The sequence below is a fragment of the Tachyglossus aculeatus genome, chromosome Y4 (genome assembly GCF_015852505.1).
Source record: "Tachyglossus aculeatus isolate mTacAcu1 chromosome Y4, mTacAcu1.pri, whole genome shotgun sequence".
Taxonomy (NCBI): domain Eukaryota; kingdom Metazoa; phylum Chordata; class Mammalia; order Monotremata; family Tachyglossidae; genus Tachyglossus; species Tachyglossus aculeatus.
The window spans coordinates 11,045,345-11,113,159 of NC_052096.1; the positions used below are offsets into that span (position 1 = coordinate 11,045,345).

General features: G+C 52.9%; 7 protein-coding genes across 10 annotated transcripts in view; 3 read left to right on the forward strand and 4 right to left on the reverse strand.

Annotated features, from left to right (window-relative positions):
- Positions 1–1,582: 1,582 nt before the first annotated feature.
- On the reverse strand, positions 1,583–6,922 carry S100A16 (S100 calcium binding protein A16). Its single transcript, XM_038768821.1, has 3 exons — positions 6,836–6,922; positions 4,613–4,783; positions 1,583–2,372 (listed from the first exon to the last, which is right to left on the reverse strand). The coding sequence occupies exons 2-3, from the start codon at positions 4,763–4,765 to the stop codon at positions 2,214–2,216; spliced, it is 312 nt and encodes a 103-aa protein (XP_038624749.1). The 5' UTR covers positions 4,766–4,783; positions 6,836–6,922; the 3' UTR covers positions 1,583–2,213.
- Positions 6,923–12,203: 5,281 nt separating this feature from the next.
- S100A14 (S100 calcium binding protein A14) lies at positions 12,204–13,600 on the reverse strand. The gene is made up of 4 exons (XM_038769073.1): positions 13,570–13,600; positions 13,169–13,314; positions 12,775–12,921; positions 12,204–12,359 (listed from the first exon to the last, which is right to left on the reverse strand). Exons 2-4 carry the CDS (start codon positions 13,196–13,198, stop codon positions 12,204–12,206), a joined length of 333 nt encoding a protein of 110 aa, XP_038625001.1. The 5' UTR covers positions 13,199–13,314; positions 13,570–13,600.
- A 4,442-nt stretch (positions 13,601–18,042) lies between these two features.
- Positions 18,043–22,723, reverse strand: S100A13 (S100 calcium binding protein A13). Its single transcript, XM_038768903.1, has 3 exons — positions 22,628–22,723; positions 21,340–21,549; positions 18,043–18,275 (listed from the first exon to the last, which is right to left on the reverse strand). Exons 2-3 carry the CDS (start codon positions 21,490–21,492, stop codon positions 18,141–18,143), a joined length of 288 nt encoding a protein of 95 aa, XP_038624831.1. The 5' UTR covers positions 21,493–21,549; positions 22,628–22,723; the 3' UTR covers positions 18,043–18,140.
- Positions 22,724–26,502: 3,779 nt separating this feature from the next.
- On the forward strand, positions 26,503–28,556 carry S100A1 (S100 calcium binding protein A1). 2 transcript variants are annotated; one of them, XM_038768848.1, is made up of 3 exons: positions 26,503–26,610; positions 27,837–28,014; positions 28,243–28,556. In XM_038768848.1, the coding sequence occupies exons 2-3, from the start codon at positions 27,874–27,876 to the stop codon at positions 28,384–28,386; spliced, it is 285 nt and encodes a 94-aa protein (XP_038624776.1). In that variant the 5' UTR covers positions 26,503–26,610; positions 27,837–27,873; the 3' UTR covers positions 28,387–28,556. The 2 variants fall into 2 exon arrangements, with proteins under 2 accessions (XP_038624776.1, XP_038624777.1); XM_038768849.1 differs by having other exon boundaries at positions 26,519–26,610; positions 27,820–28,014.
- An 8,739-nt stretch (positions 28,557–37,295) lies between these two features.
- On the forward strand, positions 37,296–45,801 carry LOC119947371 (chromatin target of PRMT1). Of its 2 annotated transcripts, none has more exons than XM_038769037.1 (6): positions 37,296–37,332; positions 39,646–39,727; positions 41,826–41,997; positions 42,094–42,286; positions 43,691–43,828; positions 45,131–45,801. In XM_038769037.1, exons 2-6 carry the CDS (start codon positions 39,663–39,665, stop codon positions 45,331–45,333), a joined length of 771 nt encoding a protein of 256 aa, XP_038624965.1. In that variant the 5' UTR covers positions 37,296–37,332; positions 39,646–39,662; the 3' UTR covers positions 45,334–45,801. The 2 variants fall into 2 exon arrangements, with proteins under 2 accessions (XP_038624965.1, XP_038624966.1); XM_038769038.1 differs by having other exon boundaries at positions 42,097–42,286.
- Positions 45,802–50,026: 4,225 nt separating this feature from the next.
- On the forward strand, positions 50,027–59,988 carry SNAPIN (SNAP associated protein). Its single transcript, XM_038769052.1, has 4 exons — positions 50,027–50,158; positions 50,330–50,376; positions 59,647–59,765; positions 59,842–59,988. Exons 1-4 carry the CDS (start codon positions 50,055–50,057, stop codon positions 59,941–59,943), a joined length of 372 nt encoding a protein of 123 aa, XP_038624980.1. The 5' UTR covers positions 50,027–50,054; the 3' UTR covers positions 59,944–59,988.
- A 176-nt stretch (positions 59,989–60,164) lies between these two features.
- Positions 60,165–67,815, reverse strand: part of ILF2 (interleukin enhancer binding factor 2) — a 10,559-nt gene continuing 2,908 nt past the window's right edge. The window contains exons 2-14 of one of the 2 annotated variants that reach the window (XM_038769022.1): positions 63,191–63,250; positions 62,771–62,813; positions 62,466–62,570; positions 62,292–62,369; positions 62,084–62,186; positions 61,743–61,808; positions 61,484–61,600; positions 61,298–61,376; positions 61,118–61,205; positions 60,958–61,019; positions 60,744–60,858; positions 60,575–60,665; positions 60,165–60,479 (exon numbers count right to left, since the gene is read on the reverse strand). In XM_038769022.1, coding sequence (XP_038624950.1) covers positions 60,319–60,479; positions 60,575–60,665; positions 60,744–60,858; positions 60,958–61,019; positions 61,118–61,205; positions 61,298–61,376; positions 61,484–61,600; positions 61,743–61,808; positions 62,084–62,186; positions 62,292–62,369; positions 62,466–62,570; positions 62,771–62,813; positions 63,191–63,250 — 1,168 coding nt within the window. In that variant the 3' untranslated portion in view covers positions 60,165–60,318. Of the gene's footprint in view, positions 60,480–60,574; positions 60,666–60,743; positions 60,859–60,957; positions 61,020–61,117; positions 61,206–61,297; positions 61,377–61,483; positions 61,601–61,742; positions 61,809–62,083; positions 62,187–62,291; positions 62,370–62,465; positions 62,571–62,770; positions 62,820–63,190; positions 63,251–67,815 lie in introns of those variants that run through there. The other variant, XM_038769021.1, reaches the window with a different exon arrangement.

Consider the following 67,815-nt stretch of genomic DNA (forward strand, 5'->3'; position numbering starts at 1 on the left):
GTATTTATTGAGAGCTTACTGCGTGCAGAGCACTGTACAAAGCCCTTCGGAAGTACAAGTTGGCAACAGATAGAGACGGTCCCTACCCAACAGTGGGCTCACAGTCTAGAAGGGGGAGACAGAGAACAAAACAAAACATATTAACAAAATAAAATAAATAGAATAAATATGTACAAATAAAATAGAGTAATAAATACATACAAACATACATACATATATACAGGTGCTGTGGGGAGGGGAAGGAGGTAAGGCGGGGGGATGGAGAGGGGGAGGAGGGGGAGAGGAAGGAGGGGGCTCAGTCTGGGAAGGCCTCCTGGAGGAGGTGAGCTCTCAGTAGGGCCTTGAAGGGAGGAAGAGAGCTAGCTTGGCGGATGTTGGGAGGGAGGGCATTCCAGGCCAGGGGGAGGACATGGGCCGGGGGTCGACGGTGGGACGGGTGAGAACGAGGCCCAGTGAGGAGGTAAGCGGCCAAGGAGCAGAGGGTGCGGGCTGGGCTGGAGAAGGAGAGAAGGGAGGTGAGGTAGGAGGGGGCGAGATGATGGACAGCCTTGAAGCAGAGGGTGAGGGGTTTCTGCCTGATTCGTAGGTTGAATGGTAGCCACTAGAGATTTTTTTGTGTGCAGAGGCTGGGGGACGGACGAACTGACCCCCAAGGTCCCCCCTTCTCCCCCCCTCCCAATTCCCAAACCCCACGGTGATCTCTCTTGGTGACCCCAAATATCTCTCCCTCACCTTTCTAGAACCGCCCCCCCTCCCCCCACTGCAATTTGGGGTGGGTCTTTGACCAGAATGGAGAAGGGGGCATCTGCGTGGATGGAGGGAAGTAGGGAAGCAGCATGGCCTAGTGGTTAAAGCACGGGTCTGGGAATCAAAAGGACCGGGGTTCTAATTCCGGCTCCGCCATGCGTTTGCTGTGTGACCTTGAGCGAGTCACTTCACTTCTCTGGCCCTCAGTTCCCTCATCTGTAAAATGGGGATTAAGAGTGTGAGTCCCATGTGGGACAACCTGATGACCTTGTATCTACCCCAGTGCTTAGAACAGTGCTTAACAAATACCACAGTTATTATGGAGATGCCTTAATCCTCCCCACCTTACCTCCTTCCCCTCCCCTTAGCACCTGTATATGTGTATATGTTTGTAAATATTTATTACTCTATTTATTTATTTATTTTATTGTACATATTTATTCTATTTATTTTGTTAATATGTTTTGTTTTGTTGTCTGTCTCCCCCTTCTAAACTACGAGCCTGCTGTTGGGTAGGGACCGTCTCTATATGTTGCCAACTTGTACTTCCCAAGCGCTTAGTACAGTGCTCTGCACACAGTAAGTGCTCAATAAATACGATTGAATGAATGAATGAATGAATGAATGAATGAATGAATGAATGAATGAATATGGAGGGATGGAGGGATTGGGGATAGACATTGGGGAACTAGGGAGACCAGAGGATGGTGAACCTGGATGACTGGGAAAGGTGGGGAAACCCAGAGCAGGCTCTGGGGTGCAGTTGGAGTGGGAGGCCCCCACTCCTCTCCCCTCCACTCCCTCCTGGGTTCAGCAAACCACACAGAAGCAGATATTGAGGAGGCCATGACATCAGCCCAGATGGGGTTTTTTTTATTGAAACTGGCTCCCAAACCAGGAGAAGGACATAGCCTGATGAGTGTGGGTACAGGGGCATGGACGGAAAGACCTCAGGAGCGCATCCCCACGCCCTTCACCCAGCACCTCCCCTGACCTGAATCTCCCTGTTTCCTCCCCCGGCCAACCATCAGCCTTAAACTGAGCAATTCCACTCAGTATTCATCCGCTTAAACTCAGAGCTGGGGGTCCAAAGCCTTAGGACTTGGGGATGGTTTCCTCAGACCCTGGGGGCAGTGAAAGTAAAGGAGAACTATAAAGTCAGCGGGATGTGGGTAAACTGAGAGCCCTTTGAGCTGGGAACTCCCAACATACTGACAACTGCTCAAACTCTCCAAGGACAAGTCAAGGGTTGAGAATCACAAAAAGGCCAGTGACTGTAACGTTAAAGTCACTTGAAAGTCTTCATGAAGGCCAGTTACTTAACCCAGAGGACGCAGGGAGTTTAAACTCCCAGCCTGAATTTAAGCAAATAAGTAAATGGATTAAGGATGGAATTTGGGCTAAGGAAAGGGAGGTGGGTGGGCTGGAGGTAGGGGAGGTCGGGGGTGGTGAGGGGAGGGGTCAATTTAGCTGCTGCTCTGTTGTTCCTGTTGGCGGATGAGGTTGGCGATGGGGCTGGAGATGCCCCCGATTAAGGTCCAGTACTCGTCGAAGCTGATCCGTCCATCGTGATTGGCGTCCAGGTTCCGGATGAGCTTGTCCGCAGCTTTTCGGTTGCCTGTGTCCTGGTGGGAGGGAGGGGATCACTCAGTCCCCTCTCCCCCTCCTACCTCACCTCGCTGCTCTCCTTCTCAACCCAGCCCGCATACTTCGCTCCTCTAATGCCAATCTTCTCATTGTCCCTCAGCCTCTTCGACCTCACCGGCGACCCCTCACCCCCCTTCCTGCCTCTGGCCTGGAATGCCTTCCCTCCTCAGATCCAACACCCAATTACTCTCCCTCGCTTCAAAGTCTTATTGAAGGCCCACCTCCCCAAGAGGCCTTCCCTGACTAAAACCCGCTTTCCTCTTCTCCCACTCCCTCCTGCGTCACCCTGACTTGCTCCCTTTATTCACCCCTGCCTCGCAGCCCCAAAGCACTTATGTCTATATCTGTAATTTGTTTATTTCTATTAATGTCTGTCTCCCCTTCTAGACTCTAAGCTCATAATGGGCAGGGAATCTGTTTTCTGTTGTACTGTGCTCCTCCAAGTGCTTAGTACAGTACTCTGCGCACAGGAAACGATAAAAACGAATGAATTAATTCATTAATAGGTGGTCGACGGACAGGTCAGGGATACCCCCAAGAACCCTCTCATAGTCTAAGGCAAATCAGAGAGGGGGTCACTGCTGGGGCTGGGATCAGGGTCAGAGAAAGGGGAGCCTTGTGGAGGTCGGGATGGGGGGACATAGTCCCGGTAGAGGGTCTCTATGGCCTGGGCCCCTGGTGGGGAGGCATTGGGGGGAGGTCCTGGAGAAGAAGAAGGGGTTCCATCGTGGGGGATTGAAGTGCCCAGAGGGTGGAGGTGTATCCTGGGAAGCAGCATGACCTTGGGCAAGTCACTTCACTTCTCTATGCCTGTTACCTCATCTGTAAAATGGGGATTAAGACTGCGAGCTTCACATTGACCTGATTAGTTTGTATCTATTCCAATGCTTAGTGCAGTGCTTGACACATAGGATCAGAGGGGTCCCCATGTCCATATTTTTTTATTTCTATTAATGTTTGTCTCCCCCTCTAGATTGTACGCTCGTTGTGGGCAGGGAATGTGTCTGTTTATTGTTCTATTGTCCTCTCCCAAGCGCTTAGTTCTGTGCTTTGCAGACTGTAAGCCTGGAGAAGCAGCATGGTTGTAGTGGATAGAGCACACTTAAGAAATACCTTTTAAAAAAAAAAATGTGTTCGGGGGCTGCCCAGTGGGGTGGGGAGCATGTGGTTTGGGGGAATCATGTGAGGGTGAGGTTTCAAGGGGGGAGTACATGGGGGGGGGGGGAGTTGTCCCGTGAGTGTGAAGTTGGGCGGAGTACCATGGGGAGTTGGAGGCAACTGGGGAGATCCCATTTAGAGGATTGAATGGGTCCCCGTGGTAGGGGTTTGATGGGGTCAGGGGAGGGCCAATTTGGGGAGTTGGAGGGGTCCTGTCAAGGGGGTACCCTGTGGAGGTGGGGATCCGGTGGTCTGGTGGGGTGAGGGGAGTCCCCCTGGGAGGGTTGGAAAAGGTCCTAGGGTGCATGTGGTTTAGAGAAGTCTTGGGGGACTGCAGGGTTCCAAGCAAGGAGTTCCATGGATGGTTGGGACAGATTACCCCATGTGACTGTGTGGATGGAAGGAGTCCCCCAGGAAATGGGGGCCCTCTGGTGAAGGTCCCATTTAGGGGATCAGAGGGGTCCCCATGTCCATATTTCTTTATTTCTATTAATGTTTGTCTCCCCCTCTAGACTGTAAGCTCGTTGTGGGCAGGGAATATGTTTATTGTTCTATTGTCCTCTCCCAAACAGTTCTGTGCTTTGCCGACTGTAAGCCTGGAGAAGCAGCATGGTTGTAGTGGATAGAGCAAAGGCCTGGGAATAAGAAGGTCATGAGTTCTAATCCCACCTCTGCCACTTGTCTGCTGTGTGGCCTCAGGCAAGTCACTTTACTTCTCTGTGCCTCAGTTCCCTCATCTGTAAATTGGGGATGATGACTGTGAGCCCCATCTGGGACAGGGGCTCTGTCCAACTTGATTTGCTTGTATCCACCCCAGTACTTAGTACAGTTACATAGTAACTGCTTAACCAATACCACAATTATTATTATTATAGTATTAGTAAAATAGTAATAATAAATTCAGTTGAATGAATCAATGGGACTTATGGTTTGATGGGGGTCGGAAGGGGAGTCCCGGGTGGAGGATCGGAGGGGGTCCCCTGAGGTGTGGGATAAGGGATGTTTGGTTCAGCAGGGTGGGGGATGTGGAGGGTCCCATGGACAGGTGATGATTCCTCACCGTCAGCATGTGGTTCAGTTCCTTCTGCAGCATCTTGCGGAAGCTACTCTTGCTGATCTTGTTGCGGATGAGGCTGTGCTTGGACACGTACTTGTAGAAATTCCGCACCAGGACCTCGATGGCCTTCTCCAACTCCGTGTAGCCCTCCGCCATCGCCGCCGCCCTCTCTGCCTGCGGCCAGGAGGACGTGGTGGGGGTCGGCGCCGGCCCACAGGACCCCAGCCCCTCTCCCATCCCATCCCTCCCCACTCCCCAGTATCCAGCTTGGCTGGGTCAGTAATTTATTGATTTCTAGAGGTAGCATGGCGTCGTGGATAGAGCACGGGCCTGGGAATCAGAAGGTCATGGGTTCTAATTTCGGCTCTGCCACTTGTCTGGTGTGGGAACCGGGGCAAGTCACTTCACTTTTCTGGGCCTCAGTTGCTTCATCTGTAATTGGGATTAAGACTGTGAACCCCACGAGGGACGGAGACTGTGTCCAATCCGATTTTCTTGTATCCAGCCCAGCGTTTAGTACAGTGCCCAGCACATAGTAAGCACTTAACAAATACCACAATTATTATCATTGATTTCAAATAAGGACTGATTCCCTCTCTAGACTGTAAGCTCATTGTGGGCAAGGAATGCATTCATTCACTCATTCATTCAATCGTATTGAGCGCTTACTGTGTGCAGAGCACTGTACTAAGCGCTTGGGAAGTACAAGTCAGCAACATATAGAGATGGTCCCTACCCAACAACGGGCTCACAGTCTAGAAGGGGGAGACAGACAACAAAACAAAACGTGTAGACAGGTGGAATGCATCTGTTGCACTGTTCTGATGTCCTCTCCCAAGAGCTCAGTATAGCACTCTGCACACAGTAAGCACTCAGTCTGTCTCCCCCCTTCTAGACTGTGAGCCCGTTTGGTAGGGACCATCTCTATATGTTGCCGACTTGTACTTCCCAAGTGCTTAGTACAGTGCTCTGCACCCAGTAAGCGCACAATAAATACGATTGAATGAATGAATGAAATATGATTGACAGATGGGAAGACACGCCTGACAGGGTCAGGGATGAGGAGGGAAGGGCTGGTGTAGATACTCCCCAAGGCTAGTAGCTGGGGAGGGAGGGGACAGGTATAGATACTCCCTGAGATAACAGGGATGGGGCAGGTGTAGGCACACCCCAGGAGCCAGAGCTGGCTGGGCAGGGAGTAGGTGTAGATGGGATCCCCTGGGGAGAAGGGGAAAGTTTAGACATACCCCAGGATCTCCAGAGGATCAGTCTTGGGTGGGAAGGGGCTGGGTGAGACTAGCCCTGGAATCCCCACGGGGTCAGGGATGGGTGGGGAGGGGCAGGTATAGACGCACCCTGGGATCCCCAGGCAGGTCAGGGCAGGGCTCGGGCCTGGAGCCGGTCGGCTCCCACGCTCCAGGTAGCCCCACGACTGAGCGACCGGTTCCACAGGCCCGGCTCCACCCCAGCCCCAAGCGCTAGATAGAGTCTGCCAGCCAGCTGCCCCAGATCTTGGTGATGGGCGATGGTCGCCCTCGGCCCTCCTTCCCTCCCGTTGCTGTCCCTGACCCTGGGAACGCTGATGGGATTCTAGGGGGACAGGACACAGGGGATGGGGGGCAAGGCTCATCCCCTGGCCCTAAAGACCCCACCCCTAGACTCACAACCAGCCCCTTTCTCACCCCCAGCCCACAAGGACATACCCTCAACACCTTCTCATCCTCCAGCCCCACAGAGACACTCCCTAAACCCCTTCTCACCCCAATGCTACACAGACACCCCTTAGCCCTGCATAGACATATCCTTGGTCCCTTTTCACCCCCCCCCACCCCACAGAGAAACCCCCCCCCCCAGCTCCCCCAAAACACATTCCTTGCCCAGAGACCACCCCAGTCCCACAGAGATAGTCCCAGGCCCCCAGAAACTCCCCCAACCCCACACAGACTCGTCCCCAGCCCCTTCTCAAGTCCTCAGCCCCCCGACATAGCCCACAGCCCCCCAGAGCCTCCCCCAGCCCTTTTTCAAACCCACAGCCCAGCTTAAATGGAATCCCAGCCCAGCATACACCGACCCCCAGCCTCAAAGAGACCCTCCAGTCCCTCACAGATATCCCCCCCAACCTTTTTTCACACCCCCGGTCCCACACAGAAAACCTCAGCCCCCCTCACACCTCCACACCCCCTCATTCCTGACCCAGCTCTGGAGACCCCTCCCCATTACTATTACCTGCCCAGTCCAAATCCAATCTGAATCCTCCGAGTGTTCCAGCTACCGACCACCCCTACTCCAAGAAGCACCCTAGCCCTCCGGACCCCCCCTCCCCGTAACAGGATGCGGACACATCCCAACAGGATACAGATTGGATAGGAATAACAGGATACGGAAAGGTGGGGATGGGAAGGGCGGGGTCAGTTAACTCTAATACAGGATAAAACTGTACCCCAGTTTCACCCCCGCCCTGTACCCTACCACCCCTGCCACTTCAGCCTCAACCGCACCCCCAATTCCCTTCCCTGATCCTCCCCACCCACCCTCAAGACGCACCTAGGCTGAGCCGACAGGCCAGTTATTGGCCAGGACCGGGTGAGGCCGGAGGCACCGGGGTGACCCTGTGACCTCCTCCCTGGCCTCCGCTTGCACCCCAGGGGTGGCCGCACAGCCGGAGGGCTCCCAGCAACCGGGCTGGGGCTGGACCCAATAACAGAATGATGCACTTAAGTGTAGGCCTGCAGGCTGGTAGAGTGGTTGAATCTATCTGCAAGGGTGCAGAAAGGGCAAGAGAGCTCTGGGAGCAGCTGGGAGAAGCCCCCCGGGAATCAGATCTCAAGCAGGGCCTTTCCCGTGACCTGACCGCCCCCCATACACAAACACACATACATCCCCATTCTCCCACCTGACCACCCCGCAAGCCCCACAGAACGCCCAGCTCCACAGAGACCTCCCCAGCCCTGACTTGAGCCTCCATAGAATTCCAGTCTTACCCTAACCCACCTCTTCCCTTCACTTCCAACCCCACGCTTCCCTGCTCTCTCTCTCTCTCCCCCTGCCCCCCAGAGCCCACACGTTCGTATACATGTGTGATGGGGGTTGTGGGGGAGCCCAGGAGACACCCTGAACACCCTCACCCCACAAAACAGGTTATTGAGCTTAGGCCTCCACCCCCGCTGCCGTGCTGTGAGACTTTGAGTCAGCCACTCAACCTCTCTGATCCCAGATATCTCTCCTCTCTGCCCCAGGGAGATGGAGAAGGGGGCCGTGGCGAAGGTGTGTGTGTGTATGTGTGTGGAGGAGGCTGGGTCCCCAACCTCTTCCCTGACTCCCTGTGTTATTCCGTCCCTATTTTTGGGGGGTGGGGGTCCTCCCCTTCCCCTTCCTTCTCCTCCTCAGGCCCCTGTGAGTCAGAGTTGGGGGGTGGCCCACCTGGCCCAATGATGTCACTCCTTCTACCTCCCTGATTCATGTTTGAGCAACTCAGGATGGCTCCCGCCCTCCCCGCCCTCCCCCGCCCCTGGCCCCCAGCATCCGCTCCCTGCCCCCCAAATCTTGCTGACTCCTCCGAAACAGCCTTAATCGCCCCAGCCTTCCCCTCCTTCCTTCCCTCTCTCACTTGACCTCTCCACCTCCTTATTCCCTCAACCTAAATGCCCCCGCCCTCCATGCTGATCCCACACTCCGACTCCATGCCCCTCGCCCAAAATCCAGGCCTCGCTCACCCTCCCCTCCCAAGCTCCCGGTGGCCTTTTTTTTTGCCAGGGCAGGGCAAGAGACAAAAATGCTTGGCTCCCCATCTACTCCCCATCAGCGCTTAGAGCAGCGCTTTGCACACAGTAAGCGCTTAGTAAATGCCATCATTTTTATTATTATTACTTGCCACAGCAACTTCCAATTTAGTTCTCTCAGTGGCCCGGCGTGGGTTCAGTGGAAAAAGCACGGGCTTTGGAGTCAGAGGTCATGGTTTCAAAACCCGGCTCCGCCACTCGTCAGCTGTGTGACTTTGGGCAAGTCACTTCACTTCTCTGGGCCTCAGTTACCTCATCTGTAAAATGGGGATGAAGACGGTGAGCACCCCGTGGGACAACCTGATCACCTTGTAACCTCCCCAGCGCTTAGAACAGTGCTTTGCACATAGCAAGCACTTAATAAATGCCATCATTATTATAACTGAACCACCCACCGGGCCCAGCACCTGCCCTCCCGGGCCTGAAGCCTGTTCATTCCCAGCCCCAGCCCTCCCACCTCCAGAGATCCCCCACTTCACACAGGCCTGTTGTCCTGCCACGCCCGTGTCTCCCTGTTCATCTCCACCCACAGAATCTCCCTCGGAGACTCTCTCCGGCCCCATCAGCTTCCCCACAGTCATGACCCTGTTGAGGGCTCCCGATGGCCACCCACCCACCCCATCTTGGGTCCTAGGGGCTCAGGAGGAGGGAGTCCAGGCCTGCCTGCCAATCCCCCCTTCCCAGCCTGGGCCTGTCCTATGCCAACAGCCCCCACCCTGTGGCTTCCATCTCTCTGCAAAGATTCCCTCCTCTTTCCTCTCCGGCCCACCTCTGGGACCCCTCACCTCTTTCTCCACCCCTTGGCTCGGCAGAGCTGACCACCCAAGTACGGCATTCGCACGCAGACCCCCAGACCACTCTTGGTTCCCTCCAAGCCTCCCTCCACCCCAAGAGGCCCAATCCACCCGAGACCCCCACCGAACACCAGCCCCAAGCCTCCCAACCTTCCCCAGATCCATTTACCAATCCCGACACCAGTTCTCCAGATCCAACCATGCGACCCCCAGCCCCGCCAATTCTCAACCCCCTTGATCCAGCCCCCCAACCTCCAATCTGCCTGACCCAATTCTCCAGTCTTCAAGTCCTCCTCACATACACACTCCTCCAGTCCCCCTGACCCCAAACCACCCAGACCCAAGCCATGCTTCCGTCCAGCGCCCCTCACCTGGCTCCTCAGACCCCCCTAAGTGTTCTCCCAGGTGCTGGCTCTGGGCAGAGGAAGACTGGATCCAGGCCCTCCTGACTCCTCCCCAGCTTGGCTACAGGCCGGAGGGGTGTGAGGCAGGTAAAATCTCTCTCCTTACCTGAGAGGGAAGGGGAGGGCCCTTTTAAAGAGACACACACACCCAGGTACGGTACGCCTTCCTTTTTTCTTCTCTCTCCCAGTCATGGAGTAAGAAAAATCCCACCCCTGGAGGGGCAGGAGATCTGGGGGACAGAGCCACAGCCCCCCAACCTTGGGGTCCGGGGTGGTGGTTGGGGTGGGAGGATTCATATGGACACATCTAGAATCACCACCCATAAGAACCTGCTTGGAAAAACCTACCCCCACCCTGCTCAGATGGGTAAATCAAGATTCAGAGAGGTCAAGACTGCCTCAAGATCACACCATAGTAATAACAGTAATTATTAAGTGCTTACTGTGTGCAGTATTTATTTCTGTTAATGTCTGTTTCCCCCTCTAGACTGTAAGCTCACTGTGGACAGGGAATGTGTCTGTTTATTCATTCAGTCTTACATAGTGAGCATTTTCTCTTATTGTTATATAGTGCTCTCCCAATAATAATGATGGCATTTATTAAATACTATTTGCCAAGCACTGTTCTAAGTGCTGGGGGGATACAAGGTGGTCAGGTTGTCCCACAAGGGGCTCACAGTCAATCCCCATTTTACAGATGAGGTAACTGAGGCACAGAGAAGTTAAGTGACTTGCCCAAAGTCACACAGTTGACAATTGGTGGAGCCGGGATTTGAACCCATGACCACTGACTCCAAAGCCCGTGCTCTTTCCACTGAGCCACGCTGCTTCTCTATTGTTTAATACAGTGCTCTGCACACAGTAAGCACTCAAGAAATATGATTGAATGAATGAATGAATGAATGAATTGGACATAGTCCCTGCCTCTCACAATCCAAGACACAATGATAATAATAAAGAATAATAATGGTGGTATTTGTTAAGTTCTTACTATGTTCCAGCACTCTACTAAGCCCTGGGGTGGATACAAACCAATGGGGGTGGACACAGTCCTTGACCCACGAGGGGCTCACAGTCGCAATCCCCATTTTACAAATCAGGTAACTGAGGCAAAGAAGAGTAAAATGACTTGCTCGAGATCACACAGCAGACAAGTGGTGGAGCTTGGATTAGAACCCATGACCTTCTCACCCTCAGGCCTATGCAGGCCCCTTATGTCATGCTGAGATCCAGGATCAGAGCCTGGGCTTCTTGGTGGGCTAGGAGGGGGGGAAATCTCTCAGCCCTCAGCTACTTCCACATTCCCCCCACCCCACCCAGTTGGGCCTCATAGCTGGGTCTGTCTCCCCTCCTGTAGACTGTAAGCTCATTGTGGTCAGGGAACATGTCTGTTTGTTGTTGTATTGTCCTCTCCCAAAGGCTTAGTACAGTGCTCTGCACACATTAAGCACTCAATCAATATGACAGAATGATTGAATGAATTGATCATATCTGGGACATCAGGCAAGGGGTAGGGAAGTACAGCATCTCTTCCCTGGGGTCTGCCGGAAACCAGAGGGCGAAGGTCACAGTAGCTTTTCTGAATTGACCCCTTCCACTACTCCCCCCTGCTCTCCTCCCCATCCTGATTCTTCCTTTCACAGAGGGACCCGGTCTGATCCATCAATGTCCAGTGAACAGTTGTGGGGAGTGGATATTATAGTGAGTTATTCTGTGAACCCCCTTCCCTCACTACTACTACTAATAATAATGATGGTATTTGTTAAACGCTTACTATCTGCCAAGCATTGTTTTAAGCAGTGGGGTAGATACAAAGTAATCAGGTTGTCCCACATGTCCCACAGTCTTAATCCCCATTTTACAGATGAGGTCACTGAGGCACCGAAAAATTAAGTGGCTCACCCAAAATTACACAGCAGACAAGTGGCAGAGCCTGGATTAGAACCCGCATCCTCTGATTCCCCACCCCGTGCTCTTTCCACTAAACCTCACTGCTTTTCCATTTACTCTTCCCCATCTCAGACCACCAGAAAGTCTCCTTCCTCAAACTTCCAACATTTCCCACCCACCTTCCCAGGAGAGAAACAATTAGAAAGACACTTTTATTTGTTTTTTTTTTTCAGACTCTTTTAATCAGTTCATACAAAAAAAAAAGAAAATGATCCTCATTCTATCCCTGAAGCTGCCCAGTCCTGCCCTGCTTGTGTCCCCGCCCTTCCCCACCCCTCTCTTCCCTTCCCCTCCCTCTTCATCCCAGACCAGCCCTAAAGAAGAGCAAAGCTTAAGGGGATGACGGGGGAGGGTAGGGGGGTGGGCAGTGATAATGGGAAGGGGCTGCACTGGGGGGGTGGGACAGTCTGCAGCCCCCCTCACCTCTCCGCTTTAAGACCAAATAATCCCTTTCCCTCTCCCATCCTCCTCTCCACACCCTCCTCCCAGGCAATGCCAACTCCTAACCTCCTCGCCTTCACCCTAAAAGATCAAGTGGGGGTCCAGGAGGCTGGGAGGGGGCGAGGGGGCTCTATGGGGAGGGGGATGTTCCTGGCCTCTCAGCGGGCTTTACTGAAACCTCAGCGTGGGCAGTTGGACCCCAAGGGCTCTCTTCTGTCCCGTCCCCTCAATTCTGGCCGTCCCCAGTCCCCGTTCGCCCGGTGGGCTCCATCTTGACACTCCTGGCGGCTTCACCGATCAGCTCCCAGAAACTCCCAAACTCCAGCTTCGAACCATTGCAGGATCCCAGGTTGGCAATCTTCTCCTCCAGGTTACTGCTGCCCTGGTGGAGGGGTGGGGAGGGGAGAGGTGGAGGGTCAGGCTGTGGGGGGAGTGGTTCCTTCAGATCCATTCTGGTGGGAATTGCGGGTAGGAAGACCCCAGAAGATGGGCAGAGGACTTGGGAATGGCATGGTGGGAGGCTACGTCAATAGTATTCAATGAACGCTTACTGTGGGCAGGGAACTGTGCTAAACACTTACAATAGGGTTGATAGATAGGATCCCTGCCCTTCAAGGATCTTACTGTCCAGTGGACTAGAAGGAGGGAGGGGCTGAGGGTAGAATGGAAGGAGATGGGGTGGGAGGGTGCAATGGAGAATAGGGAGGTCAGATGGTGGGGGTGGGTGGGAGGGGCTGCAGGGGACACCCCCCCCAACACACACACACACACACACACACACACACACACACACGGACCGGCATGAGATGGGGCAACTGCTCGACCACCAGATCTCGGAGTTCGGCTGGAGTGAGGGTCTCGCGACCCCCCTGGGCCGAATACTGGTGAAAATTGTGGATCAGCGTCTCGATGGCTCGTTCCACATCGCTGAACTCTTGAGCGTCCTGAGGAAGATGGGGAGGGGAGATCCAGGGGGTCGGTAACCATCCCCTCCACCGCTCAAATTCATTAATTCATTCATTCAATCGTATTTACTGAGCACTTACTGTGTGCAGAGCACTGTACTAAGCGCTTGGGCAGGACAAGTTGGCAACATATAGAGACGGTCTCTACCCAACAACGGGCTCAAAGCCAGCCCCCACCTTCTGGGGTCCAGGACCACCCTGAGTCTCCCCGGGCCCAAGAAGATACCTCAGAATTGGCTGAATGGCACTGCCCCATGGTGTCCTTGTCTTTGGCGTAGGATGGTCCAATCCTTCTCAGGTGGGGCGAATGGGTGGGTGGTCTTCCTCTCTAAATCCTCTCACCGCCAAAGAGTCCCGGCTCTCATCTTCCACCTGGGAGGTGGGGGGTACGGGAGGAGGGACAAGGGGTGAGGACTCCGAGCCCCCTCCCCATTGCTTTCTTCTCCGGCAGGGTGAAGATTGGGTGGGGGTCCGCCCCCCTCCACCTAAGCCGCTGGGGTTGACACAGGTGGGCCGAAGCAAGGGTCACCATTGGGGTAGGCCCTGGGGAATGGGTGGGTCTGCCCCTCCCCCAAATTCCTGCCCATGCCATCTTCTGTGTCCCCCCAAAATTCTTCCTTCCCTTACCTGCCGGCGGCCTGGGGTGGGTAAGTCGAGGTATAGTCAGCTTCGGCTTTTGTATCTGGGGGAGGGGGGGGGAAGGGGGAGGGCGAGGGTGGGGTGGGGCCTTGCAAGTAACTCACCCTGTCCCCGCCCCACCCAACTCACGCGGGACCAGGCCAGCCCATGCATTCCCTCTGTCCCCCCTCCACCCTCCAGGACCAGGACCCAGAAATCAGGGCTGCTGGGGAGGGAGAGGTGTTGACAGGGGGATAGAGGCAGAGAAGGATCATATAACCTTTGACCTCTGGTGGCCCACCCAACTGCGGCCCTCTTTCTCCCGGACCACCTCGCCTTCCTTTCCACCGCTCCCCGGGGTGGGAGCAGGTTTCACTGGTTGGACAGGTTTGGGTGTGGGCTTTGGTTGGGGGGGGGGAATAGATGGGATGGGGAGGGGGGTCACCGGAAATGGAGTGGGGTGACGAGGGGTGGGGTTGAGGTGTAGGGAGGAAGAAACGACTGGGTTTTCAGGATGTCCACCCTCTAGCTCTTCCCCAGTGCCCTTGTTGTCCGCATACCAATCCTGGGGCCGGGCAGAGCCGAAGAGGATGGAGCGGGAGGAATTCGAGTTATTATTCCCAGTTTCCTGGCTGGGATTGAGGTACCCCTCCCCCTAGGCCTTTCTTGGGGGCATCCTCTTCCATCCGGGCTCCTCTTGGCGGAGGGGTCGCTGCAGCCTGGGTCCCTTGTGAAGCGCTTAGTACAGTGCTCTGCACACAGCAAGCGCTCAATAAATCCGATCGAATGAATGAATGGATAACTGTGACATTTGTTAAGCGCTTACTATGTGCCAGGCACCATACTAAGCGTTGGGGTGGATACAAGCCAATCGGGATGGACGCAGTCCCACGTGGGGCTCACGGTCTCTGTCCCTGTTTTGCAGAGGAGGGAACTGAGGTCCAGAGAAGTGAAGTGACTTGCCTAAGGTCACACAGCAGACAAGTGGCGGAGCGGGATTAGAACCTATGACTTTCTGGGAGTGTCTCTGACAGATAATGACCCTCCCCACCTTCAAGGCCTTAATGAAGGTACATCTCCTCTAAGAAGCCTTCCTGACTAAGCCCTCCTTTCCTCCTCTCCCAGTCTAGACCATAAGCTCGTTGTGAGCAGGGAACGACTGCTCCCCCACCCCTCCCCATCGACCCTACTTCCTCCCTCTGCTCTACCCCCTTCCCTGCCCCACAGCACTTGCGTATATTTGTACATATTTATTACTCTATTTATTTTATTAATGATGTACATATTACATCATTACAGTACATGTAGCTATAATTCTATTTATCTATTTGGATGCTATTGATGCCTGTCTACTTGTTTTGTTTTGCTGTCTGTCTCCCCCTTCTAGACTGTGAGCCTGTCGCTGGGTAGCGATTGTCTCTATCTGTTGCCGAATTGTACTTTCTAAACGCTTAGTACAGTGCACTGCACACAGTAAGCGCTCAATAAATACAATTGAATGAATGAATTAATGTTTGTTTATTGTTCTATTGTCCTCTCCTAAGCACTTAGTACAGTGTTCTACACACAGTAACCGCTCAATAATAATAATGATGATGGCATTTATTAAGTGCTTACTATGTGCAAAGCACTGTTCTAAGCGCTGGGGAGGTTACAAGATGATCAGGTTGTCACAGGGGGCCCACAGTCTTCATCCCCCTTTTACAGATGAGGTAACTGAGGCCCAGAGAAGTGAAGTGACTTGCCCAAAGTCACACAGCTGACAGGTGGCAGAGCCGGGATTTGAACCCATGACCTCTGACTCCAAAGCCCATGCCCTTTCCACTGAGCCACGCTGATTGACTGACTGATTCTTCTTCCACTCCCTTCTGCTGACCCTGATTTGCTCCCTTTATTCATTCAATCGTATTTATTGAGCGCTTACTGTGCGCAGAGCACTGTACTAAGCGCTTGGGAGAGTACAGTACAACAGTAAACTCACCCCCCACCTCAGCCCCACAGCTGAGGGATGGATCCTCTGCAAAATGGGGATTGAGACTGTGAGCCCCACGTGGGACTGCGTCCAACCCGATTGGCTTGGATCTACCCTAATACTTAGTACAGTGCCTGGCACATAGTAAGCGCTTAACAAATGCCACAGGTATTATCCATTCATTCATTCAGTCATATTTATTGAGCGCTTACTGTGTGCAGAGCACTGTACTAAGCACTTCACTGTGCTACAGGGGACCCAGGCTGCAGCAACCCCTCCACTAAGAGGAGCCCAGTTGGAAGAGGATGCCCCAAGGAAGGCCCAGGGGGAGGAGTACCTCAATCCCAGACAGGGAACTGGGAATACTCACCCAAATTCCTCCCTCCGAATTCCTTACATAGCTATCCATAATTTATTTATTTATGTTGCCGTCTGTCTCCCCCTCTAGAGTGGAAGCTCCACTGTGGGCAGGGAATGTGTCTACCAATTTTGCTCTATTGTACTCTCCCAAGGGCTTGGTACAGTGCTCTGCACACAGTAAGTACTCAATAAATACGATTGAATGAATGAATAAATACGATTGATTGATTGATTGTTCTGTGGCTTGACCACGTGGTCGAGGGGGGGAGCAGGAAGGGGCAAGGTGTGAATAATAATAATGATGGCATTTATTAAGCGCTTACTATGTGCAAAGCACTGTACTAAGCGCTGGGGAATTTACAAAGTGATCAGCTTGTCCCACGTGGGGCTCACGGTCTTAATCCCCATTTTACAGAGGAGGTAACTGAGGCACAGAAAAGTGAAGTGACTTGCCCAAGGTCACACAGGTGACAAGTGGTGGACTGTGAACCCAGTGTAGGGCAGGGACTGTGTCCAACCCAGTTACCTTGTATCTGCCCCAACGCTTAGTACAGTGTCTGGCACATAGTAAGCACTTAACAAATACCACAACTATTATTATTATTACTATATAAAAAATACCACAGTTATTACTATGAGAAACAATGTTGTCTAGTGGATAGGGCCTGGGCTTGGGACCAGTGTTCTAATCCCAATTCTGCTATGTGTCTGTTGTGGGATCTTGGGCAAGTCACTTCACTTCTCCGTGCCTCAGTTACCTCATCTGGAAAACGGGGATTAAGACAGTGAGCCCTACATGGGACAGGGACTGTGTCCAACCCAATTTGCTTGTATCCACTCCCGTGCTTAATACAGTGCCTGGCACAGAGTAAGCGCTTAACAAATACCATTATTATTATTGTTATTATTGTTATTATTATGTGGGATGTAGACTGTGTCCAATCCATTAGCTCTAATTCATTCATTCATTCAATCAATCGTATTTATTTGTGTGCAGAGCACTGTACTAGGCGCTTGGGAAGTACAAGTTGGCAACATATAGAGACGGTCCCTATCTAACAGCGGGCTCACAGTCTAAAAGGGGAAGACAGACAACAAAACAAAACATATTAACAAAATAAAATAAATAGAATAAATATGTACAAATAAAATAAATAAATAAATATAATAATAAATACATGCAAATATACATACATATATACAGGTGCTGTGGGGAGGGGAAGGAGGTGAGGCGGGGGGTTGGGGAGGGGGAGGAGGAGGAGAGGAAGGAGGGGGCTCAATTTAATCTACCACAGCGCTTATTAATAATAATAATAGCAACAATGGCATTTGTTAAGTGCTTACTCTGTTCCAGGCACTGTACTAAGCGCTGGAGTGCTCAAGACAGTGAGTGCTCCTCACCGTACCTCGTTCTCGCCTGTCCTGCCGTCGACCCCCGGCCCACGTCCTCCCCCGGGCCTGGAATGCCCTCCCTCTGCCCCTCCGCCAAGCTAGCTCTCTTCCTCCCTTCAAGGCCCTAATGAGAGCTCACCTCCTCCAGGAGGCCTTCCCAGACTGAGCCCCTTCCTTCGTCTCCCCCTCGTCCCCCTCTCCATCCCCCCATCTTACCTCCTTCCCTTCCCCACAGCACCTGTATATACGTATATATGGTTGTACAGATTTATTACTCTATTTATTTATTTATTTATTTTCCATTTATTTTGTTAGTATGTTTGGTTTTGTTCTCTGTCTCCCCCTTTTTGACTGTGAGCCCACTGTTGGGTAGGGACTGTCTCTATATGTTGCCAATTTGTACTTCCCAAGCGCTTAGTACAGTGCTCTGCACATAGTAAGCACTCAATAAATACGATTGATGATGATGATGATGGAGTGGACACAAGCAAATTGGGTTGGACACAGTCCCTCTCCCATGTGGGGCTCACAGTCTCAATCTCCATTTTACAGATGAGGGAACCGAGGCTCAGAGACGTGAAGCCTGGCTCATAGCAAGCGCTTAACAAATACCATAATAAAAAAATTGTGGGTAGGGAACGTGTCTACCAGCTCTGTTGCAGAGTACTCTCCCAAGCGCTGTGCACACAGTAAGCGCTCAATAAACCCCACTGATTGACTGAAGGGGACAGGGAGGTCTGTAAGCATCACTGAGGCACTTTGGTGAGGGGGGCTGACTTTATTTCCGTTGTTCAGCTCGACCGCTTCCCTCCCCCGCGCCCGGCTCCACCCGGCCGGCCGACCGGACCCTCGTCCGTCACTTCTTCTTGGCCATCTTGTCCTTCCTCAGCCCCTTGGCCAGCTCCCCGATCAGCCTCCAGTATTCGTGGAAGCGCAGCTCCGAATCCTGGTTCACGTCCAGGCTCCGCATCTTCTCGTCCAGGGACACGTCCTGCATGGGAGGGCAGGGAAGAGGGACCGGGGTGGGGGGGACACTGAGTCCAAGCAGTAGACTAGACCGTAAGCTTGGTATAGGAATGAGTCTTGTAATGGAGAGAACACAGGGTCATGGGTTCTAATTCTGGCTCTGCCACTTGCCTGCTGTGTGACCTTGGGCAAGTCACATAACTTCTGTGTGCCTCAATTACTTCATCTGTAAAATGGGGATTGAAACTGTGAGCCTCACGTGGGGCAGGGACTGTGTCCAACCCGATTTGCTTGGATCCACCCCAGGGCTTAGTACAGTACATAGTTAGTGCTTAATAAATACTAGGTTTATTATTATTATTATTATATTGTACTCTCCCAAGCACCTATTCATTCATTCATTCAATCGTATTTATTGAGCGCTTTCTGTGTGCAGAGCACTGTACTAAGCGCTTGGGAAGTACAAGTTGGCAACATATAGAGACGGTCCCTGCCCAACAGTGGGCTCACAGTCTAGAAGAGTAGACTGTCTTCTAGTCTAGTCCAGTGCTTTACACACAGTTAAGCGCTCAATAAATATGATTGAATGAATGAATGAATGAAAGCACACCATCATCATCAATCGTATTTATTGAGTGCTTACTGTGTGCAGAGCACTGTACTAAGCGCTTGGGAAGTACAAGTTGGCGACATATAGAGACAGTCCCTACCCAACAGTGGGCTCACACCCCACTTTTCCCAAGCCCCTCTCACACCAATGAACACACACACACACACACACACACACGCACACACACACACACACACACACACACACACCCCTCCCATGGACTCACAATACACACCTTTGCATTCTACACACCCACATACTTCCACAGACACAAACACATTCCCAGACACACAAAACACACACACACACATACTTCAACATGACACATCACCCTTAAGGGAAAAAATGTTGGCTGAGAAGCAGAAGCAGTCTCTTCCAATTCCCAAATCACAGGGGTGGAGAGGAAGGAATTTGTTTGGACCAAATGAATCAGCATGGTATTGATTAAGTGCTTACTAAGTGCCAAAGACTGTGCTAAGCTCTGGGCTAGAAGCGAGACAATGAGATTGAACCACCTCTGGCCCATAAGGGGCTCACAAGCTAAAAAGGTAGGAAGACCAGATATCTTATATTCATTTTATAGATGAGGAAATTGAGATCTAGAAAGGTTAAGTGACCTGCCCGAGGTTGCACAGAAGGATGGTGGTAGAGCTGGGATTTCTTTTTTTTTAATGGTATTTGTTAAGCACTTACTATGTACCAGGCACTGTTCTAAGCACTTGGGCAGAGACAAAGAAATCAGGTTGGGTACAGTCCATGTCCTCAACGGGGCTTCCAGCCTTAATCCCCATTTTACAGATGAGGTAACTGAGGCCCAGAGAAGTGAAGTGACTTGCCCAAGGTCTAGAGCAGGTAAGTGGCAGAGCCAGAATTAGAACCCAGGTTCTTCTGACTCCCAGGACCGGGATCTAGCCACTGAGGCACACTGGACTGGGCCCTCTGACTTCTAATCCCGTGCTCTATCCACTAGACCACGCCGTCTCTTACTAGCCCCTCTCACCATCGGCCAGAGTTATTGACCTCCAGCATCACCCAGGCACCTCCAATCGATCAACCAGTGGTATTTATTGAGTGCTGTACTAAGCTCTTAGGAGAGTACAATACAACAGAATTAGCAGACGCATTCCCTGCCCATAACAGAGAAGCAATGTGGCCTAACATATAGCACATTGGACCTGAGAGTCATAAGGACCTGGATTCTAATTCCGGCCCTGCCGCCTGTCAGCTGTGTGACTTTGGGCAAGTTGCTTCACTTCTCTGGGCCTCAGTTCCCTCATCTGGAAAATGGGGTTTAAGACTATGTGGGACAGGGACTGCGTCCAACCCGATTACCTTGTATCTCTCCCAGCGCTTAGTACAGTGCTTGGCATACGGTAAGTGCTAAGCAAATATTAATATTATGAGTTTACAGTCTAGAGGGGGAGAAAGGCATTAATACGAATAAGTAATTTATATTTTAAAATTAGGTACCTAAGTGCTTCAAGGTACCAATCTACAGAAGTCATGGTCACCCAGACTCTTTCTGAGTCCCCCAGTCCCCTCTAATCACCCCCTCCACCCCCCACCCCCCCGCTCCACACCCAATCAGCCACGATGGCGAACAGCAGTGAACAAGCCATCGTCCAGTCGGTCACCCTCGCCAACGGTCACAGCTGTCCGATTCCACCCACACCAACCCATCGCCCACTCCCAGCCGGGCAAAATCACAGCCGCGCACAACCCGTCGTCCAATCTCAGCCACGTACGCCCCATCGCCCCATCAGCCACAATCGCCCATAGTCACAACCCTCCCCAAAACAGCCACGCACAACCCATCGTCCAATCACAGCCACATACGCACCATCGCACCATCAGTCGCAATCACCAATGGCCCCCTATGCCCAATCAAAGCTACCGACAGCCAGTCGCACAACCACAGTTGTGTCCTGTCACAGTCGCACTCCAGTGGCCACAGCATTCCTAGGCGTTTTGTTACAACCCTGTCCTGAGCCATACACTCTTGTGGTCCCCTGGCCTGTACCCCTTCTTTAGTTTTTTTGGCTTTTGTAAAGTGCTTATTATGCACCAGGCGCTGTACTAAGCACTGGAGTGGATACAAGTTCATCATCATCAATCGTATTTATTGAGCGCTTACTGTGTGCAGAGCACTGTACTAAGCGCTTGGGAAGTACAAATTGGCAACATAGAGAGACAGTCCCTACCCAACAGTGGGCTCACAGTCAATCAGGTTGGACACAGCCCCTGTCCCACATGGGGCTTACACTCTTGATAACCATGTTACAGATGAGGGAATTGCAGCACAGAGAAGTGAAGTGACTTGCCCAGGGTCACACAGCAGACAAGTGGCGGAGCCGGGAGTAGGACCCAGGTCCTTCTGAGTCCCAGTCCCGTGCTGTTGCCATTAGGCCTCGCTGCTTTTCCCCGCCTAGTTCCCTGGGGTTCCCACTCTCCCAGCTCCCAATCCCCGGTGACCTGCTACCTTCAGCAGGTGCGGGAGTTGCTTGGTGGCGAGCTCCTTGAACTCGCTGGCATTGAGGCTGCCCTTGCGGCCCTCCTGCCCGGCGAAGGTGACGAAGGTGGTCACCACAGTCTCAATCGCCGCCTCCAGCTCCGTCAGGGGCTCCGTCGCCATCGTCTCCAGGGGTGGGCTGGGGTCCAGGGGCAGATCGGGAGCTTCGGCGGGTAGGTGCTAGAGAGAGAGACAGTGGGGTCTCCGGGTTTGGGTCCCTGGGCAGCGAGCGGGGTGTCCCTGAAGGCTGGGTTCCTTCATCCATTCACTCAATCATATTGATGGAGTGCTTATTGTGTGCAGAGCATTGCACTAAGCGCTTGGGAGAGGACAGTAGAACAATAAACAGACACATTTCCTGCCCATGAGGAGCTTACAGGCTAGAGGGGAGGCAGACATGAATAGAAATAAAGTGACAGATGTGGACTTAAGTGTTGTGGGGCTGGAAGGGGGGAAGAATAAAGGGAGCAGGGTGGGATGACGCAGAAGGGAGTGGGAGAAGAGGAAAGGGGGATTTAAGGATGGGTCTCTATAGCTCTTTGGGAGGTGGTGGACAAGAGCTGGGAGAGGGCGGTGGGGCACCAGGTGATGGGGGGGAGTTTCCTTTCCCCCCTCCAGCTCCCCAAGAAATCTGTGGGTGAACTCAGAGACCCTTGGGGATGGGATTCAGTCACTCAATCGTATTTATTGTGCGCTTCCTGTGCGCAGAGCACTATACTAAGCGCTTGGGAGAAGATAACGGAACAATCAACAGACACGATGCCTGCCCACGACAAGCTGACAGTCTAGAGGGGGAGGCGGACATGAATAGAAATAAATAAAAGGAGAGAGATGGACGTGAGTGCGGTGGGGCCGGAGAGGGGGGTGAATAAAGGGAGCAAGTCAGGATGACGCAGAAGGAAGTGGGAGAAAAGAGGGATTGGGGGTGAGGGGTCTCTGCAGCTCCCTGGGAGTTGGGGGATAAAGGGTGGGAGGGGGTTGTGATGGGGGGGCTTTTCCTCTCCCGGGTCCCCGAGAAATCTGTGGGTGAACTCAGAGATCTTATTACCCCTGGGGATGGAATGAGGAGTGGGGAGGAGGTGGAAGCTGTGAACTTTCACTTCTGCCCCCCCAAATAACCCACCCCTTCACCCACTGGGTGCCTCCCCCCCCACCTCGAATCCCTTTCTGTTGGGAGGAGGGATGGGGAGGGGGCCAGGACAACACACACAGAGGAGGCCTGGGGGGGGTGGGAGGGGGAGGGAGTGACCCCCCTTACCCGGACTGGTGGGCTGATGGACGGCCGGATGGGTGGACGGGCGTGGGGCGCCGCGGGCCACGGTTTTATTCCGGGCTGGAGGGCGGGGTCGGCAGGAGGAGGGCCAGGGCTGGGCGGTTCGGGGGCGTCGCCCCCAGCGTCTAGTTTCCTAGAGGACCGGGACTCCGCCCCGGATCACCCCCTGATCGCCCCCCGCACACTGGGGAGACGAGGCAGGAGACACCCCGAGGACAGAAGAACGGAATGGGGACACAGGGGAGGGACTGCAATAAGAATAATCATCATAATAATGGCATTTATTAAGCGCTTACTATGTGCAAAGCACTGTGCTAAGCGCTGGGGAGGTTACAAGGTGATCAGGTTGTCCCAAGGGGGCTCACAGTCTTCATCCCCATTTTACAGATGAGGCCCAGACCCAAGCTAGCTCTCTTCCTCCCTTCAAGGCCCTGCTGAGAGCTCACCTCCTCCAGGAGGCCTTCCCAGACTGAGCCCCTTCTTTCCTCTCCCCCTCGTCCCCCTCTCCATCCCCCCGTCTTACCTCCTTCCCTTCCCCGCAGCACCTGTATATATGTATATATGGTTGTACATATTTCTTACTCTATTTATTTATTTATTTATTTATTTTACTTGTACATTTCTATCCTACTTATTTTATTTTGTTGGTATGTTTGGTTCTGTTCTCTGTCTCCCCCTTTTAGACTGTGAGCCCACTGTTGGGTAGGGACTGTCTCTATGTGATGCCAATTTGTACTTCCCAAGCGCTTAGTACAGTGCTCTGCACATAGTAAGCGCTCAATAAATACGATTGATTGATTGATTGATTGATTAAGTGACTTGCCCAAAGTCACACAGCTGACAAGTGGTGGAGCCGGGATTTGAACCCATGACCTCTGACTCCAATGTCCGTGCTGTTTCCATTGAGCCACGCTGCTTCTCTAATGATCATAATAACTGTACCGTTTGTTAAACGCTCGTCGCCTTGGACAAGTCATTTCACTTCTCTGGGCCTCGGTGACCTCATCTGTAACATAATAATACCGATGACATTGGTTAAGCGCTTACCATGTGCCAGGCCCTGTAATAAGCGCTGGGGTGGAGACGAGCAAAATCCCCCATCATCATCATCATCATCATCAATCGTATTTATTGAGCGCTTACTGTGTGCAGAGCACTGTACTAAGCGCTTGGGAAGTACAAATTGGCAACATACAGAGACAGGCCCTACCCAACAGTGGGCTCACAGTCTAAAAGGGGGAGACAAAACCAAACATACTAACAAAATAAAATAAATAGAATAGATATGTACAAGTAAAATAAATAAATAAATAAATAGAGTAATAAATATGTACAAACATATATACATCTATACAGGTGCTGTGGGGAATGGAAGGAGGTAAGATGGGGGGGATGGAGAGGGGGACGAGGGGGATCACCCCCTGATCGCCCCCGCACACTGGGGAGACGAGGCAGGGGGCACCCCGAGGACAGAAGAACGGAATGGGGACACAGGGGAGGGACAGCAATAATAATAATCATAATAACTGTACCGTTTGTTAAACGCTCGTCGCCTTGGACAAGTCATTTCACTTCTCTGGGCCTCAGTGACCTCATCTGTAACATAATAACAACGATGACATTGGTTAAGCGCTTACCATGTGCCAGGCCCTGTAATAAGCCCTGGGGTGGAGACGAGCAAAATCCCCCATCTCCCTCAAAAGTATAAAATTAGGGATGAAGACAGCGAGCCCCTTGTGGGACGGGGATTGAGTCCAGTCATTAACTTTGTATCTACCCTGGGCTTAGAACAATGCTTGGCACATAGTAAGCGCTCAACAAGTACTACTACTACTAATAATGATGGCATTTGTTAAGCGCTTACTATGTGCCAAGCACTGTTCTAAGCGCTGGGGTAGATAAAAGGGAACCAGGTTGTCCTACGTGGGGCTCACAGTCTTAATCCCCATTTGACAGATGAGGTCACTGAGGCACGGAGAAGTTAAGTGGCTTACCCAAGGTCACACAGCAGACGAGTGGCGGATCTGGGATTAGAACCCACGTCCTCTGACTCCCAAGCCCCCGCTCTTTCCACTAAGCCACGCTATTGTTATTATTATTATTAATATTATTATGGGACAGACACTTTACTAAGCCCTGGGGTGGATACAAGTAAATCGGGTCCCTGTCCCACATGGGGCTCACAGTCTTCATCCCATTTTACAGTTGAGGGAGATGGGGAATTGGTTTTTTTGGGGGGTGGGAGGTAGGGACACAGAGGGAGAGAGTTAGTGCATCACCCCTCTCCCCGGGGGGAGGTGTGCTGGGGGCTTTGGAAAGCCCCAGGAATGGGGAGTCCTGGGGTCCCCAGGAAGGGAAGGGATGGGGGTCAAAGGGGAGGGGGGCACCCAGGAGGAGAGAGTGGGGTCTAGACTCTGAGCTCGTGGTGAGTAGGGAATGTCACTGTTTATTGTTGAACTGTATTTTCCCAAGTGCTTAGTACAGTGCCCCACATACAGTAGGCGCTTAATAAATATGATTGAATGAATGGGTCTGAGGGTGAGAAAGGGAGATGGGTTCCCCCAATGCCTGCTCCCCTTCCCTTTCCCCTCCCTATGGATGGCTTAGCAGATAGAGGGAATCAGAAGATCCTGGGTTCTAATCCCCGCTCCGCCAATGCCTGCTCCCCTTCCCTTTCCCCTCCCTATGGATGGCTTAGCACAGACAGCCCGGGGCTTGGGAATCAGAAGATCCTGGGTTCTAATCCCCGCTCCGCCACACATCTGCTGTATGACCTTAACAAGTCACTTCACTTCTCTGGGCCTCGGTTACCTCCTCTGTAAAATAAAAGAGGCAGCGTGGCTCAGTGGAAAGAGCACGGGATGTGGGGTCGGAGGTCACGGGTTCAAATTCCAGCTCCGCCAACTGTCAGCTGTGTGACTTTGGGCAAATCACTTCACTTCTCTGTGCCTCAGTTCCCTCATCTGTAAAATGGGGATTAAGACTGTGAGCCCCCTGTGGGACAACCTGATCACCTTGTAACCTCCCCAGTGCTTAGAACAGTGCTTTGCACATAGGAAGCACTTAATAAATGCCATTATTATTATTATTATTATTAAAATGGAGAACCTCCCCAGCGCTTAGAACAGTGCTTTGCACATAGTAAGCGCTTAATAAATGCCATTATTATTATTATTATTGTTATTAAAATGGGGATTAAGAGTGTGAGCCCTGTGTGGGACAGGGACTGTATCCAATCCGATTAACTTGTAATAATAATAGTGGTATTTGTTAATCAATCAATCAATCAATCATATTTATTGAGTGCTTACTGTGTGCAGAGCACTGTACTAAGCGCTTGGAAAGTACAAGATGGCAACCTATAGAGACAGCGCTTACTATGTGCCAGGCACTGTACTAAGCGCTGGAGTGGATGCAAGCAAAATCAGGTTGGACACCACCCCTGTCCCACTTGGAGCTCACAGTCTCAATCTTCATTTTCCCGAGGAGGCAACTGAGGCCCACAGAATGAATCAATCAATCGTATTTCTTGAGCGCTTACTGCATGCAGAGCACTGTCCTAAGCGCTTGTGAACTGACTCGCCCAAGGTCCCCCAGCAGACAAGGGGGATTAGAACTCATGAATTTGTGACTCTTAGGCCTGGGGTCTAGCCTGTGTGCCATGCTGCGTAGTGGGGTGGGAGTTGGGTCAGCCTCAAGGGCCCCGACCGCTCCCTTCCCGGAGCCAAGAGCAGACAGAGGCCTCTTGTCCAGCGGCCCCCGCTGCCCCCTCCCCGCTGGCTGGTGTCCGGTGATGGGGCGGAGCTGTGGGCAGGGGGGCCGGGGAGAGGGGGCCAACCAAAACCGGGCACTGGCACCTGGTGTCCGTCACTGCCGCTCCCGAGGGCCCAGGACGCAGGACGCCGTGCCTGGCCCAGGCCCGCCGGTCGCACCTCGAAGCCCCCCATCTCCTCCGACCCTCTCTGTTCGTGAGTACCCGGGGTGATGGGTTGGGGGACTGGGGAAGCTCTGCTGGGTGGGGGGAGGACGATATGGGCAGGTGGGGGGGTCTGAGGGGTTGCAGTGCTTTGCACATAGTAAGCGCTTAACAAATACCAACATTATTATTATTATTATTATTAGCTGTGGAGAACCCACACACACACTTGGCGCCCACCCCCTCAGGACTCGTCCTCTACCCCCCATCCCTTCCCAGCCCCCTACCCCCTGCTCCAACACAGCCGGATAGATTGGGGAGTCCACTGGGCAACTGGTCACAGTTGTCGCTCCCCCCAAGGCCTGGCCCAGTCTGATGGGGTGCTGCCCTTTTCCCACGACCCCCTCACCCGCTGCCCTCTAATTTACCCCATGACGCCACCCGTCCCCCCTCCCCCCCAGCTATCTCCTGTAAACGGATCTGTCCATGCCCCCCCTTCTTTATCACCCCATCGTCCCGGGTTCCAGTTTCCCACCGCCCCCCATCCCCATAGCAACTGCCTCTCCCATTCCTGGGGGACGGGGGGACCACATAAGGTAGTCATTGTCCCCGAGATGGGTGGGGGAAAGCGGGGGGGGACAGGGGACATCTGAGCTGGGTTGGGGGGTGGACCAGCTGATCACACAAACACACACACACACACAAACACCAGCCCAGCCTCCCCACTCCACCCACCCCAGACCCCTCCAAATTCAGTAGTCGGGGTGGGGGGGTGGAGGTAGACCAAAAGTGGGGGAACCCTGGGGAAGACTAGCGGGGGGCCCAGGGGAGGTGGGGCAGATGGATTTCTTTGGGGGAAGCAGCATGGCCTAGTGGGAATCAGAAGGACCTGAGTTCTAATCCCGACTCTGCTACTTATCTGCTGTGTGACCTTGGGCGAGTCTTTTCAATTCTCTGGGCCTCGGTTACCGCATCTGCAAAATGGGGATTAAGACTGTGAGCCCCATGAGGGACTGGGACAGTGTCCAACCTGATTGGCTTCTATCTAGCCCAATGCTTAGTACAGTGCCTGGCACATAGTAAGCCTTTAATAAATACCATAATTATTATTCTTATTATTCTTCTGTAAGGGCAGGGAGAGGGTGGGAGGGACAAGACACAATGATAACCCCCTCAAACTGGGCAGAGTGGTGAGGGCGCAACCAAGTCTCTGACCGCCCCCCGGGGGTTGGGGGAACCCTCTCCCCACCCCCCACCCCAGCGGTCTCGCCCTGTCAGGGTTAACCCCTCAGGTGCCACACCGGGTGCCCCCACCATGGGGTCGGAACTGGAGCAGGCCATGGAATCCCTCATCAACATCTTCCACACCCACTCGGGCAAAGAGGGAGACAAGTACAAACTCAGCAAGAAGGAGCTGAAGGAGCTGCTGCAGGCCGAGCTGGCCGGTTTCCTGGATGTGAGCCCCCCGCCCCACCTGACCCCCGCTTTGGTGCTCCCTGCTCCTTTCCTCCTGGTCCTTTCGGGCCTCACCCCTGCTGCAGGCCGAGTTCACCGGCTTCCTGGACACGAGCCCCCCCGCCCCCCTGGCTTCTTCCCGCCTGACCCCCCGCCCCGGAGTGAGCCCCTGTCCCTCAGGTCCAGCCCCCCACCCCAGAGCCCCCAGCCCCAACCCTCTCTCCGGCAGGTTCAGAGGGACACCGAGGTGGTGGACAAGATTCTGAAGGATCTGGACGAGAACGGGGACGGCGAAGTGGATTTCCAGGAGTACGTGGTACTGGTGGCCACTCTCACCGTGGCCTGCAACGCCTTTTTCTGGGACAACAGCTGAAAACGGGGGGCCATCCGGAAGCTCGCCCCATCCCGCCACCCCTCACCGGGGGAGGACCGGGAGTCCAGCCCTGTAGACCCCTCCCCAGCTTGCCCCCCACCCCTTGGGCCCAGGACGATGTCCCAACTGTGATATGTGTGAGTGTTCATTAAAGGGCCAGACCCCCATGGCTGCTTGTGTGTTCATGGAGGGGGGAGCTTGTTGAGGGAGATGGGACACACACACACACACACACACCACACTCACGCTGCACTGGGTTCCCAAAGAGGGACAGAAGGTGCAGAAGAGGATGTTCCTGACCTTAGAGGGGCTGCCCAACAACAACAATGAAGTAATTATGGTACTTTTTAAACGCTTACTATGTGCCAAGCACTGTTCTAAGCCCTGGGGTAGATACAAGGTAATCAGGTTGGACACAGTCCCTGTCCCACACGGGGCTCACACTGTTAATCCTCATTTGACAGATGAGGAAGCAGAGGCCAAGAGAAGTGACAAGTGACAAGGTCACAAAGCCGAAAATTGGCGGAGCCGGGATTAGGACCCTCGTCCTCTAGGCCATCCTGCTTCTAGTCTAGTGGGAGACAAGACACACACACATACACACACACACACACACGCTGTGCTGGACACTGAGGGAGGGACAGGGATTAATAGTTGGCTGGGGGAGACAGAACCCATAGAGACAGAAAAAGACAATTACGTAACAAGACAGGGACAGAAATAACCAAACCTATTCACAAGCAAACAGGGATATTCTTATATCATGACACACCTTAAAGTGGCTAGTGAGACCTCGGGCTGCAAAGCATTGTTGGAGGCAAGGGGAGGATAAAACCTGTACTAAGCGCTTAGTACAGCGCTCTGCACACAGTAAGCGCTTAATAAATACGATTGAATGAATGATAAACCCTAATCAGCTTCCAGGAGAAGGTCCTATTGGAAAGAATCTGGGGCCTGGGTGTCAGAGAACTTGGGTTCTAATCCCAGCTCTGTCACTAGCCTGCCGTGTGACCTTGGGTACATCACTTCACTTCTCTGAGCCTCATAGTAAACGCTTAACAAATAAAATTTTTTTTTTAAAGAAAGGTCTGGAAGAGGTGTAGATTGGGGAATCAGTCAGTCAGTCAACGTATCCATGGTATTTATTGAGCACTTACTGAGTGCCGAGCACTATACTATGCCCTCGGGAGAATTCAATACAATAGAGTTGGCAGGCATGATAATAATAATAATTGTGGCATTTGTTAAAATAATAATAATAATAATGGCATTTATTAAGCACTTACTATGTGCAAAGCACTGTTCTAAGCACTGGGGAAGTTACAAGGCAACCAGCTTGTCCCACAGGGGGCTCACAGTCTTCATCCCCATTTTACAGCTGAGGTAACTGAGGCCCAGAGAGTCAATCAATCAATCAATCAATCAATCGTATTTATTAAGCGCTTACTGTATGCAGAGCACTGTACTAAGCGCTTGGGAAGTACAAGTTGGCAACATATAGAGACGTTCCCTACCCAACAGTGGGCTCACAGTCTAGAAGGGGGAGACAGAGAACAAAACAAAACATATTAACAAAATAAAATGAATAGAATAGATATGTACAAGTAAAATAAAGTGAAGTGATTTGCCCAAAGTCACACAGCTGATAATTGGTGGAGCCGGGATTTGAACCCGTGACCTCTGACTCCAAAGCCCATGCTCTTTCCACTGAGCCACGCTGCTTCTCTTGTTTTAATAATGCGAACTTAGGACAGTGCTTAGAATAGTGTCCCTTCCCCACAGCACCTGTATATATGTATATATGTTTGTACATATTTTTTTACTGTATTTATTTATTTATTTAATTTATTTGTACATATCTATTCTATTTATTTTACTTTGTTAGTATGTTTGGTTTTGTTCTCTGTCTCCCCCTTTTAGACTGTGAGCCCACTGTTGGGTAGGGACTGTCTCTATATGTTGCCAATTTGTACTTCCCAAGCGCTTAGTACAGTGCTCTGCACATAGTAAGCGCTCAATAAATACGATTGATGATGATGATGTCTAGAGGGGGAGTCTACGGTCTCCCAAATAGTCTCCACCCACCCACTTTTCCCACCAGGCACTGTACTAAGAGCTGGAGTAGATAGAAACTAATCAGGTTGGATCCAGTCTCCCCGACTAATAATAACAACAACTGTGGAACTTGTTAAGCGCTAACTCTGTGCCACTGTCACCCGTCCACATGTTTTGTTTTGTCGTCTGTCTCCCCCTTCTAGACTGTGAGCCCACTGTTGGGTAGGGACCATCTCTATATGTTGCCAACTTGGACTTCCCAAGCGCTTAGTACAGTGCTCTGCACACAGTAAGCGCTCAATAAATACGATTGAATGAATGAATGAATGAACAGTGCTTGGCACATAGTAAGTGCTTAATAAATACCTTATTATTAATAAATGTGCCTGCGGCTTCCGGACTACAGCTACTAGAGAAGCAGCGTGGCTCATTGGAAAGAGCTCGGGCTTTGGAGTTAAAGGTCATGGGTTCAAATCCCGGCTCCACCAATTGTCAGCTGACTCTGGGCAAGTCACTTCACTTCTCTGGGCCTCAGTTACCTCATCTGTAAAATGGGGATTAAGACTGTGAGCCCCAAGTGGGACAACCTCATCGCGTTGTACCCTCCCCAGCGCTTAGAACAGTGCTTCGCACATAGTAAGCGCTTAACAAATGCCATCATTATTATTTTATTTTGTTGGTATGTTTGGTTTTGTTCTCTGTCTCCCCCTTTTAGACTGTGAGCCCACTGATGGGTAGGGACTGTCTCTATATGTTGCCAATTTGTACTTGCCAAGCGCTTAGTACAGTGCTCTGCACATAGTAAGCGCTCAATAAATACGATTGATGATGATGATGATGATAACCCCCAGGCGACAAAGGTGGGGATTAAGATTGTGAGCCCCATGTGGGACAGCCTGATTACCTTGTATCTACCCCAGTGCTTAGAAGAGTGCTTTGCACTCAGTAAGCACTTAGCAATACTAATATAATCATTATTATTGTTGTTGGACATTTTTACATTTCAAAAGCTGCCTGCTTTCACACCTAATTAGCTTAACCCAGGCTGTTTACTCCGTGTTACTCTCAAGGCCCCGAGGACAATTCAGCCATCTCCTCTGGGAATCACCGAATTAATTTGTTATTGCTGTAGTTTACCTCACCCACCCCACCATGTCCCATCAACTCTCCCCCCGGGCCCTCTCCGCACCATCCCAGCCCTCCTGTCCCAATGGCAACCCTCACCTCCGTCCCCCCGCCCCAGCTTCAGCCAAGTGTGGCCTGTGGAGCCCAGAGGCTCCATCATGGGGAAGCTTCCCTTCATCATCATCATCATCATCAATCGTATTTATTGAGCGCTTACTATGTGCAGAGCACTGTACTAAGCGCTTGGGAAGTACAAATTGGCAACATCTTCATCATCCTTGACCTGTTCCTGACTCAATCACTCCTCCTCCCAGTCGCCGAAACCTGGCTCTCCCCATACAACATGGACTCCCCTGCTGCTCTCTCCGATCAATCAATCAATCAATCGTATTTATTGAGCGCTTACTGTGTGCAGAGCACTGGACTAAGCGCTTGGGAAGTCCAAGTTGGCAACATATACAGTCCCTACCCAACAGTGGGCTCACAGTCTAAGAGGGGGAGATGGAGAACAAAACCAAACAGACTAACAAAATAAAATAAATAGAATAGATATGTACAAGTAAAATAAATAAATAAATAGAGTAATAAATCTGTACAAACATATATACATATATACAGGTGCTGTGGGGAAGGGAAGGAGGTAAGATGGGGGGGCTGGAGACTCCAGCAACTTGACTGCTCCTTGGCGGGGAGGGAGTCGTCCATCCAATCAATCAGTCAGTCATCAATCAATCGTATTTATTGAGCGCTTACTGTGTGCAGAGCACTGTACTAAGCGCTTGGGAAGTACAAGTTGGCAACACATGGAGACAGCAGTGGGCTCACAGTCTAGAAGGGGGATCCATCCATCCATTCATTCATTCAATGCGCTTACTGGGTGCATTCATTCACTCAGTCAGTCGTATTTATTATAATAATGATGGCATTTATTAAGCGCTTACTATGTGCAAAGCCCTGTTCTAAGCGCTGGATAATAATGGCATTTATTAAGCGCTTACTATGTGCAAAACACTGTTCTAAGCGCTAGGGAGGTTACAAGGTGATCAAGTTGTCGCATGGGGGGTTCACAGCCTTAATCCCCATTTTACAGATCGATCAATCAATCAATCAATCGTATTTATTGAGAGCTTACTGTGTGCAGAGCACCGTACTAAGCGCTTGGGAAGTACAAGTTGCTTCATCTTAAATAATTACGGTATTTCTTAAGCGCTTACTATGTGCCAAGCACTGTTCTAAGCGGGCTGGGAGTCAGAAAGTAAAGGGTTCTAATCCCGGCTCTGCCACTTATAATAATAATGGCACGGTTCTAAGCGCTGGGGGGGATTTCAAGGTGATCAGGTTGTCCCATGGGGACAAGAGAAGCAGCGGGGCTCAGTGGAAAGAGCACGGGCTTTGGAGTCAGAGGTCATGGGTTCGAATCCCGGCTCTGCCACATGTCTGCTGTGTGACCTTGGGCAAGTCACTTAACTTCTCTGAGCCTCAGTTACCTCATCTGTAAAATGGGGATTAAGACTGTGAACCCCACATGGGACAACCTGATCACTTTGTATCCCCCCCAGCGCTTAGAACAGTGCTTTGCACATAGTAAGCGCTTAACAAGTGCCAACACTATTATTATTATTATTATGGAGGGCTCACAGTCTTAGTCCCCATTTGACAGATGAGGGAACTGAGGCAAAGAGAAGTTAAGTGACTTGCCCTATTTTACCTGTACCTATCTAGTCTATTTATTTTATTTTGTTAGTATGTTTGGTTTTGTTCTCTGTCTCCCCCTTCTAGACTGTGAGCCCACTGTTGGGTAGGAACTGTCTCTATATGTTGCCAGCTTGTACTTCCCAAGCGCTTAGTACAGTGCTCTGCACACAGTAAGCGCTCAATAAATACAATTGATTGATTGATTGATTGCCCAAAGTCACACAGCTGACAACTGGCAGAGCCGGAATTTGAACCCATCACGTCTGACTCCAAAGCCCGGGCTCTTTCCACTGAGCCAAGCTGCTTCTCTGTTGTCTGCTGGGTGACTGTGGGCAAGTCACTTCACTTCTCTGGGCCTCAGTTCCTTCATCTGTAAAATGAGGATTGAGACTGTGAGCCCCACGTGGTACAGGGACTGTGTCCAACCTGATTTGCTTGTATGCACCCCAGCGCTTAGTACAGTGCTTGGCACATAGTAAGCACTTAACAAATACCATCAGCATTATTATTATTATTATTATTATTATTATTATTATTATTCCATGACCTCCTCCCCTTTTCCAATGCTCCCCCTCCCCATCGCCCTGACTCGCTCCCTTTGCTCTATCTGCTTCCCCGCCCCACAGCATTTGTGTATATATGTACCTATTTATAATTCTATTCATTTATATTAATGATGTGCATATATCTATAATTTTATTTACTTATATTGATGCGACTGATGTCTGTTTACTCATTTTGATGTCTGTCTCCCTCCCCCCTCCTAGACTGTGAGCCCGTTGTGGGCAGGGATTGTCTCTATCTGCGGCTGAATTGTAATAATAATAACAGTAATAATAATTATTATGGTATTTGTTAAGCACTTACTATGTGCCAAGCACTGTTCTAAGCGCTGGGGTAAATACAGGGTAATCAGGTTGTCCTACGTGGGGCTCACACTTTTAACCCCCATTTTCCAGATGAGGGAACTGAGGCACAGAGAAGTTAAGTGACTTGCGCAAGGTCACACAGCAGACAAGTGGCAGAGCCGGGATTAGAACCCAGGTCCTTCTGACTCCCAGCCCGGGCTGTATCCACTAAGACAGCTCACCTCCTCCAAGAGGCCTTCCCAGACTGAGCCCCTTTTTTCCTCTCCTCCTCCCCATCCCCCCGCCCTACCTCCTTCCCCTCCCCACAGCAGTTGTATATATATATTTGTACAGATTTACTGCTCTATTTATTTTACTTGTATATATTTATTATTCCATTTATTTTGTTAATGATATGCATTTAGCTTTAATTCCATTTGTTCTGACGACTTTGACACCCGTCTCCATGTTTTATTGTGTTGCCCGTCTCCCCCTTCTAGACTGTGAGCCCTTTTTTCAGTAGGGACCATCTCTATATGTTGCCAACTCGTACTTCCCAAGCGCTTAGTACAGTGCTCTGCACACAGTAAGCGCTCAATAAATACGATTGAATGAATGAAAATCCATGCATATTAATGATGTATGTATGTCCATAATTCTATTTATTTATAGTGATGCTACTGATGCTTGTTTACTTGTTTTGTTGTCTTTATCTCCCCCGTTCTAGGCTGTGATGTGGGCAGGGATGGTCTCTATTTGTGGCTGAATTGTACTTTCCAAGCGCTTAGTACAGTGCCCCCTTCTCCCCCCTCTAGACTGTGATCCCACTGTTGAGTAGGGACCGTCTCTATCTGTTCCCGATTTGTCCTTTCCCAAGCGCTTAGTCCAGTGCTCTGCACACAATAAGCGCTCAATAAATACGAATGAATGAATGAGTGAATGAATGAACGAATGAATGAAGGAATGATGGAATGAGACTGAGCCCCCTCCTTCCTCTCCCCTTCCTCCCCCTCCCCATCCCCCCGCCTTACCTCCTTCCCCTCCCCACAGCACCTGTATATACGTTTGTACAGATTTATTACTCTATTTCACTTGTACATATTACTATTCTATGTTTATTTTATTTTGTTAATATGTTTTGCTTTGTTGTCTGTCTCCCCCTTCCAGACTGTGAGCCCGCTGCCGGGTAGGGACCATCTCTATATGTTGCCAACTTGTACTTCGCAAGCACTTAGTCCAGTGCTCTGCACACAGTAAGTGCTCAGTAAATACGATTGAATGAATGAATGACCGTCTCTATATGTTGCCAACTTGTCCTTCCCAAGCGCATAGTCCAGTGCTCTGCACACAGTAAGCGCTCAATAAATATAATTGAATGAATGACCACCTCTATATTTTGCCAACTTGTACTTCCCAAGCGCTTAGTCCAGTGCTCTGCACACAGTAAGCGCTCAATAAATATAATTGAATGAATGAATGACCACCTCTATATGTTGCCAACTTGGACTTCCCAAGCGCTTAGTCCAGTGCTCTGCACACAGTAAGCGCTCAATAAGTATGATTGATTGATTGATTGAATGACCACCTCTATATGTTGCCAAATTGTACTTCCCAAGAGCTCAGTCCAGTGCTCTGCATACAGTAAGCGCTCAGTAAATACGATTGAATGAATGAATGACCGTCTCTATATGTTGCCAACTTGTCCTTCCCAAGCGCTTAGTCCAGTGCTCAGCACACAGTAAGCGCTCAATAAATATAATTGAATGAATGACCACCTCTATATTTTGCCAACTTGTACTTCCCAAGTGCTTAGTCCAGTGCTCTGCACACAGTAAGCGCTCAATAAATATAATTGAATGAATGAATGACCACCTCTATATGTTGCCAATTTGGACTTCCCAAGCGCTTAGTCCAGTGCTCTGCACACAGTAAGCACTCAATAAGTATGATTGATTGATTGACTGAATGACCACCTCTATATGTTGCCAAATTGTACTTCTCAAGAGCTCAGTCCAGTGCTCTGCATACAGTAAGCGCTCAGTAAATACGATTGAATGAATGACCTCCTCTATATGTTGCCAACTTGTCCTTCCCAAGCGCTCAGCCCAGTGCTCTGCACACAGTAAGCGCTCAATAAATACAATTGAATGAATGACCGCCTCTATATGTTGCCAACTCGTACTTCCCAAGCGCTTAGTCCAGTGCTCTGCACACAGTAAGTGCTCAGTAAATACGATTGAATGAATGAATGAATGACCGTCTCTATATGTTGCCAACTTGTCCTTCCCAAGCGCTCAGTCCAGTGCTCTGCACACAGTAAGTGCTCAATAAATATGATTGAACGAATGAATGAATGACCACCTCTATATGCTGTCAACTTGTACTTCCCAAGCGCTTAGTCCAGTGCTCTGCCCACAGTAAACGCTCAATAAATACGATTGAATGAATGAATGAATGACCGCCTCTATATGTTGACAACTCGTACTTCCCAAGCGCTTAGTCCAGTGCTCTGCACACAGTAAGCGCTCAATAAATATGATTGAATGAATGAATCATCGTCTCTATATGTTGCCAACTTGTACTTCCCAAGCGCTCAGTCCAGTGCTCTGCACGCAGTAAGCGCTCAATAAATACAACTGAATGAATGACCGCCTCTATATGTTGCCAACTTGTACTTCCCAAGCGCTTAGTCCAGTGCTCTGCACACAGTAGAACGAACGAAGGAAGGAATGAATGAATGAATGAATGAATGAATAATGAATGAATGAATGAATGAATGAATGAACGGACGCACGGACGCACGACTGAACGTCCCAGTCGCGCGCCCTCTGGCGGTCGGCCCTGCGCTGGGCCCCGCCTCCCCTCCCGGCCGGCCGGACGGCGGGGAGGGGGCCTTGCGCGCATGCGCGCGCATGCGCGTGACGCCATGGCGCCGTCGCCATTTCGCCCGGCCGCGCTGCGCGCTGAGGGACGGCGAGGCTGAGGGAAGGGGGGGGAGGGGCGCGGCGGCGGCCATTTTGTCCGGGACGCCCACCCGACGGACCCTCCGACCCACCGACCCTCCGACCGGCCCTCCGACCGGCCCTCCGACCCTCCGACCGACCGGCCCCCCCCGGCCCACCCTCGGCCCCCCTCCCCCCCCGGGCCCCCCCCCCGCGGGCGGCCCCCCCCCCTCCGGCCGCAGTGGCAGCCCCGGCAGCAGCGCTGGCGACCGTCTCCTTCGGTGAGGACCCCCCCCCCACTGCACCCCCCGCTCTCCTCGCCCCCCCCCACAAACTGTACCCCCTCGCTCCCCTCCCCCTACCTCTGGACCCCCCCATTGCACCCCCTGTTCTCCTCCAGCCCCCCCCACTGCCCCCCCCCGCTCTCCTCGCCCCCCACACACACTGTACCCCCTCGCTCCCCTCCCCCCACCTCCGACCCCCCCACCCACCTCTGGACCCCCCCATTGCCCCCCCTGTTCTCCTCCAGCCCCCCCACTGTACCCCCTCGCTCCCCTCCCCCCACCCCTCCCCCCCCTGCCCCCACCCACTGTGCCCCCCCCCACCTACCCCTGGACCCCCCCCATTGCACCCCTTGTTCTCCTCTAGCCCTCCCCACTGTACCCCCTTGAACCCCTCCCCCCACCTCCGACCCCCCTGCCCCCCCCCCAATTTGTGCCCGCCACCCACCTCTAGACCCCCATTGCACCCCCTGTTGTCCTCTAGTTCCCCCACTGTACCCCGTTGCTCCCCTCTCCCAACTCTAACCCCCCTGCCCCCCACCTACCTCTAGACCCCCCCCACTCTCCAACCCCCCCATTGCACCCCGTTGTCCTCCAACCCCCCCACTGTACCCCCTTACCCCCCTCCCCCCACCTCTGACCCCCTTACCCCCCCAATTGTGCCCCCCACCCACCTCTAGACCCCCTCATTGCACCCCCTGTTCTCCTCTAGTCCCCCACCTCTGCCCCCCCAATTTTGCCCCCCACCCACCTCTGGACCCCCCCCCCCGTTCTCCAACCCCCTCATTACACCCCCTGTTCTCCTCCAGCCCCCCCAATGTGCCCCCTTACTCTCCCCCACCCACCAGTGACCCCCCCGCCCTCCTCCAGCCCCCCCACTGTACCCCCTTGTTCCCTCCCACTCACCTCTGACCCCCCTGCCCCCCCCCCGTCACCCTCTGTTCTCCACCCACTTCTGGCCCCCCCCCATTCTTCTCCAGCCGCCCCACTGTACCCCCCCTGACCTCCTCCATCCCCCCCACTGCACCCCCGGCTCCACTCCACCCACCTCTGACTCTCCTCGTCCTCCTCCATCCCCCCCACTGTTCCCCTCTGTTCTCACCCATCCACCTCTGGACTCCCCCCCGTTCTCCAGCACCCCCATGGCACCCCCCTGTTCTTCTCCAGCCCCCCACTATACCCCCCGGCTCTCCTCCACCCACCTCTGACCCCCTCGTCCTTCAGCCTCCCAATTGTACCCCCTTGCTCTCCCCCACCAGCCTCTGACACCCCTGCCCTCCTCCAGCCCCCCCACTGTACCCCCTGTTCTCCCCCACCCACCTCTGATCCCCTGTCCCCCCCACTGCACCCCCACTGCACCCCCTGTTCTCCTCCTGCCCTCCTCCATTCCCTCCACTGCACGCCCTGTTCTCCTCCCCCCCCCCCCCACCTGTGGCCCCCCTGCCCTCCTCCAGCGCCCCCACTGTACCCCCGTTCTCCCCCACCCACCTCTGACCCCCCCAGCTCTCCTCCACCACCCCCACTGAACCCCGTCCTCCAGTTCCCATACCGAACCCCTCCCCTGCCCCCCACACTGAACCCCTAGTCGTCCTCCACCTTTTCACTGAACCGCCTCTGCCCCCTACACTGAACCCCCCCTGCCCTCCTTCACCCCCCCGCTGAACCCCTATGCTCCCCTTCACCCACCACCGAACCCCCCTGCCTTCCACTCCCCTCACTGAATCCCCTGTCCTCCTCCATCCCCCCCCGAACCTCCTGCCCTCCTCTGCCTCCTTACTGAACCGCCTCCGCCCCCCCCCCCCACTGAACCCCCTGCCCTCTTCCGCCCCCCACAGTCTCCCGCCCTCCTCTGCCCCTCACTGAGCCCCCTGCCTTCCTTCATCCCCCACTGAATCCTTGGTCCTCCTCCATCTCTCCCACTGAACTCACCTTCCCTCCTCCACCCACCCACTGAATTCCCCTGTTCTCCTCCACCCCCTCACCGAACCGCCAGCCCTTCCCCACCTGCCACTGAACACCCCTGCTTTCCTTCACACACCCCCGCACTGAGCACCCCTGCCCTCCTCCGCCCCCCACTGAACCCCCTTCTTCCACCCCACCCCCCAACACACACTGGACCCCCTTCTCTCTATCACCCCAACTACTCCCCACTAAATCTCCTGACTTCTACTGACCCCCGTGTCCTCTGCCCCCACCCCCATAGGACACCATTCTCTCCGTTGCCCCCCTCCCCTGGGTCACCCCCCCATTGAAGTCCCTCCCCGGCGCTGCCGCCACCGTCCCCTCACCGAACGTCTTCCCGTCTCCCCTTAGATTCCCGGGATCTGAAGATGGCCGCCCAGTCGGCGCCGAAAGTCGTCCTCAAAAGCACCACGAAGATGTCACTGAACGAGCGGTGAGGCAGCCAGCGGCACCTTCGGGGGGTCCTAGCCGACCTCCCCCACCCGGGCCCGGCGGCCCCGCCCCCGCCTCGGAAACCGGCCCCGGCCGGGGGCTCCCGGGATACGGGGGGCGCGCGTGGCGGGCCGGGCCCCGCACCCCCCGCCCACCTGCCCGCCTTGGCCCCGCCGTGCTGTCCGAGGCCTCCACGGCGTCGCGGAGGCCTGTAAGGGGCAGGTCACAGCGGGCCACTGGCCACCCCCGCCCCAGGGCCCGGGAACGCGTTCTCGGCCCTTGTAAGAGGCACCGCTTGGCTCCATCCTCTCCCGCTCCCTCATCCCCCACCACCCCTCCGCACCCCTCCGCTCCCCTCCTCACCTCGCTGCCGCTGACCGACCCGGCAAATGTTGCTCCCCGCTTGCCCGGTCTCCCCCTGGCTCCCGGCCTCTGTGTCTCTGAGTGTTTCTTTTGGGGAGTCTCCGTGAGTCCGAATCCCTGTGAGTCTCTGTGTAGGAGTCCATGTCTCTGTGTGACCGTGTCTTAGGACTGTGAGTGTCTCCGCGACTCTGAGCCCCTGTGAGTGTCATTCCCTGCGTCGGTCTCCGAGTCTCTCCCTCTCTCTTGGTCCCAGTCTCTCTGAATCCACCGGTAGGGTCAGTCGGTGGTATTTGTCAAGTGCTTACTATGTGCAGAGCACTGTGCTAAGCACCTAGGAGAGTACAATGCAAGACACGTTTCCTGCCTTCAGGGAGCTTATAGTCTAGAGGGGGAGACAGACGTTAATATAAATAATTTGTGATATATTGGGCAATGTACAGTGTGCTGGGAGAGTACAGCGGTGTTAGTCATCCGTTCTCTGAGTTCGGGGGCTCTCTGGATTTGTGTGCCTCTCTTTGGGTCTGTGTCCGTGATTTGGGGGAGGACCTGGGTTCTAATCCTGGCTCCGCCACTTACTTACCTGCTGTATGAGCCCTTGGGCAAGTCAGGTCTCTGGGCCTCAGTTTCTTCGTAAACTGGGGATTAAATACCTGTTTTCTCACTGTCTCCCCTTTAGACTGTGAGCCCCGTGTGGTACAGAGCCTGAGGTTTATCAATCGATCGATGGTATTTATTGACCACTTACCACGTGCAGAACACCGTGCTAAGCACGTGGGAGAGTACTGCTGCTGTGTCTACCCTAGCAGTTAGCACAGCGCTTGTGCGCTTAACAGATACGACAATTATTTTGCCTCTTTTTCTCCATCTGGATTTCTGGGTCCAAGTCCGTGGGTGTTTCTCGCCGTAGCTGTCATGTTGTGTGTCTGTGCGTCTCTCTCTAATTTATCTGATGCTTCCTGTCTCCCCAAAGCTCCTTCACATCAGCAATCACTCCCCGAGTCCCCGGAAGGGAGGGAGAGAGCCGTAGAAGGTACACGGTGGGGGAACAGCCCCAGACTCGCCCGAGATAACCCAGCAGGCCGGGGACAGAGCCGGAATTGGAACCCGGGGCTCCCGACTCCCGAGTCTTCCGTGATCTTTCTAGTCAGTTCACCCGTGGCGTTTATCCGGCGCTTCCCACGAGCCGGGCACCAAGCTAAGCGCCGGACGGACGGGGGCGGCCCCCGTGAGAGGACGGGAGGAGGTTCTCGTTCCCCTCGTACGGGTGGGGGAACTGAGTCCCCGAGGCAGGCCGGGGCAGAGCCAGGACTCCGGACTCACCCGTCCCACCGAGCTCTTCCCGCCAGGCCCCCGATGACGCCCCACCGGCTTTCCCGGGTTTGGGGGGAGCCGGGGCAGGAAGCTCCCTCGAGCTTCCGCCCCGTGGACTGGTCACTCAACCCGGGGGTGGGGGGCGGACCCCATGGTGTGCCCCGTTTCGGGCTTTCGGTTTGTCCACCTGCCCGCTCGCTCCCGCTCCTTGCCCGCCTCTGTGTCTCCCGCCCCTTTCCCGGTCTCCGTGTCTCTGTGTCTGGTCCCTGCAGCCCCCCCTCCGCCGCCATCCCTCCCACCCTGCCGGTAGCTAGCGGTCCCCGAAGCTCCCGTCGTGGCTCCCGAGTGAGCGCCCCGGGGCCCCGCCCGCCCCGCCCGCGCCTCCGGCTCTGATCTAAAGCCCGTTTTGTTCGGCCTTATTGAAGCTTCACTCACATGCTGAAGAACAAGCAGCCGCTGCCCGCCAACGCCCGAGCCTCCGTGCAGCAGCAGCAGCAGCAGCAGCAGCAGCAGCAGCTGGCCAGCGCCCGCAACCGCAGGCTGGCACAACAGATGGAGCATCGCCCCTCCGTGCAGGCCGCCCTCAAGCTCAAGCAGGTGAGGGTCCCCGGGGGAGACCAGGTCGGGTCCTGGGGGCCCCGCCGGGGCCCCCCCGGCTCTCCGGTCTTAACCGCCCACCCCCTTTCCTTCCAGAAGAGCCTGAAGCAACGCCTGGGGAAGAGCAACATCCAGGCCCGGCTCGGCCGGCCCGCCTTGGGCGTCCTGGCCCGCGGCGCCTTGGGGGGCCGGGGGCTGCCCCTGGGCCGCGGGGGCCTGCCCCGGGGGGCTCTGGTGCGAGGGGGCCGCCCCCCCCGGGCCCTGCTGCGAGGAGGAGTGATCCTGCGAGGTCAGTGGTGGTAATCACCGGGGCCCCCGTTCGCTCTGTCGGGCTTACTAAGCGCTTACCGTGCTGCGGAGCGCCTGGGAAAATACGGTGCAGCAGTAAAGAGTGATGATCCCTGCCCACAGCGAGCTCACGGTCTGGTGGGGTTGGGGGGAGGCCCAGTACAAATAAGTAGAGAGGGACCGTCTCTATATGTTGCCAATTTGTACTTCCCAAGCGCTTAGTACAGTGCTCTGCACATAGTAAGCGCTCAATAAATACGAGTGATGATGATGATATTCATTCATTCGTATTTATTGAGCGCTTACTGTGTGCAGAGCACTGTACCAAGCGCTTGGGAAGTACAAGTCAGCAACATATAGAGACGGTCCCTACCCAACAGCGGGCTACAGTCTATTAGTATTATTGTAGTATTTAAGCACTTACTATGTGCATAATAACTATTATTATAGTATTTGTTAAGCACTTACTGTGTGCCAAGCACCGTTCTAAGCACTGGGGCAGATACAAGGTTATCAGGTTGTCCCACGTGAGGCTCACAGTCTTAATCCCCATTTGGGAGAGGGGGCGAGAGCAAAGGGAAGCGAGTTGGGGCGACGCGGAAGGGAGTGGGAAATGAGGAAAAGTGGGGCTTAGTGTGGGAAAGCCTCTGGGAGGAGATGTAGTTTCGGGAAAGCTTTGAAGGTGGGGAGAGTAATCGGAGGATTTGTGGAGGGAGGGCATTCCGGGCCAGAGGCAGGACGTGGGCCAGGAGTCCTCGTTAAATGCTTAGGATCATCATCATCATCAATCGTATTTATTGAGTGCTTATTGTGTGCAGAGCACTGTACTAAGCGCTTGGGAAGTCCAAGTTGGCAACATATAGAGACAGTCCCTACCCAACAGTGGGCTCACAGTCTAAAAGGGGGAGACAGAGAACAAAACCAAACATACTAACAAAATAAAATAAATAGAATAGATACGTACAAGTTAAATAGAGTAATAAATATGTACAAACATATATACATATATCCAGGTGCTGTGGGGAAGGGAAGGAGGTAAGATGGGGGGGATGGAGAGGGAGAGGAAGGAAGGGGCTCAGTCTAGGATGTGCCAGGTGCTCTGCTAAGCGTTGGAGTGGACACAAGCAAATCGAGTTGGACGCAGTCCCCGTCCCACGTGAGGCTCACAGTCTCAATCCCCATTTTACAGATGAGGGAACTGAGGCCCAGAGAAGTGAAGTAACTTGACCGAGGTCACACGGCAGAGCCGGGATTAGAACCCATGGCCTTCTGACTCTTAGGCCCCGGGCTCTAAGCTGCTGCACCCCTGGTGTTGGCCCAGTTCACGTGGGGAGGGTCTCCCTGTTGGTGGGAGGGGGTGGGACTTGTGCCCACGTGCTCACCCCTTCTTTCCGTTCTCCCCCAGGTCAGAGCCTGCTGCGAGGCGGGCGCGGCGTGGCCCCCCGCATGGGGCTGAGGAGAGGGGCCATGCGAGGCCGCGGAGGCCCCGGGAGGGGCGGCCTGGGCCGTGGGGCCATGGCCCGGGGCGCCCTGAGCAGCAGAGGTAGGTTCGCCGAGCGGGCTCGCCGCGGGCACCCGCCACGGCCAGAGACAGTCGGCTGACATTTATCGAGCGCTTACTGTGGGCCGAACGCTGCGCTGGGCGCTTGGAAGAGGACAGTACAACAGTTAGCAGGCATTGTTAGAAGCAGCATGGCGTAGCGGCTAGAACCCAGGCCTGGGACTCCGAAGGTCATGGTTTCTAATCCCGGCTCCTCCGCGCGTCTGCCGAGTGACCTTGGGCGAGTCGCTTCACTTCTCCGGACCTCAGTTCCCTCACCTGTAAATGGGGATTAAGAGCGCGAGCCCCGCGGGGGACGGGGATTGGGTCCAACCTATTTAACTTGTATCCACCCCAGTGCTTAGAACAGTGCTTGGCACATAGTAAGTGCTTAACAAGTAGCATAATTGTTATTATTCTGTGTCTAGAGGGCTTAGAGCCTCGGGGGCCAGGAGAGACCGAGGCTAGCGCTTTGGCAGGAGGAGGGTGGTCCTCTGAGTCAGGTGGGTGACCGCAGGACTCCCCGCCCACTGGCATTCGGAGTCGGTAGTCAGTTGTCCCGGGTGGGTGGGCGGCCGGGGTCAGGAAGAAGCAGGGTGGGCCATCAGCCTCCTGCCACCTCTGTTCTGGGCGTCATCCACGTCGACAACTCATGTGTCCGCTCCTGGTCTCAGGTCTTCCTCCTTCACACCTTGTTTATGTGCGTTAAGGTATTCGTTAGGCGCTTACTATGTGTCAAGCGCCGACTTAAGCACTGGGGTGGATACAGGTTAACTCGACAGGTTTTCTCTCTCCTCCGGTTTTCCTTTCTTCTCTGATCTCTAATCCGGGGGTCCCTCCATCTTGGCAGGATGCAGTAAGCAGAAAGCTGGACGTAGTGTTTGTTGAGAGAATTAGTTTAGGAAGCAGATTAGGGGTCGAGGTAATGTTAAAAAGAGTTAGTCTCAAGGATTGGGGCCATGGGTTGGGGCTCAGTCCAAGTAGGAGTGGGAACAGGAGACCTGAGGCACGGGCAAGTTGAAGTGACTCACCCAAGGTCGCCCAACGAAGAACTGGGAGTGTCTGGATTGGAACCCAGGCCCTCGGATTCCCAGCCTTGTGGTTTTTCCACAGAGCAGCCGAACCGGGGGAGCGGAGGTCGCTTGAGCCGGGCTGGTGGTGTCGAGGAGGGGGGCCTTTGGCCGGCGGTCGTGGAGGGAAAGAGGATGGGGGCGTGGATGCGGGGACGGCGGACCTTCACGTTAACCGTCTGTCCGTCTCTCTCTCTCTCTCTCCGTCCACCCGCGTCCGTCTCGGCCACCGCAGGGCGGGGAGTGGCCAGCCGAGGCCGCGGGGGCTTCGGGGGCCGGGGCAGAGGCCGGGGGCGGGGCCGGGGTTCGGCCCGGCCGGCGCTGACCAAGGAGCAGCTGGACAACCAGTTGGACGCTTACATGTCGAAGACGAAGGGCCACCTGGATGCCGAGCTGGACGCCTACATGGCCCAGACAGACCCCGAGACCAATGACTGACCACCTCCTCCCGCGGCCCACCTCCAGACTGTCACCTGCGGCGGCACTGCCCGCGCCCCTCTCCCCGAGGGGGGAACCCCCCCCGGGGGCCCCCTGCCCACGGCGGCAGCGGCGGCGTTCAGTGTGTTCTGTTTTACCTCCGGCTTTTTTCTTGGGTTTGTTGTTTTTTGGTTTTTTTTTTCTCTTTTTTTGATACTGTGTTGTTGCGAGAGCTCTGACTTGGTTTTTATATTCGATATTGTTGCACCACCAGCACTGAGTCTGGGTCCTCAGTGAGGACTAGAACCGTCCCTCTCCTTCTCCTCCTCCTCCCTCCCCTCCCTTCACGCTGACCTTAAGGCCAGGAGCGAGGGGGAGCGGGGGGCCGTCGGCCGGCCGGCCGCCCGCCCCTCGTCAGAGGCGTGAGGCGGGCAGGGCATGATGTATCACTGACTGGTTCGCCATGACAAAACAAAGCAGAAAAGCTGAGCCGCCTTCCCCACTGACTCTTATTTTGTGGTCGGGTCGAAGGGAGGGGGCGGTTGGGCGCAGAGGGGTGGCGTGGGGTTGGGGGAATTATCACGATGAGATCCCTTAAAAAAAAAAACAAAAACAATGGCAAGGCGAGTGCTTACAGTGTGCTGAGCGCTTATCCCCAGCCCTGACAGCATAATTAGGGTATCGAAGCGCTTCCTACGTGTCTTAAGCGCCGGGGAGAGAGACAAAGTAATCGGGTTGGGCACAGCCCCTGTCCCAACTGGGGCTCGCAGTCTACACCCCCATTTTACAGATGAGGGAACTGAGGCCCAGTGAAGTGATTTGCCCAAGGTCCCTCAGCTGACAAGGGGCGGAGCCGGGGTGAGAACCCAGCTCCTCTGACTCCCAGGCTCGGGTTCTTTAATAATAATTAATCATCATCATCATCAATCGTATTTATTGAGCGCTTACTATGTGCAGAGCACTGTACTAAGCGCTTGGGAAGTACATATTAGCAACCATAATAATGATGGTATTTGGTAAGCGCTGGAGTAGATCCCAGGTGATCGGGTTGTCCCCCTTGGGGCTCACAGTCTTCATCCCCATTTTCCAGATGAGGGAACTGAGGCCCAGGGAAGAATAATGATGGCATTTGTTAGGCGCCTACTATGTGCGAAGCACTGTTCTAAAGTGAAGCTACGACTGCGCTTGAGCTGAGGGAATGAGACCAGCAGGTGGTTTGCTTTGGGGGACGTGAGGGGGACCTTCGCTTCTACCCGCAGATGAAGCGTGCTGTTTGGGGCAAGTTGGCAATGAAACAACTATGGGGATTTCATTCCGATTTGGAAAGATACTCTTTCTCCCTCTTCCCCCCCAAAACACCCACATGGCAGCCGGAAAAAGACAAAACCATCCCTCAGCCCGTGGGGAGCCTCACTCTGACTCTGAGACATTTATTCATTCACTCAATTGTATTTATTGAGCGCTTACTGTGTGCAGAGCACCGTACTAAGCGCTTGGGAAGTACAAGTTAGCACATCATCTTGGCAGCTTTAAAAGATTCCTAGTTTCCCCACTCTGGGATGCCTTAGGCCTGCCCTCATCTCCCCAAAGTGTTGGCTGAAGGGCTCAGTGACCATCATGTCATGTGTTGCTGTCCACAAGCGGCCTTCTGAGGAGGTGGACAGGCTGCCTGCCAGTTAGGGCGAGCCCATGCCACCTCAGACCAACCATGTTTTCAGCCACCGAAGCTGGGTTGGAAAAGCAGCGTGGCTCAGTGGAAAGAGCCCGGGTTTTGGAGTCAGAGGTCGTGGGTTCTAATCCCGACAACACCACTTGTCAGCTGGGTGACTTGGGGCGAGTCACTTAAGTTCTCAGGGCTTCAATTCCCTCATCTGTAAAATGGGGATTAACATTGTGAGCCCCACGCGGGACAACCTGATCACCTTGTCTCCTCCCCAGTGCTTAGAACGGTGCTTGGCACATAGTAAGCGCTTAACAAAAATGCCATCATTATTATTATTATTCTCGTGGGAGGAGGATATTCATTCATTCAATCGTACTTATTGAGCGCCTCCTGCGTGCAGAGCACTGCACTAAGCACTTGGGAAGTACGAGTCGGCGACATATAGAGACGGTCCCTACCCAGCAACGGGCTCACAGTCTAGAAAGGGGAGACAGGCAACAAAACAAAACACGTGGACAGGTGTCAAATCCTCAGAATAAATAGAATTAAAGCTAAATGCGCATCATTAACAAAATAAATAGACTAGTAAATATGTACAAGTAGAGTGATAAAACTGTACAAACATCTATACAGGTGCTGTGGGGATGGGGAGGAGGAGAGGAAAAGGGGCTCAGGCTGGGAAGGCGTCCTGGAGGAGGTGAGCTCTCAGTAGGGCTACAGTTTGGGGAGTGTTGTGGGAGGAGGCGTGGGGAGAAGTAGGACCGACCCCCCTGCGTCCTTCCTCGGGCTGCCCTTCCTTCCTCTCCCCCTCCTCCCCATCCCCCCGCCTTACCTCCTTCCCCACCCCACAGCACCTGTATATATGTTTGTACAGATTTATTACTCTATTTTACTTGAACATATTCTATTTTATTTTGTTAATATGTTTTGTTCTGTTGTCTGTCTCCCCCTTCTAGACTGTGAGCCCGCTGTCGGGTAGGGAACGTCTTAAGCTGTTGCCAACTTGGACTTCCCAACCGCTTAGTCCAGTGCTCTGCACACAGTAAGCGCTCAATAAATACAATTATTATTATTATTACTATTATGAGAAGCCGCGTGGCTCAGTGGAAAGAGCCCGGGCTTTGGAGTCAGAGGTCATGGGTTCGAATCCCAGCTCCACCACTTGTCAGCTGTGTGATTTTGGGCATGCCACTTCTCTGGGCCTCAGTCCCCTCATCTGTAAAATGGGGATGAAGACTGTGAGCCCCACTTGGGACAACCTCATCATCTTGTAACCTCCCCAGCGCTTAGAACAGTGCTTCGCACATAGTAAGCGCTTAATAAATGCTATCATTATTATTATGATTATTACGATTGGATGAATGGAAGAGGCGGGACGTAGGTGTCACGTGGCCGCGCAACGCCGTCGCCCATTGGTGGGCGGCCGCTCGGGAACTACAACTCCCAGCACGCCCCGGGCGCGCGGGCGACGCCGATTGGCCGTCTTCCGGACTACAGTTCCCGGCGGGCACCGCTCGGGAACTACAACTCCCGGCATGCCCCGGGCGCGCGGGCGACGCCCATTGGCCGGCTTCCAGACTACAGCTGCTAGAGAAGCAGCGTGGCTCATTGGACAAAGCATGGGCTTTGGAGTCAGAGGTCATGGGTTCAAATCCCGCTCCGCCAATTGTCAGCTGTGTGACTCTGGGCAAGTCACTTCACTTCTCTGGACCTCAGTGACCTCATCTGTGAAACGGGGATTAAGACTGTGAGCCCCAAGTGGGACAACCTCATCACCGTGTATCCTCTCCAGGGTTTAGAACAGTGCTTTGCACATAGTAAGCGCTTAACAAATGCCATCATTATTATTACTGTTATTATTACAGCTCCCGGCGGGTGGCCGCTCGGGAACTACAACTCCCGGACGCGCGGGCGACGCCGATGGGCCAGCTTCCGGACTACAGCTCCCGGTGGGCGCCGCTCGGGAACTACAATCAATCAATCGCATTTATTGAGCGCTTACTGTGTGCAGAGCACTGTACTAAGCGCTTGGGAAGTACAACTTGGCAACATATAGAGACAGCCCCTACCCAACAGTGGGCTCACAGTCTAAAAGGGGGAGACAGAGAACAAAACCAAACATACTAACAAAATAAAATAGAATAGATGTGTATAAGTAAAATAAATAAATAACTAGAGTAATAAATGTGTACAAACATACATACCTCCCTCCCTTCCCCACAGCACCTGTATATATGTATATGTTTGTACATTTTTTTTTACTCTATTTAATTTATTTGTACATATCTATTCTATTTTATTTTGTTAGTATGTTTGGTTTTGTTCTCTGTCTCCCCCTTTTAGACTGTGAGCCCACTGTTGGGTAGGGACTGTCTCTATATGTTGCCAATTTGTACTTCCCAAGCGCTTAGTACAGTGCTCTGCACATAGTAAGCGCTCAATAAATAGGATTGATGATGATGATGATGATGATACAGGTGCTGTGGGGAAGGGAAGGAGGTAAGATGAGGGGGATGGAGAGGGGGACGAGGGGGAGAGGAAGGAAGGGGCTCAGTCTGGGAAGGCCTCCTGGAGGAGGTGAGCTCTCCCGGCACGCTCCGGACTGGCCACGCCCATTGGCCGGTTTCCGGACTACAGATCCCGGCGGGTGCCGCTCGAGAACTACAACTCCCGGCACGCCGCGGGCGACGCCCATTGGCCGGCTTCCGGACTACAGCTCGCGGCGGGCGGCCGCTCGGGAACTACAACTCCCGGCACGCCCCGGGCGCGCGGGCGGGCGACGCCCATTGGCCAGTTTCTGGACTACAGCTCCCGGCGGGCACCGCTCCGGAACTACAACTCCCGGCACACCGCGGGCACCGCCCATTGGCCGACTTCCGGACTACAGCTCCCGGCGGTCGGCCGCTCGGGAACTACAACTCCCGGCACGCTCCGGGCGCGCGGGCAACGCCGATGGGCCGGTTTCCGGACTACAGCTCCCGGCGGGCCGCGCGGCGGGGACTTCCGGCCGGTCGGGGAGGGGAGGAGGAGGAGGGGGAGGAGGTTGTCAGTCCGTCCGTCGGTCCGTGAGGGTCCGGGGATGGCCGCCGTGTCGGAGGCCGGCACGGACCTGTTCGCCGAGGGGCTGCTGGAGTTCCTGCGGCCGGCCGTGCAGCAGCTCGACTCGCACGTGCACGCCGTCAGGTGCCGGGGGAGGAGGAGGAGGAGGAGGAGGAGGGGAAGGGAAGGGAGGTGGGGAGGGGTCCACACCACCCTCCTAAGGAGGGGGAGAGGGGTCCACACCACCCTCCTAAGGAGGTGGGGAGGGGTCCACACCCCCCCTCCTAAGGGCACCTTTCCCGCCCAAACCCGCAGAGAAAGCCAGGTGGAACTGCGGGAGCAGATCGACAACCTGGCCACAGGTGAGGCTCTGCGCCTGCGCGAACTCCGGACCCGCCCCGCCCCTCCCCTCCCCTCATTCATTCATTCATTCATTCATTCAATCGTATTTATTGAGCGCTTACCGTGTGCCGAGCACCGGACTAAGCGCTTGGGAAGTCCAAGTGGGCAACATCGAGAGACGGTCCCGACCCAACAGGGGGCTCACAGTCTAGAAGGGGGAGACAAGACAACCAAACAAAACATACTAACAAAATAAAATCAATAGAGTAGATATGGGTAAGTAAAATAAATAAATAAATAAATAGAGTAACAAATCAATCAATCGTATTTATTGAGCGCTTACTGTGTGCAGAGCACTGGACTAAGCGCTTGGGAAGTCCAAGTTGGCAACATCGAGAGACGGTCCCTGCCCAACAGTGGGCTCGCAGTCTAGAAGGGGGAGACAGACAACAAAACCAAACATACTAACAAAATAAAATCAGTAGAGTAGATATGGATAAGTAAAGTAAATAAAAAAATAGAGTAACAAATCAATCGGTCAGTCGCATTTATTGAGCGCTTACTGTGTGCAGAGCACTGTACTGAGCGCTTGGGAAGTCCAAGTTGGCAACATCGAGAGACGGTCCCTACCCAATAGCGGGCTCACAGTCTAGAAGGGGGAGACAGACAACAAAACAAAACATACTAACAAAATAAAATCAATAGAGTGGATATGGATAAGTAAAATAAATAAATAGAGTAACAAATCAATCAGTCAATCGTATTTATTGAGCGCTTACTGTGTGCAGAGCACCGGACTAAGCGCTTGGGAAGTCCAAGTTGGCAACATCGAGAGACGGTCCCTACCCAATAGCGGGCTCACAGTCTAGAAGGGGGAGACAGACAACAAAACAAAACATACTAACAAAATAAAATCAATAGAGTAGATATGGATAAGTAAAATAAATAAATAGAGTAACAAATCAATCAGTCAATCGTATTTATTGAGCGCTTACTGTGTGCAGAGCACCGGACTAAGCGCTTGGGAAGTCCAAGTTGGCAACATCGAGAGACGGTCCCTACCCAATAGCGGGCTCACAGTCTAGAAGGGGGAGACAGACAACAAAACAAAACATACTAACAAAATAAAATCAATAGAGTAGATATGGATAAGTAAAATAAATAAATAGAGTAACAAATCAATCATTCAATCGTATTTATTGAGCGCTTACTGTGTGCAGAGCACCGGACTAAGCGCTTGGGAAGTACAAGTCGGCAACGTATAGAGAAGACGGTCCCTACTCAACAGCGGGCTCACAGTCTAGAAGGGGGAGACGGACAACAAAACATATTCACAAAATAAAATAGAATAAATATGTACAAATAAAATAGAGTAATAAATACGTATAAACAAATATACATACGTACAGGTGCTGTGGGGAGGGGAGGGAGGTAAGGATCCTTCCAAGCGCTTCAAAGCGGCAATGGGAAGACGGCCGATCCATTTCCAGCGAGGGAAGGGGGGCGGAAAAGGGAATCATTCATTCATTCAATTGTATTGAGCGTTTACTGTGTGCAGAGCACTGTACTAAGCGCCTGGAAAGGATTCATTCAATCGTATTTATTGAGCGCTTACTGTGTGCAGAGCACCGGACTAAGCGCTTGGGAAGTCCAAGTTGGCAACAGATAGAGACGGTCCCTACCCAACAGTGGGCTCACAGTCTAGAAGACTAGAAGTCACTAGTCTATTATTAATAATAATAATAATAATAATGATGACATTTATTAAGTGCTTACTATGCGCAAATCACTGTTCTAAGCGCTGGGGAGGTTACAAGGCAATCAGGTTGTCCCCCGGGCGGCTCACAGTCTTCATAATAATAATAATAATAATGATGATGATGGCATTTGTGAAGCGCTTACTATGTGCAAAGCACTGTTCTAAGCGCTGGGGAGGTTACAAGGCAATCAGGTTCTCCCACAGGGGGCTCACAGTATTCATAATAATAATAAATGATGATGGCATTTGTTAAGCGCTTACTATGTGCAAAGCACTGTTCTAAGCGCTGGGGAGGTTACAAGGCAATCAGGTTGTCCCCCGGGGGGCTCACAGTCTTCATAAAAATAATAATAATAATGATGGCATTTGTGAAGTGCTTACTATGTGCAAAGCACTGTTCTAAGCGCTGGGGAGGCTACAAGGTGATCAGGTTGTCCCATGGGGGGCTCACAGTCTTAAACCCCATTTTACAGATGAGGCAACTGAGGCACAGAGAAGTGAAGTGACTTACCCAAAGTCACCCAGCTGACAATTGGCAGAGCCAGGACTTGAACCCATGACCTCTGACTCCAAAGCCCGAGCTCTTTTCCACTGAGCCATGCTGCTTCATCCCCATTTTAATAATAATAATGGCATTTATTAAACACTTACTATGTGCAAAACACTGTTCTAAGCGCTGGGGCAGGAACAAGGTGATTAGGTTGTCCCACGTGGGGATCACAGCCTTCATTCCCATTTTGCAGATGAGGGAACTGAGGCCCAGAGAAGTGAAGTGACTGGCCCAAAGTCACACAGCTGACAATTGGTGGAGCCAGGATTTGAACCCATGACCTCTGACTCCAGAGCCCGGGCTCTTTTCCACTGAGCCGTGCTACACAGATGAGGGAACTGAGGCACAGAGAATAATAATAATAATAATGGTAATGGCATTTGTTAAGCGCTTACTATGTGCAAAGCACTGTTCGAAGCACTGGGGGAGATACAAGGTGATCAGGTTGTCCCACAGGGGGCTCACAGTCTTACTCCCCATTTTCCAGATGAGGTAACTGAGGCCCAGAGAAGTGAAGTGACTTGCCCAAAGTCACACAGCTGACAATTGGTTGACAATTAGTACTCTATTTAATTTGTACATAGTTATTTTATTTATTTTATTTTGTTAATATGTTTTATTTTGTTGTCTGCCTCCCCCTTGTAGACCGTGAGCCCACTGTTGGGTAGGGACCGTCTCTAGATGTTGCCAACTTGGACTTCCCAAGCACTTAGTCCAGTGCTCTGCACACAGTAAGCGCTCAATAAGTACAATTGAAGGAAGAAAGGAAGTTAACTGAGGCCCAGAGAAGTGAAGTGACTTGCCCAAAGTCACACAGCTGACAATTGGCGGAGCCGGGATTTGAACTCACGACTCCGAAGCCCGGGCTCTTTCCACTGAGCCACGCTGATTGAATGAATGCCTTCTAGACTGTGAGCCCACTGTTGGATAGGGACCGTCTCTATATGTTGCCAACTTGTACTTCCCAAGCGCTTAGTACAGTGCCCTGAACACAGTAAGCGCTCAATAAATACGATTGGTTGATTGATTGATTGCTTGAATTAATTCATTCAGTCGTACTTATTGAGCGCTTACCGTGTGCAGAGCACTGGACTAAGCGCTTGGGAAGTCCAAGTTGGCAACATCGAGAGACGGTCCCCACCCGACAGCAGGCTTACAGTCTAGAAGGGGGAGACGGGTGTCAAGTCGTCAGAATAAATAGAAGTAAAGCTAGATGCACATCATGAACAAAATAAGTAGAATAATAAATCCATACAAGTAAAATAAATAGAGTAATGAATCTGTACAAACATCTATACAGCTGCTGTGGGGAGGGGAAGGAGGTAGGGCGGAGGGGATGGGAAGCGGGAGAGGAAAAAGGGGGCTCAGTCTGGGAAGGCCTCCTGGAGGAGGTGAGCGCTCAGCATTGAGCCCCATGTGGGACAGCCTGATTACCTTGTATCTCCCCGCAGTGCTTGGCACATAGTAGGTGCTTAACAAATACCAAAAATATTATTATTATTGAGCACTTACTGCGTGCTGCTCTAAGCAGCGTGGCTCAGTGGAAAGAGCACGCTCACTAAGGGCCCCGGACGTCAGAATAATAATAATAATAATAATAATAATAATGTTGGCATTTGTTAAGCGCTTACTATGTGCCAAGCACTGTTCTAAGCACCGGGGTGGGGTGGGGGGGGATACAAGGTCATCAAGGTTTACCTTGATTACTAGATCTAGAATTTCCTTCTAGAATTACTGGGTTCCCTTCTAGACTGTGAGCCTGCTGCCGGAAACCATTAATAATAATAATAATAATAATGTTGGCATTTGTTAAGCGCTTACTATGTGCCAAGCACTGTTCTAAGCACCGGGGGGGAGATACAAGGTCATCAAGGTTTACCTTGATTACTAGATCTAGAATTCCCTGCTTGAATTACTAGGTTCCCTTCTAGACGGTGAGTCCGCTGCCGGAAACCCGTATTAATAATAATAATAATGTTGGCGTTTGTTAAGCGCTTACTAAGTGCCAAGCACTGTTCTAAGCGCCCAGTGGGTGGGGGATACAAGGTCATCAAGGTTTACCTTGATTACTAGATCTAGAATTCCCTGCTAGAATTACTAGGTTCCCTTCTAGACTGTTACCCCGCTGCCGGAAACCCTTATTAATAATAATAATAATAATAATAATGTTGGCATTTGTTAAGCGCTTACTATGTGCCAAGCACTGTTCTAAGCGCCAGGGTGGATACAAGATCATCAAGGTTTACCTTGATTACTAAATCTAGAATTCCCTTCTAGAGTTACTACTACTAATAATAATAATGATGGCATTTGTTAAGCGCTTACTATGTGCAAAGCACTGTTCTAAGCACTGGGGGGGGATACAGGGTGATCAAGTTGTCCCCCGTGGGGCTCACAGTCTTCATCCCCGTTTTTACAGATGAGGTAACTGAGGCTCAGAGAAGTTAAGTGACTTGCCCAAGGTCACACAGCAGACTTGTGGTGGAGCCGGGATTCAAACCCATGACCTCTGACTCCAAAGCCCGGGCTCTTTCCACTGAGCCACGCTGCTTCTCTAGGTTCCTTTCTAGACTGTGAGCCCGCTGCCGGAAACCCTTATTAATAATAATAATAATGCTGGCATTTGTTAAGCGCTTACTATGTGCCAAGCACTGTTCTAAGCGCCCTGGGGGATACAGGGTCATCAAGGTTTACCTTGATTACTAGATCTAGAATTTCCTTCTAGAATTACTAGGTTCGCTTCTAGACTGTGAGCCCGCTGCTGGAAACCCTTATTAATAATAATAATAATAATAATGTTGGTATTTGCTAAGCGCTTACTATGTGCCAAGCACTGTTCTAAGCGTTGGGGAGGTTAAATGGTAATCAGGTTGTCCCACTGGGTGGGGTGGGGGGCTCACAGTCTTTATCCCCGTTTGACGGATGAGGGAACTGAGAAATGAAGAAGTGACTTGCCCAAAGTCACACAGCTGACAAGTGGCGGAGGCGGGATTTGAACCCATGACCTCTGACTGTAAAGCCCAGGCTCTTTCCCCTGAGCCACGCTGCTTCTCTGCGATGTAATATGGGGATGAAGACTGAGAGCCCCACATGGGACGACTTGATCCCCCCCAGCGCTTAGATTAATAATAATAACAACAGCATTTATTAAGCGCTTACTATGTGCTAAGCACTGTTCTAAGCACTGGGGAGGTTACAAGGTGATCGGGTTGTCCCACCTGGGGCTCACAGTCTTCATCCCCATTTTACAGATGAGGGCACTGAGGCCCAGAGAAGTGAAGTGACTGGCCCAAAGTCACCCAGCTGACAAGTGGTGGAGCTGGAATTTGAACCCATGACCTCTGACTCCAAAGCCCGGGCTCTTTCCACTGAGCCACGCTGCTTCTCTAATATTCATTCATTCATCCAATCATATTGATTGAGTGTCTACTGTGTGCAGAGCACTGGACTAAGCGCTTGGAAAGTACAAGTCGGCGACCGGGGGGGCTCACAGTCTCCGTCCCCATTTGACAGATGAGGAAACTGAGGCCCAAAGTATAATGATGATGGCATTTGTTAAGCGCTTACTATGTGCCGAGCACTGTTCTGAGCGCTGGGGGAGATGCAAGGCGATCAAGTTGTCCCACGTGGGGCTCACAGTCTCCATCCCCATTTTACAGAGGAGGTCACTGAGGCACAGAGGATAATCAATCGTATTTATTGAGCGCTTACTGTGTGCAGAGCACTGTACTAAGCGCTTGGGAAGTACAAGTTGGCAACATATAGAGACAGTCCCTACCCAACAGTGGGCTCACAGTCTAGAAGGGGGAGGATAAATAATAAACACTAATGATGGCATTTGTTAAGCGCTTACTATGTGCCGAGCACCGTTCTAAACGCTGGGGTAGATCCAAGGTAATGAGGTTGTCCCCCTGTGGGGCTCAGTCTTCATCCCCATTTTACAGATGAGGGAACTGAGGCCCAGAGAATAACGATGGTGGCATTTGTTAAGCGCTTACTATGTGCCGAGCACTGTTCTGAGCGCTGGGGGAGATGCAAGGCGATCCGGTTGTCCCACGTGGGGCTCACAGTCTCCATCCCCATTTTACAGAGGAGGTCACTGAGGCACAGAGGCTAAATAATAAATACTAATGATGGCATTTGTTAAGTGCTTACTATGTGCCAAGCCCTGTTCCAAACGCTGGGGTAGATCCAAGGTAATCAGGTTGTCCCCCGTGGGGCTCACAGTCTTCATCCCCATTTTACAGATGAGGGAACTGAGGCCCGGAGAAGTGAAGTGACTTGCCCAGTCACAAAGCTGACAAGTGGTGGATCCTGGGTTATCATCATCATCATCAATCGTATTTATTGAGCGCTTACTGTGTGCAGAGCACTGTACTAAGCGCTTGGGAAGTACAAGTTGGACTTAGATTAGAACCCATGACCCCTGTCTCTTTCCAATAAGCCACGCTGCTTCTCCATGGTTCTAATCCCGCCCTCCCCATCTGCTGTGGGACCTTGGGGAGGTCACTTTCCTTCTCTGGGCCCCAGTAATCACACCTGTTCAAATGGGCGTTGATCCAACCCGATTGGGTTGGCTCCACCCCAGCGCTTAATACAGTGCCTGGAGCATAGTAAGCGCTTAACAAATGTCATCATCGCTTCCCTGCTACCACGTCGATCCAAAGACTTCTATCCCCCCACGATTACCGCTCCTTTACTGGCCTCCTCTGATGATAATAATAATAATGATGGCATTTGTTAAGCGCTTCCTATGTGCAAAGCACTGTTCTAAGCGCTGGGGGGGATGCAAGGTGATCAGGTTGTCCCACGTGGGGCTCACAGTCTTCATCCCCATTTTACAGATGAGGGAACTGAGGCGCAGAGCAGTGAAGTGACTTGTCCAAGGTCACCGGCCCAGTCACTCTGCTGCTGTCTTGCCAGTCTTGAACCCGGCTCTCTTGCTGCCAACTCCATGCCCACGTCCACCCTCTTTTCTGGAACTTTTCTGGAACTTTTTAGACTGTGAGCCCACTGTTGGGTAGGGACTGTCTCCATATGTTGCCAACTTGTACTTCCCAAGCGCTTAGTACAGTGCTCTGCACACAGTAAGCGCTCAATAAATACGATTGATGATGATGATGAACTCGCTCCCCCCACCTTAAAATCATCTTTCCTCCAAGAGGCCTTCCCTAAATAATCCCTCCTTCCCTTCCCTAACTCACCCTCCCTTCTGTGTCCTTGGATCTGTGGAGGATACCATTTCAGCAGTTTAACTTGAGAAGCAGCGTGGCTCAGTGGAAAGAGCCCGGGCTTTGGAGTCAGAGGTCATGGGTTCGAATCCCCGCTCCGCCACTTGTCAGCTGGGTGACTTTGGGTAAGTCACTTCTTCTCCGGGCCTCAGTTCCCTCCTCTGGAAAATGGGGATTAAGTCTGTGAGCCCCACGTGGGACAACTTGATTACCTTGTATCTACCCCAGCGCTTAGAACAGTGCTTTGCACATAGTAAGCGCTTAATAAATGCCATTATTATAATCAGGTTGGACAGTCCCTGCCCTCCAGGGGGCTCAGTCTTAATCCCCATTTTAATAATAATAATAATGATGGTATTTGTTAAGCGCTTACTATGTGCAAAGCACTGTTCTAAGCGCTGGGGAAGATACAAGGTTATCAGGTTGTCCCACATGGGGCTCACAGTCTTAGTCCCCATTTTACAGATGAGGGAACGGAGGCCCAGAGAAGTGAAGTGACTTGCCCAAAGTCACACAGCTGACAAGTGGCCGAGCTGGGATTCGAACCCATGACCTGGCTCCAAAGCCCATGATCTTTCCACTAAGCCACAGCTGCTTCTCCAAATTTTACAGATACTCGCCCCACCCTCAGCCCCTCATCACTTATGTACAGCTATCATTTAGGCGCTTAGCAAAGTGCTCTGCACGCAGCACTGAAATACCATGCATTGATTGAAGTCTGTGTTAATGTAGAGTGTGAGGTGGTTATGGGCAGGGATGTCTACAACGAGGCAGTGTGGCCCAGTGGGTAGAGTGCAGGCCTAGGATTCAGAAGGACCTGGGTCCTAATTCCAGCTCCGCCACGTGTCCGCTGTGCGATTTTGAGCAGATCACTTCCCTGGGCCTCAGTTGCCTCATCTGCAAAATGGGGAACTGAGATTGGGAGCCGTGTCCACCCCGACTATCGCATGTAATAATAATGATGGCATTTCTTAAGCGCTTACTATGTGCAAAGCACTGTTCTAAGCGCTAGGGAAGTTACGAGGTGATCAGGTTGTCCCACGGCAGGCTCACGGTCTTAATCCCCATTTGACAGATGAGGTCACTAAGGCTCAGAGGAAGTGAAGTGACTTGCCCAAGGTCACACAGCAGACACGCGGCGGAGCTGGGATTCGAACCCGTGACCTCTGACTCCAAAGCCCGGGCTCTTTCCACTGAACCATGCTGCTTCTCTACCCCCTCTCTAAAGGCTAGGCCTAGGAGTCAGAAGGACCTGGGTTCTAATTCCAGCTCCGCCACGTCTCTGCTGAGTGATTTTGAGCAGATCACTTCCCTGGGCCTCAGTTACCTCATCTGTAAAATGGGGAATCGAGACTGGGAGCCCTAGGGATTTATTTTATTTTGTTAGGATGTTTGGTTTTGCTGTCTCCCCCTTTTAGACTGCGAGCCCACTGTTGGGTAGGGAAAGTCTATGTTGCCAAATTGTACTTCCCAAGCGCTTAGTACAGTGCTCTGCACACAGTAAGTGCTCAATAAATACGATTGATGATGATGATGATAGGGAGGCAGTGGGGCTGTGCCCGCCCCGACTATCGTGTATCTGTCCCAGCGCACGGTACAGTGCCACAGTAAGCCTTTAACAGATACCCCCGGTGATTACTCTAGCGTGTTAAAACTTTTCCGAGCGCTTAGTACAGGGATGTTAGGATTGACGGGGGGAGGGCTGGGGGGGTCCCCCTGGCCCCCCATGCCCAGCCGCACTTGCCCGCAGAGCTGTGCCGCATCAATGAGGACCAGAAGGTGGCCCTGGATCTGGATCCCTACGTGAAGAAGCTGCTGAACGCGCGGCGGAGGGTGGTCCTGGTCAACAACATCCTGCAGAACGCTCAGGTAGCCCACGCTTGGCCCGTCCCCGCCCCGTGCCCCTCTCCCCGCCCCCTCGCCCACCCCCGTCTCCCGCCCGCAGGAGCGGCTGCGGCGGCTGAACCACAGCGTGGCCAAGGAGACGGCGCGGCGCCGGGCCCTGCTGGACGTGGGCTCCTACCCCCCCGGCTCCCCCGGCAAATGAGGCGTCCTCTGACCCGCCCCTGCCCGCTTTGGGGGGCAGCGGCGGCGAAGAAGCGGAGCCGGGGTGGCGGCACCCCAGACGAGCCTCCTGTCCCTCCCTGGGAGGGGGGTGGCCGTCTGCAGGTCGCCCACCCCTGCCCAGGAGAACCCCAGTGACTACTGTTCCCCAGAGGGGGAAGAGGGACCTATAGGCCCCCGGGTCAGGGAGGGAGTTGCTTTCAAGGGGCAGAACGTTTAATGGTTTTCTACAAAATAAACCACAAATAGCCACCAACACACACACAGTTCAACGCGGCGGCCGAACGGAGCCGGCCGCCTGCCCTTCCTTTCCCTTTTCCCTTTCCCCTCCTCCTCGGGACGGAGCGGGTCCGGGCGGTCACTCCTGCGTCTCCATGCTCTCCTCCTCCTCGCCCTGGGGCGGCTCCTCCGTGGTCTCCTCCTCCTCCTCCCCCTCCTTCTTCTCGGGGGGCTTCTCGTACGCCTTCTCGGACGGGGTGACGATCACGCCGTCCCACGTGGACATCTCGGAGGCCAGGTCTGCCGCGGAGGGACGGGGAGGTGGGTCCCTAGGGCGGGCGGCGGGGTCCCCCTGCCTTCCCCGCACCCCCCAGCCCCGTCGCCCGGCAACTCACAGCTGGCATCGCCTTCCTGGCCCAGAATCTTCCGGAAGCCGCCGTGCGACAGGATGCGGACGAGGGTCTGGGCCGTATAGCACACCATGTCCTGCGGGGAGGGTGGAGTTTGGAGGCAGCGCCGGGCTGGAAAAGGAGGGGGGTGGGAGGCCCGCCCCCACCTCCGTACCTGCTGCTCCAGCGTCATGACAGTGTGGACTCTGAAGTTGCCGCTCTCGCAGGGGTCCGTGATGCCCACGGAGCCGGGCAGGAAGAGGCCGGCCGCCAGGATCTGCAGGCAGCGTCTGGGGTGGGACGGAAGGGGCCGGGGTTTTCCAGGGGGAAGGGGCTCTACCCCGATCCCACCGGGAAGGGAAGGGGGAGAGGAGACGCGGTCCACGCACCTGTAAGCCACGTTGAGGGCCAGGGGCTGTCGGGTGGGGTTGTTCATAACGGCATAGTGGCCCTGCAGAAGAGAGGGGCGGGGGGTGCGAGTGAGGGCGGCCGCGGGGGGTGGGAGCGGGACGGGGGCGCGCGGAAGAGGGGGAGACCGCAAGCAGTTACCAGCAGGTCCAGGATCCACGGGGTGAGGGGCTCGAAGCCGGGAAACCGGACCCTCAGGTCCTTCAGCAGCCGGATGAGGACCTTGACCCTGAGGGGGACGGGTCGGTCCAGTCAGGGGGGCGGGCCGCCCCCGATGACCTCCGCCCCCCCCCCCCGCCCCCACCAGCCGGCCCAACTCACGTGGACTGGGAGGCGTTCTCCTCGAACCAGCGGGCGTGCCGGATGGCGGCCAGGGCGCTCTGCAGCACTTTGATGTCCACTGCGGGCCGAGACAGCGGGGCTCGGACGGACGGCCTCCCCCCGGCCGGGGAGCCCGCCGTCTCTCCCCGCCCGACCCCGCGACCCGGTCCCCGCGGCCGCCCTCACGGTGGAGCTCGGGGTCCAGCTTGCGCAGGTTGGGGGGCACGGTCGTGATGAGGATCTTGACGGTGGCGTCGGCGGAGCTGATCTCGAAGCCGGTCTCGTTGGTCAGCATGGTCAGGACTGGGGGGGGGACGGCAGCAGGGTGTCCGTGGTTACAGGTGTGTGGACCGCGTCTCCTCTCCCCCCTCCCTTCCAGGCGGGATCGGGGCTCCTCTCCCCCTGGAATTCCCCAACCCCCTCCCGGGGGTGAGGGGATTCAAACCTTCAGCAGGGTCCTGGGCGCGCAGACTCTCCACCACTTTGTTCCCCAGAGCGGCAACGGCTTCCACTGGTCCAGGGGCGGGCAGGTGGGAAGCGGATCAATCACTTCCCCAGAAACCAGGATGTGGCGGCCGGGGCGGAGCGGCTGATTCATCTCGTACGCCAGGGCCCCGGGTGTCCCGTCTCCCACCAAGGGCCCGGTACTTGTACTTCCCAAGTGCTTAGTACAGTGCTCTGCACACAGTAAGCGCTCAATAAATACGATTGATTGATTGCAGAGAGTGTGTGTGAATGTGTTTGGGCCCCTCGCCAGTCGCCGGACGGACAGACAGACAGACTCACGGGTTGGCAGGATCTTCAGGATGACCACCAGGTCGGCCACATTGTGCCCCGTGGTCATGGTCCCCTTCTTGTACGAGCCCACCTGGCGCACCTCCTCGATTTGCTAGGTTGCGGGAGGGAGGGGGAGAGTGAGTCCGTCGACCCCCAAAATGGGCCACGGTTAGGGGGGCAGGGAGAGGGGGGTGGGGGGACCGGGTAGCTAGCTCACCACTTCAAAGGTGCCGGGAGCCACGATCAGGTTGTCGATGACGTTGTTGATTTTGGTCACCAGCGACAGGATGGAGGCCTGGAAGGCGAGGCCGGCCGAGGCTGCGACTCTACCGCCACCGGTCCGTCCGCCCGTCCCCCCTCCCGCCCGCTGCCCCCCGGGGCGGACGCCCACCTGCTCCGCCGAGTTGGGGGCGAGATCCTGGTTGCGCTTGAGCAGCGCCTCGCTGAACGGCGTCTCGTCCTGAGCCGGCTTCACCCGCGGGAAGGCCATCTCGCACTGGAACGGGCGGCCGCGCGGTCCTCTGAGTTAGCCTCCGGCCGAGCCCCGGCCCAGGACAGGCGAGGTCCCCGTCCCGGGCCCTGCCGCCCACCCCCACTCGGGAAGACCCCGGAAATGTCGTGGAGAGGGCCAACATGGAGGTGTCGGTCACACACGCCCCCCCAACCCCACCGCCCGTGGCCCGGAAGGAAACTCACCACGTAGAAATCAAACGGGATGTGGGGCACGAAGGGGCGGAACCTGGAGCTCAGGGCAAAGAAGAGGGGGTCGTCGGCTCAGCCGGATCCGTGGGTGAGGGCTCCTTTCCACCTGAGCCAAGCCGCTCAGGCCAACATCTCCCACAGAGCCCCCCCCCCCCCCCCCCGCCCCTCCTCAATATTCCCTTCCTCATCCCCTCCCCTCCGTCCCTTCATCCACAGTCCACTCTGGGGTGCAGGGTGATGGACTCTAGGGAACGAGCCCTGCTCTGGGGGCGGGAGATCTGGGTTCAAGGTCCGCTGGGTCAACTGGGCCTTGGCCAACCAACGGCATGGGACCTCCTTCTGCACGCCCGCCCCCCGCCAGCCCCCAACCATCAATGCCCTCTACCTGCCCCCCCATCCAGGGCCACCGCTCACCCTCCTCCAGGGCCCCCTCTGGACCCGAAGCGCCCGCCACGGCCACGGCCTCTGTCTCCCCTAAAAATAAAACCAAAATTCAGTCATCTGATGGTCTTTCCTGAGCATCTGCTGTGTCTACATCACTGGACTAATACAACTGGAAAAATCCAATATAACTGGGTTGGTAGGCCCGATCCCTGCCCATGGGGAGTTTACATTCTAGTGGGGGTGACACACAATAAAATAAATATTACAGATAGGAGAAACAGCATATATGGATGTGCTGCAGAGCTGGGGTAAAAATCAAAGTGCTTAGTAGGGACAAATCTAATGCCTAGGTAATCCTGAAGGGAGAGCAAATTAGGGGAAATAAGGACTGTTACAGAAAGTCTTTTGGAGGACGTAATAACCATTCATTCTATATTTACTGAGCGCTTACTGTGTGCAGGGCACTGTACTAAGCGCTTGAGAAGTACAAGTCGGCAACAGAGACGGCCTCTACCCAACAACGGGCTCACAATCTAGAAATAATAATACTTGTGATATTATTTAAGCGCTTGCTATGTGCCAGGCACTGTACTAAGAGTTAAACACAAGGTAATTGGGTTGGTCATAGTTCCCGTCCCACACAGCGCTCAGTCTTAATCCCCACTGTTTGGATGAGGAAACTGAGGCACAGAAGTGACTTGCCCGAGGTCACGCAGCAGGCAAGTGGCAGAGCTGGAATTAGAACCCAGGTCTTCTGACCCTCAGGCCCATGCTCTTTCCACTAGGCCATGCTGCTAATTTTGGAAGGCCTCTGAAATTGGGAATAGTGGGGGGTCTGGGGGATGTGAAGGGGGACGGAGGACTCGGGCAGGGGTTTGGTGGCAATCAACACCGAGGCAGTGAGTAAGACAGAGTTGGCGATTGCAGCAGGAAATCAGAAGAGCTGATAAAGTGCCTTAAAGCCAGTATTGGGGAGTTTCTTTTTGATGACTTCCCCCTTCTAGACCGTGAGCCCACTGTGGGCAGGGATTGTCTCCGCTGCTGAACGTTGGCGGCCTTCCCAGACTGAGCCCCCTCCTTCCTCTCCCCCTCCTCACCCCCCTTACCTCCTTCCCTTCCCCACAGCACCTGTATATATGTAATATATGTTTGTATGTATTACTCTACTTATTTTACTTGTTCATATCTATTCTATTTATTTTATTTTGTTAATATGTTTTGTTTTGTTCTCTGTCTCCCCCTTCTAGACGGTGAGCCCACTGTTGGGTAGGGTAGCTCACCTCCTCCAGGAGGCCTTCCCAGACTGAGCCCCTTCCCTCCTCTCCCCCTCGTCCCCCTCTCCATCCCCCTCATCTTACCTCCTTCCCTTCCCCACAGCACCTGTATATATGTATATATGTTTGTACATATTTATTACTCTATTTATTTTACTTGTACATATCTATTCTATTTATTTTATTTTGTTAATATGTTTGGTTTTGTTCTGTCTCCCCCGTTAAGACTGTGAGCCTACTGTTGGGCAGGGACTGTCTCTATATGTTGCCAATTTGTACTTCCCAAGCGCTTAGTACAGTGCTCTGTGCACAGTAAGCGCTCAATAAATACGATTGATGATGATGATGACCGTGTCTATATGTTGCCAGCTTGTACTTCCCAAGCGCTTAGTACAGTGCTCTGCACACAGTAAGCACTCAATAAATACGATTGATTGATTGATTGAACTGTACTTCCCAAGTGCTTAGTACAGTGCTCTGCACACAGTAAGCGCTCAACAAATAAGATTAGATGAATAATAACAATAATAATGGCATTTGTTAAGCGCTTACTATGTGCAAAGCACTGTTCTAAGCACTGGGGGGATACAGGGTGATCACGTTGTCCCACAATCAATGCCTATTTTACAGATGAGGCCCAGAGACGTTAAGTGACTTGCCCAAAGTCACACAGCCGATAAGTGGCAAAGCCGAGATTAGAACCCATGACCTCTGACCCCCAAGCCCGGGCTCTTTCCACTGAGCCACGCTGAATGAACGTGGAGGTGGATGGGCAACTACTTGAGGTTTTTGAGGAGCTGTGGTCTCCAACTTTTTGGAGAAAAATGATCCAGGCGGCAGAGTGAAATGTGGACTGATGTGGGGAGGGGGCTGCTGCCATAACCAAGGCGGGAGAAAAGTGCTTGGACCCTCGTGGTGGCAGTTTGGACGCGGGGTGGGGGGGGCGAATCCTAGAAATATTAAAACGGCAGAACCGACGGGATTTGGAGACTGGAAATCCGGGTTGAATGAGATGAGTCGAGGGCGGTGCCAAGGTTCCGGGCTTGTGAGGCGGAGGGGCTGGGGGTACTTCCCAAGCGCTTAGTACAGTGCTCTGCACATAGTAAGCGCTCAATAAATACGATTGATTGATTGATTGGAAGGTGGTGTCCCCTTCCTTCCTCTCCCCCTCGTCCCCCTCTCCATCCCCCCATCTTACCTCCTTCCCTTCCCCACAGCACCTGCATATATGTATATATGGTTGTACATATTTATTACTCTATTTATTTATTTATTTTACTTGTACGTATCTATCCTATTTATTTTATTTTGTTGGTATGTTTGGTTTTGTTCTCTGTCTCCCCCTTTTAGACTGTGAGCCCACTGTTGGGTAGGGACTGTCTCTATGTGTTGCCAATTTGTACTTCCCAAGCGCTTAGTACAGTGCTCTGCACATAGTAAGCGCTCAATAAATACGATTGATGATGATGATACAGAGCCGGGAAAATCTCACGGGGTGGGGGGAGATGACGAATTTGGTTTTGGACATCTACCTAGATATTCATTCATTCACTCAATCCTATTTATTGAGAGCTTACTATGGTTTTGGACATCTTCCTAGATATTCATTCATTCACTCAATCCTATTTATTGAGAGCTTACTATGGTTTTGGACATCTTCCTAGATATTCATTCATTCACTCAATCCTATTTACTGAGAGCTTACTATGGTTTTGGACATCTTCCTAGATATTCATTCATTCACTCAATCCTATTTATTGAGAGCTTACTATGGTTTCAGACATCTTCCTAGATATTCATTCATTCACTCAATCCTATTTACTGAGAGCTTACTATGGTTTTGGACATCTTCCTAGATATTCATTCATTCACTCAATCCTATTTATTGAGAGCTTACTATGGTTTTGGACATCTTCCTAGATATTCATTCATTCACTCAATCCTATTTACTGAGAGCTTACTATGGTTTTGGACATCTTCCTAGATATTCATTCATTCACTCAATCCTATTTATTGAGCGCTTACTATGGTTTTGGACATCTTCCTAGATATTCATTCATTCACTCAATCCTATTTATTGAGAGCTTACTATGGTTTTGGACATCTTCCTAGATATTCATTCATTCACTCAATCCTATTTACTGAGAGCTTACTATGGTTTTGGACATCTTCCTAGATATTCATTCATTCACTCAATCCTATTTATTGAGCGCTTACTATGGTTTTGGACATCTTCCTAGATATTCATTCATTCACTCAATCCTATTTATTGAGATCTTACTATGCACAGAGCACTGTACTAAGCGCTTGGGAAGTACAATACAGCAACAAATAGAGACAATCCCCGCCCACAATGGGCTCGCAGTCTGTGTCCCCCCCGAGATCCTCCAGACCCAGGAGACGGTTTCCCCTTCTGCCCCCACCAGATTCATTGAATCGTATTTATTGAGTGCTTACTGTGTGCAGAGCACTGTACTAAGCGCAGATTCTCCCCCCTCCCCCAAAATCTGGTCAGGAAGACCCCTGCCCCACCTTCATGTCCCCTTCCCCTCATTAGGCTGCAAGCTTGTTGTGGGCAGGGAAGGTGTCTATTACATGTTGCCGATTTGTACTTCCCAAGCTCTGCACACAGTAAACGCTCAATAAATACGACTGAATGAATGAACTGCTGCACTGCCCTCCCCCAAGCACTTAGTACATCCCGCCTCCGCCGCCTGTCTGCAGTGTGACCTTGGGCAAGTCACTTCACTTCTCTGTGCCTCAGTTCCCTCATCGGTAAAACGGGGATTAAAAGTGTGAGCCCCACATGGGACAATCTGAAGACCCTGTATCTACCCCAAAGCTTAGAACGATGCTTAGCACATAGTAAGTGCTTAACAAACACCATCATCATCATCATCATTATTATTATTATTATTATTATTATTACTGTGCTCTGCACACAGTAAGCGCTCAATAAATACGATTGTTTTGTTGTCTGTCTCCCCCTTCTAGACTGTGAGCCCGTTGTTGGGGAGAGGGGGAGGGGGAGAGAGAGAGAATAAGCGCTTAGTACAGTTCTCTGCACACAGTAAGCGCTCAATAAATGCGATTGAATAGGTTGCCGATCTGTACTCTCCCAAGCGCTTAGTACAGTGCTCTGCACACAGTAAAGGCTCCATAAATACAACTGAATGAATATGTTGCTGATCTGCGTGGCTCAGTGGAAAGAGCACGGGCTTTGGAGTCAGAGGTCATGGATTCGAATCCCAGCTCCGCCATATGTCTGCTGTGTGACCTTGGGCAAGTCGCTCAACTTCTCTGAGCCTCAGTTACCTCACCTGTAAAATGGGGGTTAAGACTGTGAGCCCCCCGTGGGACAACTTCATCACCTTGTATCCC

Coding starts and splice junctions, on each gene's coding strand:
- S100A16 (XM_038768821.1), bottom strand. CDS start 4,765: ATGGCGGAGGGCTACACGGAGTTGGAGAAGGCCATCGAGGTCCTGGTG. Junction 2,373..4,612: donor AACTGAACCACATGCTGACG/GTGAGGAATCAT, acceptor CCCTCCCACCAG/GACACAGGCAACCGAAAAGC.
- S100A14 (XM_038769073.1), bottom strand. CDS start 13,198: ATGGGGCAGTGCCATTCAGCCAATTCTGAG. Junction 12,922..13,168: donor GCCATTCAGCCAATTCTGAG/GTATCTTCTTGG, acceptor CATCTTCCTCAG/GACGCTCAAGAGTTCAGCGA. Junction 12,360..12,774: donor AGTTGCCCCATCTCATGCCG/GTCCGTGTGTGT, acceptor CCCCTCCACCAG/GGCAGCAGTAACCTGGAGGA.
- S100A13 (XM_038768903.1), bottom strand. CDS start 21,492: ATGGCGACGGAGCCCCTGACGGAGCTGGAGGCGGCGATTGAGACTGTG. Junction 18,276..21,339: donor AACTCCCGCACCTGCTGAAG/GTAGCAGGTCAC, acceptor CCTCCCATGCAG/GACGTGTCCCTGGACGAGAA.
- S100A1 (XM_038768848.1), top strand. CDS start 27,874: ATGGGGTCGGAACTGGAGCAGGCCATGGAATCCCTCATCAACATCTTC. Junction 28,015..28,242: donor AGCTGGCCGGTTTCCTGGAT/GTGAGCCCCCCG, acceptor TCTCTCCGGCAG/GTTCAGAGGGACACCGAGGT.
- LOC119947371 (XM_038769037.1), top strand. CDS start 39,663: ATGGCCGCCCAGTCGGCGCCGAAAGTCGTCCTCAAAAGCACCACGAAG. Junction 41,998..42,093: donor CCGCCCTCAAGCTCAAGCAG/GTGAGGGTCCCC, acceptor CTTTCCTTCCAG/AAGAGCCTGAAGCAACGCCT. Junction 42,287..43,690: donor AGGAGGAGTGATCCTGCGAG/GTCAGTGGTGGT, acceptor GTTCTCCCCCAG/GTCAGAGCCTGCTGCGAGGC.
- SNAPIN (XM_038769052.1), top strand. CDS start 50,055: ATGGCCGCCGTGTCGGAGGCCGGCACGGACCTGTTCGCCGAGGGGCTG. Junction 50,159..50,329: donor TCGCACGTGCACGCCGTCAG/GTGCCGGGGGAG, acceptor CCAAACCCGCAG/AGAAAGCCAGGTGGAACTGC. Junction 59,766..59,841: donor ACATCCTGCAGAACGCTCAG/GTAGCCCACGCT, acceptor TCCCGCCCGCAG/GAGCGGCTGCGGCGGCTGAA.